This window comes from Cupressus sempervirens, chromosome 9 (genome assembly GCF_028749045.1).
Source record: "Cupressus sempervirens isolate cs-2001-9-10 chromosome 9, ASM2874904v1, whole genome shotgun sequence".
Lineage (NCBI taxonomy): Eukaryota > Viridiplantae > Streptophyta > Pinopsida > Cupressales > Cupressaceae > Cupressus > Cupressus sempervirens.
This window is the reverse complement of record NC_143126.1, coordinates 585,485,041-585,557,129: the sequence shown is the minus strand read 5'-3', so window position 1 is coordinate 585,557,129 and position 72,089 is coordinate 585,485,041. Positions and strand designations below refer to the sequence as shown.

Sequence of the window (72,089 nt, the reverse complement as noted above, 5' to 3'; positions counted from 1 at the left end):
CACTTGAGTATGTGTAACCCAAAAAAGGTCCACTCCCACCATGCTGAGGAAATAACATCAAGTCCCACTAGGATAATAAACTAATAAACAACAAAAATCCTAGACAAGAGATCATGAAAGCTCTCTATCTCAAGTGGTACTACACATATATAAAAAATGGTCCCTAATAAAACCAACACATATTTATGAAGCCTAAGATGCATATGGGGATGGCATCACATGATTCAACTCTAAGGTTACCTTGGTAGTCTCTTTGGCCCCCATCCCCCTAGTGACTCTATGTAGCATTAATGACATCTCATACAAACAAGGCTTACCAACTATGCAAGGTCTTAATCAAGCATCTTATCCTACTACCATCTTAGTATGTGAAGAGACGAAGCATTAATATAAACATTTCAAATATCATCCATCCCATAACAAATATCCCACAATCATAATAATAATCCATAAAATCTCATAACAGAATACCAATGATAATCAAACTTCAATTACATCCATCTCCAATATGGAATACTTAATCTATAAAGATAATCATCCAGAATATAGAACAAACATAATAAGAACATAAGGTGACCAAGTGAAAAGAACTCAACAAAATAATGGTTGTCACCCTTTTTGGTTAAAAGACATAATGATCGAGAGAAGTGCTTGCTCATAGATACACTCCAAAATCCCACATGGACTAACTGAGACACAAAAGTGGTTTATCTTTTCACATAGAAAATAAAACCCCAAAGTCTTTGATTTCATAATTCCTAAAAGATAATTCATTTCCTCCCAACAACATCAATACATAAAAGAATGAAGTATACAAAACATCCCAATCACATTCAAATCATACTAGTTATAACCACCAACTATGAAGTACTCTTTTAAATCTTACTTCAAGTTCAAAAAAGAATAATTAACTAAATTAATTTAATTCTAAAATAGAATAAAAACTTACTATAAAATATGACCCTATCGTATTTTATCTCAAAACTTGATATTAAAAATTATTTTAAAATATAAATAATATTCAATACTAAATTACCAAATTCATTTTTAGAATATCAATTTAAGTTTCACCTAATTTCCATAACAATATTTATTCTTCATTTAATTCATAGTGCAACAATAAATAATTCAAACTTAAATTGTAATTTTAATAAAATTTATTATAATTTCACCCTTAATATCAAATAATATTATCTAAATGATTATATACTAACTCCACTGGATAACTCATGTTAAAATTTAACTAAATTCTAATTAAATATTATTAACTTATAACTACACTTGTATTGATAAATACATACTAAGATTATATGCAAGTAACATTTAAACTAGACTTAATTCTATAAATAACCATAAATATTAAAACTTATTTATAATAAAAATAATTAATATTTATTTATTTATTTTAATTTTTGAAATAAATAAATAATAATACTTTTATTTTTTAAGTTTTCTAAATTAATAATTTTTTTAGATTTTTATTTTTTTTAAATATATATTAAAACAAGAATATATTTATAATTTTAAGTATCATAATATTTGGGATATTCCTACTTTAAAATGGTGAGCTTTTCAAAAAAAAAAAGGTATAGAAAAAAAAGGCAAAAATTAAACATTTATATTTGAAAACTCTAATCACAAAAATTAAGCAATAGGCATTTACCCTAACAAGGTAAGCTTAGACGCTCAGAAATTTTTGACAGTCTCCAAATCATGGAACAACCAATGCTAGGAGCCTTCCTTTATTAATACCAGCAATAGATTTGATATTTTATCGACTATTTAGGAAGAAAGCAATGGACAAAGGAATGTATCATTTAAATCCCTAGTTAAACTTCACAAAGAAAGGGATAAGGAAATTCTCAAAATGCAAGGCAAACAAATCAAAGATCCTCCTAATTCAGAAGAAGATTGGAAAGATTGGCAACAAGTGATAAAAAGAAAGGCTAGAAGGAGAACAAAAATAACACCTCAAAAGGAGACAAGCACATGACTACAAAACATTGAGGAAGATGCACAAGTTAAACATCAGAGGGTTTTTTTCGATAAAACAAAATACACAAGGAAACTAACTTTGAATAGTGATCTGACAATTTCGAAGCAGAAGAATGAAGATTGCAACTATGGTAGCAAGCCTCAACCTGAAATAGTTTTAGAAGTAAATAGTATCCCCTTAGGCATTAGACAACTTAGTAGATTCTTTGAATCATTTTCTAGGTTTTTCAATACCCTTAATAAAAGTTTGAAAGCTTATATTCCTCCCCATAAAAGACTAGCTGGAAATAAGGATAAAGATAAGTGTTTAGAGGTTTCTAACAACCCTTTAACCATAGGAACCCTAGAAAATCACAAATATTATACAGTTATCCAGATTATAAGTGATAGATATAGGGTAAACGGTTGGAATGCTTAGAGCTAAGTGTATATGCATATTGGAGCAGACCAAAAAAGCTAATCTCAAAATTGGTAAGAAGATTAAAAAGGATTTTCCAACAATGGGTAAGTATACTAACTTATTCTAATTGTTCATTGTATTTACACATTGTAAACAAAGATATTAGGAATAAATTGGTCTCAAATTCATATTCTTTATATAAAGGATATTCAGTAAAAAATTTAGCTTGGGAACCTAACTGGAACAAAAAAAAAAAAGAAGGAAATATCATGCGCCTAACTGGTTTGAATGTAAAAAATTCATCCTAAATTAAACCATGTCCAAATCCTAATTAAAATTGGTAAATCTCTAGGAAATTTAATAGTCATCGAATTAGATTTCCATAAAACCAGTATTATTAAGTTTTTAGTGGATTCAAAACTAGGAAAAAAGGCATTTAATACTAAAAAGATCATAACAAATAGATCCATATATGAACCAATTTTCACAAAATTTGAAGGAGTAATCAATGGATTTATTAAACCCAATCTTAACCTTGAATATAAGTTCACAAATATTAAAGAGGCACTAAGCAACATCAGTAGCAAGAAATAAAAAAATTAATATGGGACAGAGAAAGAAAGAGAAACAAAAAAGTTCACACAAAAAACATACAAAGGAAAAAAGGAAATGAGGAAGAAGCAATAAAAGAGGATCTGAAGTTAAATTATGGAAGATGCAAAGGGAAGTAATAGGACAAGAGAATTCAGAACATCAAGAAGTAATTTAAAAAGGTATGAGGACTATAGAATAGATTGAAAATGAGGCTCACAAAAATTCGAACATGCAAAGTAAAATTGCAACATTTAAATAGTGTGTGTTATGTCAAGGAGAGAATGGATTTTTAGAAGAGCTTGAAGACAGTCTAAAGAATCTCAACATATCAACCCAATATATTCAACTCATTAAGAATGATATCGAAGACCAAATAATACTAGGAGATCAACAACATAGAGAACATGGGGAAGTAGACTTTCAAGACTATAAAGAAGAGGAAGTCATCAACTTAACAAACAATAAAGAAGATCAAAGATTTATAAATAGAATAATTGAAGAAGGAACAAACAAGAAATCAAGAAAGGAAAATAAACAATATGAAAACTGGGGACACATTGAAGCCACAACCCTGATAGAAAAATTTAGGATAGAAAATCAAGGCATAACAATACAGAGTTTGGAAAGCCCAACCAAGGAGAGATAGAATCAAGAAAAGGAGGACAATGAACTCTCAAAATAGAGATCAGATAAAAAATGATAAGATTAAAGAAAAAAGAGCCGTCAAAAGGACAGAGAAAAAACCACTGACATGAAAGAATAGGGTTAGGAAGACACTATAACTCTAGCAGCTTCAACATAATGGAGTAATGTGACAATCTGAAAAAAGACTAAGAAAAGAAGACACAAATTTTGGCAAACTCTTGTTAATGGGAAAGACCCCTTTGAAGATAGTAACAAAGAGGAACAACATATATCTAAGGAAAGGAATAGATCAAAGGAACCCTTAATACCAATAGAGGTTGTTGCCTATATTAAGACAACAAACCTAGAAGACCAAAACTACGAAGAAACAAGGACTAAAGAGGATATATATATATATATATATATATATATATATATATAACGATCAGATGTGGGAAGAATTTGGGGTCCTAAATGAAACAATACAAAACAATAAGGAAAAAGAGATGGAACAACAGCCTGAAGAAAGCAAGGAACAAGATATTGGGAAAAAGGAACTTGAAGAGAAAATATTTAAGGAAGTAGAAAAAGAGGAGGAAGAGGTGAAAGAAAAACTGAACTCATATAGCATTAATAATGCACAAAATAATATGAAAAATGTAGGCATATCAATCAATCAGGAAGGTTTCCAGACTCCAAAGTGTGTTAAACAAAAAATGAAGCATAGAAAGAAATCACTCAAGGTATTAAGATCTATAGATGGGAAAGCAAAGGAATAGAAAAAGATTAACAAAAATTTAAAATCAGGGAAGGGGAAGAGCCTTGCCCCAAAACAATGAGGATTACAACTTGGAATGCTAGGGGTCTAAATGCCCTTAGTAAAAAATACTTATTAAAATGTAACCTTAATTTATTTTAATATAAAATAATATTAATCCAAGAAACCAAGTTGAATAAAAAAGGAGGCAAATTAGAAAAGAAATTAGGTATCTGGAAAACAATATTAGTAGAATCTAATGGGGCATCAGGAGGTATAGGCTTCATTTGGAATCCACAAAAACTAGCACTCAACACAATGGTCATGAACAACAATGGGATGGGATGTAGAATAAAAAGTTTCAGACATAATCTTCAATTTATTTTGATTAATGTTTAGGCCCACCCAAACAACAAACAATAAAAAAACTATGGTATGAGATTAACACTTTTATGGAAGCAACCCTCATAGAGAACTTTATCATTGGAGGTGACCTTAATGCAATCTTAAATCTAGAGGGAAAATATGGGGGCTCATAGGTGGTAACACAAGCAATAACATACTTTAGAGAATGGGCTAAGAAAATAGTTTACTGGATATACGAACCAATAATGGTATCCACACTTGGAACAACAGAAGAAAAGGATTTAGCCACATGGCAAAAAAACTAGATAGATTCTTCTTTAAAGGAGAATTAAACAATCTATATTTGGCACTTTAGTCATTTATTATGCCATTTTCTGAGTCAGATCATTACTCGGTTAGAATTAAACTAGTTGAACTTGTTAAACTATCTAGGTATCCATTCAAAGGCAAAAAAATGTAGTTCTTCGATAACAAATTTATGGACAACATTAAGCAATGATGACAAGAAGGAAACTTTAAAGGATCCAAAATGTTTTGCTTTGTCTCCAAACTAAAAATGCTTAAAGAATTATTATTTTTAAATGGAATAAAATACACTTTAATAACAAATTTAAAGAAAAATTAAACAATAAAGATGAACATAAGAAATTAAGCAAAGAAGTCATACAAAAAGGTATGAACAATGAAAAATATAATAAAGAAAAAGAATTATTAGCAAAATAGGAAGACATACTGGCAAAAGAAGGGGTTTTTGGAGGAAAAAGTCAAGGGAGAAATGGTTAACAAAAGGGGATCAAAACACATAGTTCTTTCATAATAGGTGTCTTAATAATTGACCAATAGAAAAATACAAAAAATTAAAAACAAAGAAGGGAGAATAGAAGAAGATCCCTCCAAAATAGCAGAGGTTTTTGTAGATTATTATAAAAACATTTTAAAAACTTTGGCAGCTCTAAATGAATAACATAAGACAAGATGTTGAAAGTAATTCCAAAACTAGTAACTCTAGTAGACAACCTTTTAATTAATAAACCCTTCACTTTAGAAGAAATTAAAACAACTCTCTTCAAACTTAACCCTGAAAAATCACCAGGACCAGATGGCTTTCAAGCTTTCTTTTTTCAAAAATGCTGGGAGATTATAGGAGTGGAGCTTTGGAAGGCAATAGAAGTATCAAGAAATGCAGGATCATTATTATCAAAGATTAACCGTAGCTTTTTAACACTTATACCCAAGAAAGTGATCTTTGAAGAACCTAGACACTTTAGATCTATTGTGCTATGTAATACAATTTACAAAATAATATCCAAAGTACTAGACAATTGTCTCAAAAACATTCTACCTATCCTTATTTCGGAAGAATAAACTAGCTTTGTCCCAGGTAGATTGATCCTAGACAATATCTTGATCATTCAAGAAACTATTCACTCAGCAATTAGGAATAAGGAAGCATGTATGCTCATGAAACTAGATATACACAAAGCTTATGACATGGTCGACTGGAGATATTTATGCAAAACACTAGAAGCCTTTGGGTTCTCTCATCAATAGGTTAATATGATATTCAAATGTATTTTGACACCAAAAATTTTGCTCCTAATAAATGGTACTCTAGAAGGCTTTTTCAACATTTCTAGAGGATTATAACAAGGAGACCTGATTTCTCCCTTTTTATTTATTATCATGGTTGGAAGTTTTGGCAAATAGATAAATAAACCTCAAGTTGAAGGTAAAATAATAGGAATAACTGTAACAGAAAATATCATTAAGGTTACTTACCAACAATTTGTTAATGACACAATCTTACCATGAGAGAGCACATTAGAAGAAGCTCAAAATTTTAAACAAATTTTACAAGATTATAGAAAAGCATCAGGACAAAATGTGAATGTAGAGAAATTAAAAAATTTCTTCCTTAACACATCTATTGAAACAAAAGACTATATTTGTAATTGCACAAGATTCAAGATGGGATCCTTTTTGTGCAAATATATAGGTATACATTTAGAAAAAAGGGCCAAGAAAACTAAATACTAGAGCAACATCTTCGATAGAATCAATAAAAAAACTGAAAATTAGAAAGGAAAATGGTTAACCAAGGTTGGAAGAGCCACAAAATCAAAGCTATTCCTACTTATCAAATTTTGTGTCTCCCTCTACCTAAAAATATTAATAAAAAACTAGAAAGTAAACTTAGAAACATCTTCTGGAGTGAAAAATAAGATAAAAATAAATTTGCATTAATTAAATGGGAGAAGACCAAAAGAATTAGGTTGTTTAGGTATTAAGAAATTTGATTGGCAGAATGAAGCCTTAGGAGAAAAATTAGTTTGGTGAATGTATCGACAAAGCGATAGTAAGTGGGCTAAAATTCTATATAGCATATACTTGAATGCAAAAGATCCTTCCTCATTGCTGAGAATTAGGATTCCACCCAAGGGATCAGAGGCATGGAATTTAATGACTAAGTGTCAATCTCTGATTAGTAAATGCATAACTTGGGACATAGGGAAAGGCAAAGAAGCCATATTTTGGGAATATTCTTGGGATGGGCTTCCAACTCTAGATAGTCTCAATATTCCCCCAAACATTGAACACATTTTAGTTAATTTATGGGGTAAACAAGTTGCTAACTATAAATAGCTTAATAGGGTGAATGGGGAAGATAAATGGACATGGAAATCTCTAGAAGGTGTAGGCCTAACCTTTGAAGAAAAAGAGATCTTAGACCAAATGCTCAAATAGAGAAATGCCAATCATAAAGATAGAGTAGACAAACTCATTTGGGGGGCCTCAAAGGATGGGAAATATAGGGTAAATAAAGGGTATAATATTATAATCAACTCCCAAAGATAGGAAAATATTAATATGCCAATTAAGTTATGTTGGGATCCAGCCTATTTGGCAAAGGCAAACCCTTTTTTTGGGCAACAATGCAAAAAAGTATTCTAACAGCTAATAGATTTTGGAAGATGGGATTTGAAGGCCCTTCGAGATGTAGTTTATGCAAAGAAAATGAGGAGACATTAGAACACCTAATTTTTCAATGCTCCTATGTAAAAGAATGTTGGTTTTGACTTCATCAAAAGCTAAATTAGACTTCTCCTATAGCAAGGGACCTTGATAGTCGTCTAATTGGATTACCCAATGACAATAAATCTAAGATATATAATAAACTTTGGAACATATCTCCATCTATTTTGATGTGGGAGATCTAGAAAGATTGAACAAGCAAATATTTAATGATACTGAGTGTAAAACTACTTCCTTGCTTAATAAAGTAGAATCAAGCATATCAGAAGTGAAGATCAGCTATAGAAGAAGGATATTTTAGCGAATGGGATGATGTAATGAAAAATAATTGGGTTAATCTAATAAGTCCTCCATTAGTCTATTATAAGAAAAAATAAAGAGCAAGGGAAGAATGCAGATGGGAACCTCCACCATATTGGTGGACAAAATTAAATTTTGATGGAGCTTCAAGAGGAAATCTGGGTATGGAAGGTATAGGACATGTATTATATGTAATGACTCTGGAAAGTGGATCATCAGGAGAGCCAAACCATTAGGAACCACAACAAATAATTTGGCATAACTAGAAGCTCTCCAGGAAGGACTTAGACCAAGCCTACAATTGGGTATAAGGAGACCAATAGTAGAATGGATTCTCAAATCATCCTAAATTCCATAAGAAAAATAAAAAATCCAAATTGGATTATGAACTTAAAGCTTGAGAATATACTAAGCCTCATTGATAAATCTAAGAAAACTAGATTTCAGAATATATATTGGGAAGGAAATACGTAAGCAAAATTTCTAGCAAACAAAGGTGTAGAAGAAGAGGATTTCACTATTCAAGAAATAGATAATCATATGTGACTTGGATACTTTACCATATTCCTTTTTTCATATCTGCCCTGATTAAGTTTTAGACTTTGGACTTTTGTCTTATCTAACTGTTTGGGCAATAGATAATGCTTACATCAGTTAACTCGTTGCCTCTTATTAGATAGAATAAATTTAATAAAAATGCTAACATAAAGTGTGTGGACCTCACACATGATAATTGTAATCTTTAAAAACCAACTTTAGCATAGCCATGAATAGCCTTTTCTTAATATCTAGAAGTTTTGAGGACGTGTGAAGGCTTTAGGATTTTGATGCTTATTTATTCTGGCCTTTTTTCAGATCTTCTTGATTGTTGTCCTTAGGTTTCTTTGTTAGGTGTATGGTTCAAGTGTGTGTAGGAGTCTAGAATGGAGTCGTATATCTCTTTATTCTATACTCAAGATGCCTGCACTATGATCTTTAGGGGTCCTATTAAACATGAAAGATGGAATAGGATTTTAAACCCCATAAATGATATGTCTAGAGTAGCTGTGATCATAGCTATTGGGAAGTAAGATTTGAACTATGAATTCACAGTGAACCAATTGTTTGGTAATCGGTTCATTTTTAGCATGTCTAGTGAGATCCCATGTGGGTGTTGGGAGATTTTTCGGTTATGTCAAAAAAAAATTTATCCCACCTGGCTAGAGGGCCTTGAACATGCAGTGTTTAGCATTAACCATCAGATAGAAATCCCTCTTGTAGAAGTGTATATGACGGCTCCTTTGGGTCATTTGGGTCAATCCAATGTTATTACGTGTCCAATTCTACATATTAGGGATTCCAATTAGTTTAATAGGGAATGGCCTAAGATAGAGGCCAATATTAATTTTTTCCTTCATGGCATTGTTCCATAACAAAACAAGGATTGGCTTCTCTAATACCTACATACATTTGACACCTGCATTGAACCTGGGGTGGAATTCCATGACTTGAATAGGCTGGACTTCTCTCTCCCCAACTTCATCAATTCTAGTAGAATAAAAACAACATTTATTTTAGCTCTAGGATCAATGATTACTGAATTATAGGAAGTGGACAATCTAATCATGGCATTTTGGAAGAAAGAGGAGGAGTGATCTTTCCCCATCCTGTCTGTATTTTTTTGTTTTGTATTGTTCTCTTTCCTTTCCTCTGTGGGTTGGTTCTTTTGGGTCTCTCTTTTGGTATGGGTAGGGTTTTTTCTGGTTCAGATGATGAATTTTGGTGTGTCTTGCATATTTTTTTTAGGTCATAGGTTAGTATGTTTGGTTTTTAGTCTCGTCGACAAGATGAATTTTGATATATATTTTAAGATATTTTTCATGCTTTAGGGATCTTGTTCCTTTTTGTATTATAGATCCCTATATATAGTTATGGTTTTAGTGAAATATGAATCATATGTAAATGCAAAATTTTAAGATAATATCTAACTGTGATAAGGGTATTAATGGAATATCAAGTTAAGTATGATTATCATATTGTTTCGGCTTGATCTATGTGTTTCTTTCCCCATTTTCTTAGCATGTACTTCAAATAGTAGTTTAGAATACTACGATGAGGTAAATTAAATTTAGTTAGACATCTATGATCAAAACTAAGGATTAATGGCAGATCTCTAGAAACAAAGATAGGGTATTTATCATTATAGCAAAGTAAGAATGACTTTAAATGTACTATTAACTTGTAGGAATAAGAAAATGTATAAATCTAGTTCTCGACATTTATTAGGACACATGTTAGTTATGAATGCAAGGAATCAATAGGTAAATAGAATGCAAGATCACTAAGTAATAATTAAACATTAAGGACAATTGAAAGCATAATTTTATGAATCATTAGTATTTTTTTTTTTTTAAGTAAGTAAACTTTAATATTAAGTCATTAATCCCAAAAAGTTAAACCATAGGATACTTTCTTCTCAGATTAAGTAGAAGGTTTTCAGATTTTAGTTGATAGGAATTAACATCTGAGAATAACTGGTAAGAGAATAAAATTAATATAAGGCTAAAACAATTAAACACTAGTCAGTTTTATTCTTTGATTATAGAATTTAGAAGATAGATTAGATCTTAGTTAAAAAGTATCAGACCTAAAGCAACATTATGTTATCTTAATCAAATCAATATAGTAGTATGGATCAACAAGTATCATTTATAATTAACATGGGTTAGTTTCTAAAACATAAAGTTTAAAAGAAGTCCAATATCAATTTCTACCTTTTGAAAATCTAGATATCAATTTTTCGAAACAGAAACAAAATATATATTGATAGAAAGTACTAACATTTAAAAGATAAGTTTGAAGTAGTTTGTGGTTGCAAAGAATCAGTACGGAAAACCTCATCAAGATAGCCTAATGTAGAATAGAGAGTCAAGAGATTGATCATGGCCTTGATCATATACGTCGGAGGACATTTTGAACAAATCCACAAAAAGAAGAAAATGAAGGAATGTTTTTGGAAACTACATTTGTATCAGAGAACTAGTTATTGGATCATAAATAAAAGAGTAATATAGCATATAAATGCTCTAATCAAATGCCAAAACTAGGGAATGACCCTTTTACACATGTACTTTGTAAAGGACTTAGGTCTCGAGCAAGACTAAAGGTTTACTTCTCCATTCTTTCCTACCAATACCCATTTGAATGGAGACATTTGTATTCTTCTCTTTATTAATATAATATACAAGGCTTTGACCGTTTATCAATTAAAAAAAGAGAATATATGTATAATTTCACATGTTTATGTAGTTAAGTCGGTAGAATTTTTACCATGGGAATTTGCAATGACTAAAAATAGTTGGATTCCTAAAAATTGTATGATACTGAAAAGAAAGCATGTTAAAATTATTTTCTGAGAGGAATTATGTGTAGAGGAAAATTTGGTGAGATTCTAAATGACAAGGCACACAAATTTTGGTTCGGCCTTCGTATTCAGGTGCACGAGGAAACTACATTAACAGATTCCATTTCACTATCAAGATCACTGTACTTCCAAAATTAAATATAAAAAATGTATTACACTATTCAAGGAGTTGAATGAGTTAATTCATATGGAATTGTGTACAAATTTTTATATGAATTGAAGATATTTTCAAATGAAAATGAAGAAATATTTCACATTGGGAATCACAATTACGTTATGATTTGGCTAACGCAATGAGGATTTTTGGTTTTTGTGAGATTGCTAAGATTGGAAAAATTAATTTGGAGGGAAATGGGAAACCCTAATTAGGTTTTCATTCAAAAGGTAAAGATAGCTCATAAGGAGATCGTTGCTACAAAAAAAGAGAGAATGAGAGAGAGAGAGAGAGAGAGAGAGAGAGAGAGAGAGAGAGAGAGAGAGAGAGAGAGAGAGAGAGAATTAGAATAGTTGTGAAAAATATGATAAAGTGACTAAACTACAATAATAGAGATATTTGTTGAAAGGTTACAAGATTGAATTAAGGTCAAGGAAAGAGAGTCAAGGATCTTATTAGTGTAGAGGAGTGCATACTACAAGTCAATTTCTCTAGATGTATTCCTAATAGTTTCAACAAGTCTAAATACCTTAACTAAGTAGTCTCTAGTGAGACTTTATTGTAAATCCCTTAATAGGGTGAATACTAATAAGTAGGATCATAATTATTTAAAAACATGGTATGTAATTGGACTTGAGATACTTCTAACAAAGTATCAATCACTCCTAATGGGGTGAGTCACCTAGAAAGTGATACATTGTAAGCGTGTAATAGACCACTCTTTTCTACTCGAGTGAGAATATTGTGGGTGTTATCCTCACCGTGGTTTTTCCCTCTGACCCAAGGTTTCCATGAGAAAAACATATTTATGTTTTGTGTGTGCATGTATTGCTAATTTTTTCATTATACTTTTACTGTACATGTTAGTTATATGCTTTATAGTTTGAAATGTTTACTTTGCCACAAGTTAAGGATATGAGTGAAAGATTGTGAATTGTTTTAGTATAGATTCACCCCTCACCCCACTGATACCTATTATTTATAACATACTATGGAACATATTTTACCAAGTGGAAAATCTCTCACGATACTTGGTCACTATCATCACCCACTGAATTAGATTATGGAGCTCTTGGATACTTTCTTAACATAAAATAGTTGATGCAACCATCACTTCCTACAAAGAAATAATAATTCTTCCCAAGATATTTATCTCGATCACAACTTCCTTTCAACCATTTAATTATTCTACCAACTTCCAAATTCATCCTGTAAAGCCCTAGATTGTCCAAAAAGATTATGATCATGAAAGTACTTCTCCATGGAGATGATCCACACCTCGACATAATCCCCCATAGTCTTACCATTAAAAATGGGTGGCCTTTTTAAGGTCCTTTATTAGTTCTTTCATAAACTATTAATTGTTCAGGTCTCCAAAATTATCACTGACATCAACATTCCCTTTTAACTATTCTTCAATTCTCCTATTCTCTTCTACCTTTCTAAGAGCTTCCAACCTCTAATCCTCTTCCTATTCCTATTGAGCTTTAACTCTCACATCTTACTCAAGTTTCCATTGGACTTCTTCCCTTTGATCTCCATGCTCCCTACTCCTCAAATCTTGTTTAAAGTGATTCATTCATTCACCTTTCTATTGTAGGAGGTTTCCTTATTAGATCAATGGGGATAAAATTTGATCCATCCTTTTCATTCAGATTAGGATCGTCATTACTACTAGTTCCTACCTAATTACTATTTATGGTATTAATGGTGAGTATTAAATTCTTACACCAAGCATAAGTAATTAATTGAGCAATAATAGACCAAGATCCCAATGTTTCAACACAAATCTAATACCACATGTAATGACCTACTTTTTCTATAAAATACCAAGACATCAAAATAATGAGGTATATGTCTTAGTCATTCCATTGCGAAGACTAATCAGAGATAAATATCTCCATTCAATTCAAATATACTATTACAAGATTCGACCAAACTATTGAAAACAAAAAATAATATGAGAGAACAAATATATAATTTTACAAGGGCAACATAATGTCAAGAAGTGCATACACGAAGGACCAAATTTTCAAAATACCACACAAGAATATTTAGTAACATATTGATCATCTATGCATGACATAAAAGTACAATAATACATCAAATATATGACCCATGGGTTGATATAGAACAAAATCTCATAACATGCTATTAGACTACTTATCATCCATCAATGCTCTTATCTCCTATTCCATCAAATTATCGATCATCCATCTACCAATCCTAAGATAAGAGTGTGTTTTAGGCACTTTTACACCAACCACGAAGTGATTAGCTCACTTGAGGCTCATCCTAAAATGAAGAGCACACTAACCTTGTCCAAGAAGCCTAGCAACTTAATAGTGATGGATCAAAAGAATATGGTGCAATTGTAAGTCTAACAACCTATTAATATTTAGATCAAATAGAATTCCTAAACACAAGGTGGAAGAGATAAATAAAACAACAACTAACCAAGCATATAAATAAAACATATGAAAAATAAAGATTTGGCCAAAGCATCTTTAAAAACACCAAATTTACTAGAAGGTAAATATACTACCTATTCACCTTTCTCTATCAATTTTACTTTACACACCAATTCTATTAAAAAAAAGTCCTTACACATTATCACATTATTTTCCTCAAAATAAGGGACACTATAAAGATCACAATTGAAACAAATCTATCTTAAGACATAAAAGAAAACAATTATCATACTAACTCCTCTTTTCATTTACGTGTTATTTTTTTTTATAGGTAATCAGTCGAAGCCTTGATTATTTATTATTTTATTATTGTTGTTAAGAATAATTATTATTATGTGTTAATAGTGAGTAGATTCAAACCCAAGACCTCCTCGATGAGAGGCTTGCAATTTACCAATGCATTGTAGGCTCTTGTCTTTTCATAAGCATGTTATTGCTAAAGAATGGCTCAAGGTAATTATTTGTAGATAGTATCCCTAATCTTGAATCATTGACCATAAAAAATCCCCAACACTTAAAATAGTAATTCACAAGGAGCATTATTAAAAATCATAATTTTAAGCTAGATGACAATAATAACATCTGGAAATAATAGAAAATAAAAAATACTTAGTAATGTAAAGAAATAATATCTTGAGATAGGCAAGAGCCTACAACACAACGGTAAATTGTGAGTCTCTTAATTGGGAGGTCTTGGGTTTGAATCTACTCAAGGTTAACTAATAATAATAAATAATTAACTGTTAGTAATTTTGACATTTGAGTGCCAACACACTTAACCACTTTTGAGCCGAGCACACTATGTATGCCAAGCCACAACATGAGCCGAGTCAGAAAATCTAATAGGTGTCGAGTGATCTTCAGGTGTCGAGCAGCCTTCAGGTGCCAAGTGAAGATCATGTGCTGAGTGACTTTAGGTGCCGAGCATGATACAAGTGCCGAGTAATATTTAGGTGCCGAGTCACAGATGATGCCGAGAAAAATAGAAACACAATAGGAGCTAAGTGAGACAGTTTTGTTACATGTGTCGAGCATTAGAAATTAGTAAGTGCCAAGTAACACAGAATGCGTATATAAGTTTGAAAAGACACAAATTTAGATGTAAACTATTTTTATGGCCGATATATGATGAATCTCAAAGGATCTAAGTGATAAGACCGAATCTTTTATATTTCCTATGCAATCTACATGCAGCCAATAAGAAAAATGGAGAAGGCATGCAACCAATAACGAAAGTGCAAGAAATGAGCGGGAAACAAAGATTCAATATGGATCATAGATCCATGTCTAACCCTAAGTCTTCGAATGTCTTTATAAGGAAGACAAAATCTCATTGTATACGAGATGGATGAAGAAGTGCATGAAAAACTCTAGTAGAGTTCAGAGTAAAAAAAGACTGAGAGGAAGAAAGCAATAGTTAGACATTCAGTTGATCAAAACAAAGAAAGGGATACAAATGAATATCAGATCTCAGAGGATCAAGATCAAAGAAAGCAGATCAAGTGCCTAAATTCAACAATCAAAGGATTGTAAGCTATCAAATTTATTATACCTAATACTCTCTAGCCATTGTATTAGAAAGGAAACCCTATGTTGATAGGTTAGCTTAACAGCTATTTTGTAGATCCTTTAAAGAGGTGATTAAATCCTTTAACAGGGTAACACTTCATGTAAAGTATTTGTAAATCCTTTAAATAGGTCATTATTAACATAGTGTAAAGCCTTTAATAGGGCAGGCCTTTAACAGGGCAGACCATTAGAAGTGGTCAATCATTATTACTACAGTGATTTTGTGGGTATCATCCCCACCCCAGTTTTACCTTCTTATTCCTGGAGGGTTTTTGGGTTACCAAATCTCAAGTGTTATGTGGTGATGCATATTTGTTTCTCATGACTGCTTAATGTTTATATGCATGCATGTTCATTTCAATTATATGTTATTAAGGGTTTAAAATAGGCTAAAATCCAGCACATCTGATTCACACCCCCCCCCCCCTCTCAGAAGCATTCTTTCCATTAAGACATTCCAACAATTAGTATCAGAGCTAAGTTCTCTCAAGAAGAAGCCTAACAGCTTGGAGGAAAATATCTAAAGATGGAAGTTTTCAAACTTGGAAAGATCATTGAGAACTAGGTGATAGATGTGCATCTCGCTCTACACAAGGTAGAGGAAGCTAGAGAGGAATTAAGAAAATCCTTGAAAAGAAGAAAGGAGATAGCCATAGCTAAAAATGATATAAACTACAAGGATATTGACAGCACACAAGTGTTTGCCAATGCAGACACTAAAGAGTTTGATGTAGCAATAGTAGAACTGATGGAGAAAAACAAAGTTCAAGCAGAAGAGATAAGATCTCTCAAGATGGAACATGAATCACAAGCCATAATGTTATGTGAAATCACTGAACAAAAGAAAAGAGCAGTTGAGGATAGAGTCATGATGGAAGATGACAAAAGGAATCTTACAAACAGATTGGAAGAAAAGCGTACTGAATTAACAAGGATCTCAAACATGCAAATGGATACACTTGCCCAAATGATGAACCTTCATTATGAACTCAATATGAAAAATATTGAGATCTCTACTTTGAGGATGCAGAATGAACAATTGCAGAATGAATTGAACAGAGAAAAAGAGATTGTAGAGAATCTCAACAAATCAAGTGAAGCCATCAAGTACTTTGAACAGTTGCTGAAATTCCCAAGATCAGCCCATCATACATTAGGACTTGGATACAACAGCATTGAAGTAGGGGAATCATCAAAGAGTGTTGAGAAAAGAAGTGACAAAGGTAAGGATTCTAAACCCACTTGTCATTACTGTAATAAAAAGGGGCATACTTCTAATGTGTGTAGGAGTAGAAGAATCAATCAGTTAAACACACCCAAAAGCAAGGGTTACTATCACAAGTGCAACATGCAAGGACATATGACACAAGATTGTAGGACTAAAGTCACAAGGACACAAAGATTTGATGGACATTGCCATAATTGTAAGAAATATGGACATAGAGCATTTGAATGCAGATCAAAGCCTATGTGGACATCAAATCAACCAGCAAAAACAAAAGAAAATCACTACTATTGGGATTACAATACCAGGTATAGCTATCATTATTCTCAGGAATATGGACATATCCTTGAAAATTGCATAAGGACACATTTCAAGGGGAACTATAAAAGATGGTTGAACCAAACCACATATTTCAGTTGCTTGAAGAGTGGTCATATCAATAGGAATTGCCCAACAAGGACCAAGGCACCAAGTTTTGAGTTCAACAAAGCAAAGGAAAAGGTAGGCACTGAACACATAAGAGAAGAAATGAATAAGACATGGAAGAAGAAAAATGAGGGCAACACATCAAGTGAAGGGATCACTTCACCCAATGGGTCAAGTGATTACACTTCATCAAACTAAGCATAAGAAAGGTGCATGGGACTGATATACAAAGTTATATTACACACCAGTCCCAAGACAAAGAATTACTGAAAAGAAGAAATCAGAATAAGCAAAGATGCCAAGTCATAATATGAAGATACTTACAAAATTGTCGAGTTGTCCTCAGAGGCCGAGTAAAACTCTAGTGGGTGTCGAGTTCCTAACAGCGATCGAGTTGATAACTGATGCCGAGTTGAATAACTCCAATGGAAGCTGAGTGAAGTGGAAATAAAGTGCAAGCCAAGTAATGTTAAAAATAAATAAAAAATCATTGTGAGTAGTTGAGCATTTAATGCAATGGAAATAGGGTATATTATTGCAATTTTAATCATTTTTTCTTCATCGCGATCGAGAAGCAAAGAAGAGAAAAAGAGCAGAGTGACTTCATAGCAGAGAATCCAGTGTTCCAAGTAGATTCCAAACCTCTTACAATGCATTTTCATCAATCTTGAGGTATTTTCATTTGTGCTAAGCTACACAGTCTCATATTTCTTTGTAAAGGAAACCCTAGTTTGCACAAATGGCTTCGAGTTCTAAGAAAACCCATGACAAAGAGTTGTTCGAGGTCCAGCTAGTATCTAATGAGGTTAAGCAGCCTAATTTTCATCCCATCCCTGAAGTTGCATATAAGAATGATCCCGTTGGAGCCCTTTCCCGCATACCCTTGAAAGTTGTAATGGTTTAGGATGTAAGGAGATGCTATAACTGTAAGATAGGAGGCATAGGAGATATGGAAATAAGGGAAGCCTATGAGAAGTTGTGTGTTGATGGAGTTTTGAAGGATGAATACAAAATTGTTGAGAGGAAGGGTTTAACACGAGCTTTGAGTTTTCCCACCATATTTAAGACGGAATGGATTAGACTTGTGTTAAGTAAAATTCATGATGGTAGTATGTGGCTAGAAGATGTTTCGACTAAGATCACAAAAAGAATCATTCATAGGATAAATAGATATCCTACCCTAGATCGGTACAAGACCTTGAGAAGTGAGTCCAAGGAGGTTATTGAGAAAAACATAGGTGCCCAGTGGAATAATAGAGGAATGACAATTCACACCATTCAAGATCCTCTTATTGAATTTGTTGTTAGAGTTATTGCCCATAAATTCTATCAATCCAGTAGACTCAACAGTGTGTCGTGTATTGCAGTAGATGTAGGTTAAAAATTGGTGAAAAAGGATCATACTTATGATCTTGTAGAATTGCAACTACAACAGATCAATGAAAACCTAGTAGCTATAAGAAGGACAAAGGGTGCCCAATGCAAATTTGGTGCAATTTTGGTTTGTATATTCTTCTATGTTTAGAATGAATTTCCTTCTTTTGGAAAATTTGCATGGAGAAATGATAGAACTATCATAGCCCAAATTAATGAATATATAGAACAAATGGGAGACAATTTTGACAAACTGATGACGAGTTATTTTGAATATTTTTAGGGCTCAATGAAGCAAAGACTCAAAATTCCAGTTTCTTTAGTGGAGAAACATGTAAATGATGTTTGTTTTCTTATGGATATTGACTATACCTATATTCAAGATGTCATACCAAGGGTGAGATGGTTGGGCCTTTTGGTTATGAGATCAACATAGATGAAGCATTTGCAGCAATAACTACATTATTGGCAGAAGAGATAGACAAGAGTACCCCACACTTTGGCACTTATGATGTGGTAAGGTCAAAGGTGAATATGGAGTTAAAGACTACCTCCACACTCAAGAAAACGGATAAATTGGTTAAAAAGTTGAAGGCAAAACTTGGTGAAGGCACAACAGAAGGTGATGAAGAGGATGAGGAAGCAAAAGGAGAAGAAGAAGAGCAAAAGAAAGGACCACCTGTATTAACCCAAGGCATGGGTGAAGATGTTGAAGAAGAGGAAAGTGTAGAGAAGGATGCACCCAAGGTAGAGCCCAAGAAAAGGAAAGCAAAGAAGCAACCAATTGCACAAACTAAGGCATAGAAAACTATGACAAAATCTAGCCCAGCTAAGCCAACTACAAGGGTAGATATAAGGGGAACAGCCCAAGCAGAAAACAAACAAGAAAAGAAGAAGGCAATAGAGCAAGGTGGGCCTACAGATCAAAAGAAAAGAAAGTTTGTTGCACCACAAGAGTCGGAGGAAGAAGAAACATAATCTGATGAAGAACAATTTAAGGTGGTAACACGCTCTACTTCATCCAGATTAGAAAGCATTTGTAATAATATTAGAGATAATGCAGATTTGTCTAGTCTTAAGACCATAAAGTTTGATAAGTTGTTTATAGAACAACAAAACACAGTTGAGGATTTCATCTACACTATGATGGAAAAGTTCAAGACTAGTCCACTTGAACTTGATGACTCAATACCCAAGGAGATAAGCACATTAATTGAGAATAAGTGGCATTATTGCCTCAAAATGGAAAAGGAAATAAGAGAGTCAACTTTGGCTCGTATAATGCTAGACCTTTCAAAAGGTTAAATCAGTAAGGCAAGCAAGAAATATGCAAGCAAATTTGTACCTAAATATTGAGCCTTCAATATCCTACAGAATCGAATTGAAGATTTTGTCAAAAAGTCAACACAAATATGGAAGGTAATCTATGGATTGACTATAAGAAAGGAGGGAGAAGAGGACCCTTTTGATGGGAGAAATGAAGAAGAAGATATTGATGAAAGTGAAAAAGAGGAAGATGTGGAGAAAGATGCCCAAGAAGTTGAAAAGGCAACAACTGAGGAGAAGCAACAAGAACCGAGTGTCCAAGACACCCAATTGCCACCACCTAGTCCTCCACATATTGCAACTACACCTCCAGAATCTATAAAAATAAAGGATGTTCCTAAAACCTCTTGTCAGAACATCAATCCACTCACTACAGAGGATCTCAAGAAGATACTTCACCAAACAACATTGCAATCATAGTTGTGCACTAGCCCTATTTTGGTGAGTGTAGATGAGTTGCAAAAGGCAGTAGTTGAAATTACCAAGGCAAAGGTGAATCCACAAGAACCACCTTCACAAAGTCCTATAGCTACTAGTACTCAACCTAAAGAGCATGAAGTCAAAGATACAACTGCTAAGGTTGACACTTCAGTAAGTACACCTACAGGGGAAACAACAAAAGAGAAAACTAGACAGAAAGATACCTTTGTATCTACAGCACAAACACAAGGTGCATTGCCTAAGATAACTGTCATTGATCAAGGTAGAAAATAATAGGACAAGGAAGGGGAGAGCCCTAAGGAGAAGGAGTAGCAAGCAATTCAAACATTGGCCAACTTGCCTAGAACAGGGACTCCCACTGAAACTTCACAGCAGTTGAGCTCTGCAGTACCATTGTAGATATATGTACCAGGCTCGAGTTCTACCAAGGTTGCAAGGGTAATTCACTATGTAGACCCTACTCTTGATGAAGAAAGAGTCATTCCCAAGTATGACTATGACACCATGACCATTGCCCAAATGACTAAAGTGCAAGAGGCACTTGAAAGGAAGAAGAAGCAAGAGGTACTTAGGTATGAGTACAAACAGAGGCAAGCATTAGTAGAAATTAAGGATATATTTCTAGATGCTTTCAATTTATAGGTACCTAGTGAAACAAAGCCCATAATGGAACAACTAGCCAACATAGTGGAACAGGTACAAAGTGAAGACCAAGAGACCAATGTAAAACTAATGGAATGGTCTAAACAGAAATTTCAAGGGAAAGTAAACAAGAAGATTGCAAATGAAATAGCATTATCACAAGTTGAACTAGCTAAGAAAATTGAAAAGGTCAAACAGGTAATTGAGAATTTATTCTCATTGTACAAAAAGTTGTATGACTTCTCATATTTCACACAAGAGACTAGCTAGAAGATAATGAGCTTGGAGAGGAATCTGAATATTTCAAGCATGCAGCTACCTAAGGATCCAGCTCAAAGTGAGAAGCATTTTTCTCAAATGCTTCACACCTAGAAAGAAGTAGTTGTGTTGACAGTAGAAGAGGCCACCATCAAGGCCAAACTGATACAGCTCCAATCCTCCATTACCCCACATTTGGAAATACTCCATAAAGAATAGGTCTATGCAGAAATTGTTCTCAAGAAAGATCCTAATCTTTCTACTCTAGACGGACTTGTTCATCTTGCTGCAAAGACTGTCATCCAGCACAAATCTCTTGAAATTTCTTAGAGTAATTGGGATGCTTCTCTCAGGATGATTATGGAGGTAAATAGTGCATTTTTGGCAAAATATGGTCTTAACCCTTAGTACCCTTTGACATAAGTGTCAAAAAGAGGGAGATAAAGAGAATGGGGGAGATAAGATAAAGGGGGAGTTGATATAATATCCACATTCAGCATGAGACATATACAGCACAACATTCTGGTTACCAAGACAGCACAACTAATGGCACAATCCACTTAGGGGGAGTTACAACCATTTTGCAATATATATTGTTTCTTAGAACAATTTTAATCACATCTTTTTAACTTATGTATATATATTGAGAAGAGTAGTGAATATACTCATAAGGTCAGATAAATAATGCTTAGTTAAGTGTTTTTGTCACTCATGTCAAAGGGGGAGATTGTTAGTAATTTTGACATTTGAGTGCTAACACGCTTAACCACTTTTGAGCCGAGCACACTATGTATGTCAAGCCACAGCATGAGCCGAGTCAAAAAATCTAATAGCTACCGAGTGATCTTCAGGTGCCGAGTGAAGATCAAGTGCCAAGTGACTTCAAGTGTTGAGCATGATACAAGTGCCGAGTAATATTTAGGTGCCGAGTCATAGATGATACCGAGCCAAACAGAAACACAATAAGAGCTGAGTGAGACAGTTTTGTTACATGTGTCGAGCATCAAAAATTAGTAAGTGCTGAGTAACACAGAATGCATATATAAGTTTGAAAAGGCACAAATTTAGATGTAAACTATTTTTATGGCCGACATATGATGAATCTCAAAGGATCTAAGTGATAAGACAAAATCTTTTATATTTCCTATGCAATCTACATGCAGCCAATAAGAAAAATGGAGAAGGCATGCAACCAATAACAAAAGTGCAAGAAATGAGCGGGAAACAAAGATTCAATAGGGATCATAGATCCATGTCTAACCCTAAGTCTTTGAATGTCTTTATAAGGAAGACAAAATCTCATTGTATACGAGATGGATGAAGGAGTGCATGAAAAACTCTAGTAGAGTTCAAAGTAAAAAAAGACTTAGAGGAAGAAAGTAGCAATTAGACATTCAATTGATGAGAACAAAGCAAGGGATATAAACGAATATCAAATCTCAGAGGATCAAGATCAGAGAAAGCAGATCAAGTGCCTAAATTCAACAATCAAAGGATTGTAAGCTATTAGGTTTATTATACCTAATACTCTCTAGCCATTGTATTAGAAAGGAAACCCTATGTTGATAGGTTAGCTTAATAGCTATTTTGTAGATCCTTTAAAGAGGTGATTAAATCCTTTAACAGGGTAACACTTCATATAAAGTGTTTGTAAATCCTTTAACTAGGTGACTATTGACACAGTGTAAAGCCTTTAACAGGGCAGACCATCAGAAGTGGTCAAACATTATTACTGCAGTGATTTTGTGGGTATCATCCCCACCCCAGTTTTACCTTCTTATTCCTGGAGGGTTTCTGGGTTACCAAATCTCAAGTGTTATGTGGTGATGCATATTTGTTTCTCATGACTACTTAATGTTTATATGCATGCATGTTCATTTCAATTATATGTTATTAAGGGTTTAAAATAGGCTAAAATCCAGCACTTCTAATTCACCCCCCCCCCCCCCCCCCTCTCAGAAGCATTCTTTACATTAAGACATTCCAACATTAACCACAAAAAATAATAATAATTAACCTTGGCTTTGGCCTCTTACTGATTTAAAAAAATAAAAAATCTTGAGATGAAGACCTTTTTCCATAGGGTAAATTACAGCTCCAAGTGATGTCAAGTCATTACAATAACATAAAAATAATAAAAAGGAAGAAAACAACTAATGGAAAATAGTGATAGGAAAATAAAGCAATTAAACTAATATTGGCTAAGTTAATCATCCAACTACCCCCTAAACTTGTTAGAATTATTTATTATATTATTATAGCCATTAATAATGAGAGTTCCAATGATTAGACTTGTCTAGAAAATTTTGGATGGCTAACCTATAAAATCAAAGGAGAAAAAAGAAATATGTATTTCCAATTCTTTCCTTAGTAAGAAAAAATATGTTTTGCTTTAGTTGAATTTGATGAAAGATCAACCCCATAGCTCTCATGAATCATTACATGCAAACACCTATCACAGAAAGAGAAGAGCAAAGCTATAGAGCGTCGAATTTAGAGATCTATAGAAGATAAAACATTCTTAATACAAAAATAGAATTGCAAATTGTATTGAATGAATATTACAAAGAGAGATCAATCCTCGTTAAAGGAGTTCAAAACCCTAAAAGGTAACTAACCTAGGTTGCATGATAATAATTAATAAGTAAATAATTACTATATGCCCAAAGTTTAGCTTAAATGAACTCGAGACAATTGTTGGGTGATGCAACGCGCTCCCCTACCCACAGGTGGTTAATTATGTGGTATTCCATGTTCACTAACAGTCATGGCTTTTGGTGCAACGGCAAATGGGCCCTACAATTGGTATCAGAGCCTAGTATTGGCCTGGTCATGGGTTCAAATCTCCCCAGTGCCTTCCCGACCCACGTAAGCGCCTGGTATGCGCGTCGAGGGGGAGATTGTTGGGTGATGCGACGCGCTCCCCTGCCCATAGGTGGTTAATTATGTGGTATTCTATGTTCACTAACAGTCATGGCTTTTGGTGCAACGGCAAATGGGCCCTACAACAATAAATGATGTAATAATTAAATCAACATGATTTAATTAAGAAGGAAATACTTTATTACTCTAACATCCCCCCAATCCTCATAAAAGGAGTTCAAAACCCTAAAAGGTAACTAACCTAGGTTGCATGATAATAATTATTAATTAATTAATTACTAAATGCCTAAAGTTTAGCTTGAATAAACTAGAGACAAGAAGTGATGTAATAATTAAATCAACACGATTTAATTAAGAAGGGAGTGGCTAAAAACCTAGAAAAAAACTATTGAAAGTAGACTTGGGTCCTGACAACAAGGTCTAATGAGGTATCCAATTAAAACCAAATAGAGAAAATCATATGGGAAAAACCCTACTCCAAGAAGAGATGGAAAGAATGTCTCAAAATATAGGAACAAAAGGATGATCATGAAGAAAATCATTGAAGCATGAAGTTGCAAACACTGTCAAAGTATTGATCTGAAGAACCTCCACTGTATAGAACATGACTAGGTAGAGAAGACTAAGTCTAAAGAGATGACCAATCAAAGATGGAAGACATCTCCATGACCTCCAAAAATAGGAATGAAAGAATGTATGTATGGTAAATGATCCATCTCACTAAAATGCATTGGTATCCAACCACTGTAATCATCTAGTACATTGGATCAAATATTGAATACATAGCTCACTCCATTGAACCAAGAAGGAAATAGAACCAACATAACCATCCTATAATGCTAAGAGGTAAGATAGGAACACTAAAGTTGAATGCCATATCTCCTATAGAAAGAAGAACCAAGAACAACAAGAGTACAATACAAACATATATAATGGAATGTGTCATCGATACATCATGAGACTAATGTCGTGGAAGTAAGACTCTCTTGCAAAGGAATTTGGAAAATATGGCCAACATGAAACCCCCCAAGGAACTTTATAATGGAATGTGAGTACAAAAAGACACAAAGATGTGCAAGATCCCAAAATGAAATAGAGTGACACTTTATCTAAGTGTGTTTGTAAAAATACTACAAAAGGATGCAAACAAAGACTAGAAGAGACATAAGGCTAATACAACAAATAGTACAACCCATGATGAATCATTAGAATTAACAAAATCGATCCCCAAACCTAAAACAACCAAGATATCTACTAAAATGCTAAAATGCAAAAAATTGAATAGAATGTTCTTCGAGAATAATTTAGAAAAATAGCCAACATCTAGAAAGCATAGAAAAAGACCTTCTCAATGAAATAAAGAATTCCCAAATTGGAGATCAAATGCTCAAGATATGTTTCCCAGAGTGCAAACTAGAACCCATGAATTTGACTCCATAAACAAGCAACCAAATAGAAAAAACTAGACAAACAAAGCTATACCATCATGACGGGATCGGAAAGAGATTTTCAACGATATATGATTTTTTAAAATATACCTTTGTATGCCCAATAAATGACCAAAAAATCATCAACAGCTTTAAGGATAAAATAAATCAAACACATGACAACTTGAAGGCTGTCAAATTTTGGCCCAAAAATTGATGTCGTCACTACATGTGCAAGCCTAACAGTACCTATCAGGCCTTGTTGATGTCCACAACTATACCAGTGATGTAGGCATACCTTTTCATGCACACAAATGCTCTTTTTGAAAAGGAAGTGCCTTTTTTTTATTTTTCTTCTAAAGTATCTTTTTTTTTAATAAAGTATATTTTTTGTTGAAAATTTTGAGGACTTTTTAAGGAATACAAAATTTTTTAAATTTTATTTGCATAAAAAATGAAATCGTTGCCTCGGGTAGCATGTTTGATTTGGAGGCAAATTCTTTTTGACTTAGATTGTAACTATTTCTAAATTGAACAAATTTTATATGAAAATAGGGTTTTTTGAGTATTACAAATCCAACTGTGTGGTCCATTTGGTCTCAAAGTGCACCAAAAAAGTGATCCTCCAAATTTGATGCAAAAACCTTTAAAAAATAATAGATCTAAAAATTAAAGTCAAACCTCTCATGAACATAATGTGGGCATGAAATTTTGGAGCTTTGATACCATGTTGAAGTTTATGAAAGATCAATCCCACAACTCCCAAGTGTTAGAGAAAAAGGTTAATTTAATTTCATTAATTAAATTACCTTTTCTCCCTTCTCAAGATTTCACTTTATGCACTTTTGCATTCACATTTAATAATTAATTAGTAATTTATTAAATGACTTTTCCCTTTTAGGTTACGCTTTTTCAGGTTTCGATCTCCTTCTACAAGGATTGATTTTTGGTAATTATCTCTCATCTTTTTCATTTCTAAGAATACAATTTGCATATTTTTCAGAGCAAACCCTTGCCTCCTCTTGTTTTTTCTTCTCTGTGACAAGTTTTTACATCCAAATATTCTTTGGGCTTTACGGATTTAATTACTTATTGCTCAAATCCTTCATGGTATCAAAGGCAGATCTATTGTAGCTTGTTCGGTATTTGGAGAAAAAAGAGAACGAGGGTTTGACAGATTAGATCTAGTGTTTTTTGGGTATTTCTTGTGAAAATTGGCGGGTCTCTAATTTTTAAATCACTTTGAGGCCAAACTGTTGGTCTCAAAATGGTTTTGATAATTGAGTGTCAACACACTTAACCAATTTCAAAGTTGATGCAGAGTATAATACAGATGTCGAGCTACAGTATGTGTCGAGCCAAAGATTCAATAGGTGCTGAGTAAACTTCAGGTGTCGAGCAAGTTTCAAGTGCCAAGTCACTATAGCTGCTGAGTCACTATAGGTGTCGAGCAAAGAATAGATGTCAAGCAAGACAGAGTTACTATAGGAGCCGAGAAAGATAGGATTCCTATATGTGCCGAGCATCAGCAATTAGTAAATGCCGAGTAACACAAAATCAACGTATGAGTTTGTGCCTTCACAAACTCATATGTAAATCATTTTTGAGCCGACTCAGGATGAATCTTAAAGGATCTAAAAGATAAGATCAAATCTTCTACATTCCCTATGCAATCAACATGCAACCAATCAAAAAAATAGAGAAAGCATGCAACCAATAAGAAAAGTGCAAGGATTTGAGTGAGAAAGATGGATGAATACTGATCGTAGATTCATACCTAACCCTAAGTCTTCGAAGCCTTTATAAGGAGGTCAAAATCCCATAATTTATGTGTGTGAAAGTTGTATGGAATGTATGGGAGAATGCTAGCAAAGTTAGAAGGGGTGTAAAGACTTAGAAAAGGAAGAGCAACACTACAAAATCAAGTTGATTAGAACAGAGCACCAGCACTACGAACAAAGAGTTATCAGATCAAGAAGGATCATATCAGATTGAGCAGAATAAGGATTTGCAATCAACAATTGAAGATTGTAAGTTATCATGTCAACACATTCTAATACTTTCTAGCCATTGTATTAGGAATAAAAATCCTATGGAGATAGGTTGGTTTAGCAGCCATGTTGTAAACCTTTAACAAGGTGATAAATCCTTTAACAGGGTAACATTCCAAGTGAGTGTTTGTAAATCCTCTAACTAGGTCACTTTTAACAAGATGAAAAGCCTTTAATAGGGTAGGTCTTTCACAGGGTAGACCATTGGAAGTGGTCAAACTTTGTAACCTTAAATAGTTACATATTGCTGCAGTAATAATTTGTGGGTGTCATCCCCATCCCAGTTTTACCTTCTCATTTTGGAGGGTTTGTGGGTGACCAAAATCTTGTGTTATCTATTTTTATGCATGCCTTTTCTTTTATATTAATTTGATATGGTAGATGCATGTGAATGATCTCAATTAAAAGTTTTGGATGTTAAAGTTTGTTACTTCTGATTCACCCCCCCTCTTAGAAGTAAATCTTCCCACTTGTAAATTCCAACAATTGGTATCAGAGCTGAGTTATCATAAGGAGAAGCCTTATAGCTTGGAGAAAAAGATCTAGAAATGGAAGTCTACAAACTTGGGAAGATCATAGAAAATTAGGTGATTGATATACAACTTACTCTACATACTTTGGACGAAGCCAGAGAAGAACTGAGAAAATCCTTAAAGAGAAGAAGAGAGATTTCCATAGTTGAGAATGATACACAATACAAGGAGATTGACACCTCAAAAGTATTTTCAAATGGAGATTCCAAGAAGTTTGATGCAGCAATAGTAGATCTAATGGAGAAGAATAGAGCTCAAGCAAAAGAGATCAAAACTCTCAAGCTTGAACAAGAATCACAGGCCATGATGCTTTGTGAAGTGACCGAACAGAAGAAAAGAGCCATTGAAGATAAGGCTATGCTAGAAGAAGACAAGAGAAACCTTGCCAACAGATTGGAGGAAAAGTCAATTGAGCTTGAAATAATTTCCAACATGCAGCTAGACACCCTAAGTCAGATGATGAATGCACATCATGAATTGAATGTTAAGGACATCGAGATCTCTACACTAAAGATGCAAAATGAACAACTACAAAATGACTTGAATAGAGAAAAGGAGATTGTAGAGAGCTTTAATAAAGCTAATGAGGCTATCAAGTACTTTGAATAGCTACTAAAGTCACCAAGAGCCAACAATGATACTTCAGGACTAGGATGCACTAGCACTAAAAAAGGAGATTCATCCAAGACTATAGAAGAAAGAAGTGACAAATATAAGAACATTAAACCCACTTGTCATTTTTGTGGTAAAAATGAGCATACCTCTAATGTGTACAAGAGTAAGAATGTCCATTAGCATGACAAACCCAAAAATATGGGTCACTATCACAAGTACAAAAAGTAAGGACATCAAGCACATGACTACAGGACAAAAACTATTAGGACACCAAGATTTGAAGGTCACTGCTACAATTGCACGAAGTATGGACATAGAGCTTTTGAGTACAGATCAAAGCCTATGTGGACACCTAATCAATCAGCAAGGGCAAATAATCATGAACATCACTACAATTAGGACTACAACACTAGGCATAGTTGTCACTACTATCAAGAATATGGACACATCCCACAAAATTGCTTAAGAACACATTCAATGGAAACTATAGCAGATGGCTCAGCTACACTACATGCTTCAGTTGTTTGAAAACTGGTCATATCAGCAGGAACTACCCAACAAGGTCAAAGGCACCCAACTCAGAGTTCAACAAAGGAAAAGGAAAGGTAGATGTTGAACACGTTAGAGGAGAAATGAATAAGACATGGAAGATGAAAGATAAAAGTAGCACATCAAATTAAGGGATCACTTCACCTAAAAGGTCAAGTGGTCACACTTCATCCAACTAAGTAAAAGAAGGTATGAGGGACTGATATACAAAGCTTTATCATACATCAGTCCCAAGACAAGCAAGTACTAAAAAGGAGAGATCAGCAAAAATAAAGATGCAAAGTTAAAATTTCAAGTTTTCACAAGTGTTGCCAAGTGGTTAGTTGTAGCCGAGTTGGTAATGGATGCTAACTGAAGAGAAATTTTAGTTGAAGCTGAGTAAGGGAAACTCTTAGTGTATGTCAAGTGTTTGAAAACCAATGGAAGCCGAGTAATACAGAAATGCTTAAGAAGTCGAGTGGACAGTTGTAAACACATTAAGCATTTAATGCTATGAAATAAGGGTATATGATCACATTTTGAATTATTTTACATCATCGTGAACAAAGAACAAAGACAAAGAAGAGAGCTGAATGTTTTCCAAGTAGAGTTTGAAGCATTTGAGTAGATTTCAACAGAGATTCAGCTTAGTTTCATCGATTTCAAGGTATTTATACTAGTGTCAAGTTATGCAGTTTCAAATTTCTTTGTGATTAAACCCTAGATAGAAGAAATGGCCTCCAATTCTAGGAAACCCCAGGAGAAAGAGTCATTTGAAGTCCAATTAGTGTCCAATGAAGTGAAGCAACCTGACTTTTGACCTATCCCTGAAGTTGCATATAAAAATGACCTAGCCGAAGCCCTATCTATAATTCCTCCTAAGGTAGTAATGGTGCAAGATGCTAGGAGATGTTATAACTATAAGATAGGAGCCATTAGAGACATGGAGATGAGAGAAGCTTATGATAGGTTATGTGAAAATGGGGTCTTAAAGGAAGAATATCAAATCATTGAGAAGAAGGGTTTAACTCGTGCCCTAGAGTTCCCTACTGTCTTCAAGACTGAATGGATCAAAATAGTGTTGAGTAGGATTCATGATGGAATTTTATGGTTAGAAGATGGCCCAATTAAAATAACAAAGAGGATTGTTCGTAGGGTAACAGGGTATCCAACCTTAGATCAGCCCAAAACCCTCAAAAGTGACTCCAAGGAAACAATTGAGAAAAATACAGGAGCCAAATGGAACAAGAGAGGCATGACCATAGATGTCATTAAGGACCCTCTTATTGACTTCATTGTTAGAGTCATTTCCCACAAGTTTTATCAATCTAGAAAACTCAACAGTATTCCATGCATTGTAGTAGATGTTGGCGACAAACTAGTTAAAAAGGATCATACCTATGACCTAGTAGAATTACAATTGCAACAAATCAATGAGAACTTAGGAGCTATGAGGAGAACTAAGGGAGCACAATGTAAATTTGGTTAAATTTTGATTTGTATATTTTTCTATGTACAAAATGAATTTCCATCCTTTGAAAAAGTTAGCTGGAAAACAAATAGGACCATTGTAGCCTAGGTGAATGAATATATTGAACAAATGGGGGCAAATTTTGAAACACTTATGACTAGCTATTTTGAAGATATCAAGAAATCCATGAAACAGAGACTGAGGATACCTACTTCATTAGTTGAGCAGCATGTAAATGATGTTTTTTTTCTTGTGGGTATTGATTATACTTACATTCAAGCAGCCATACCAATGGTTAGATGGCTAAGACCTCTTGGTTATGAAATCAACATTGATGAGGCATCTACAGCCATAACAACATTGTTAGCAGAAGAAGTAGATAAGAGTGCACCACATTTTGGCACATATGATGTGGTGTGATCAAAGGTAGATATGGAGTTGAAAACTACTTCCACAATGAAGAAAAAAGATAAATTGGTGAAGAAGCTCAAAGCTAAATTTGGAGAAGGGGCAGCCGAGGCAGAGGAAGAAGAAGATGAAGAGGAAAATGATGATGAAGATGAGCAAGAGCAATGTCAACTAGCATTAACCCAAGGCATGGATAAGGATGTTGAAGAAGAAGAAGGTGTCGAGCAGGAAGCACCTAAGGCTAAACCCAAGAAGAGGAAAGCACAGAAACAACCTGTTGCACAACTAAAAGGCAAAAAGAAAATAGCCAAGCCAAGCCCAACAAAGCCTACTACAAGGGCAGATACAAGGGCTACAACAAAGGTGGCAAAGGAGCAGGAGAAGCAAAAAGCTACACAACAAGGAGGGCCAACAAAGAAAAAGAGAAGAAAATATGTGGCACCCCTAGAGTCAGATGAAGAGAGGACAAAATCTAATAATGAACAATTCAGAGTGGTAAGTCACACCACTAAATTTGACCTAGAAAATGTTTGTGACAGTATTAGGGATAATGCATATTTAACTGGATTAAAAACTATTGATTTCAATAAGTTAAGTAGAGAGGAGTAGAACATAGTGGAAGAATCAATCTACACTATGATGGCCAAGTTCAAGAATACTCCACTTGAACTAGATAATACCATGCCCAAAAAGTTATATACAATTGTAGAAAATAAATGGCATTATTGCCTAACAATGGAGAAAGAGATAAGGGAGTAAACTTTGGCTCATGTAATGTCTGACCTCACTAAAGGTCAAATAAGCAAGGCTAGCAAGAAACATGGGAGAAAATTTGCACCCAAATATAGAGCCTTCAACATTCTGTAAAATAAAATTGAAGATGTTGTAAAGAAGTTTGTTGTCATGTGGAAAGTGATTTATGGCCTTCAAATAGTAAAGGAAGGATAAGAAGATCCCTTTGAGGGAATAAATAATGATGAAGAGGAAGAGGAAAATGAAAAGGAGGAAGGAGAGAAAGAAAAGGAAGAAGTAACAATGGAGAAAGAAACATAGAAAGGTGATATGGCAACAACTGAAGAGCAGTAATAGGAACAGATTGTGTAAGACACACAATTGCCACCACCTAGTCCTCCACATGCTACATATACACCTACAGAGTTAGTAATTGTGAAAGATATTCCTGACACTATTGGTCAGAACATTAATCCATTGATTGTAGAGGATCTTAGAAAGATCCTTCACCAAACAACTTTACAATCACAGTTATGTACCAATCCAGTTTTGGTGAGTATAGAGGAACTTCAAAAGGCAGTAGTTGAGATAAAAGGAGAAGGTGAATACACAAGAACCATATTCACAACCTCCTATAGCTACAAGTGGACAACCACAAGAGAAACAAGCACAAGATTCATCTGCTAAGGTTGATTCTACAGTGATAGTGGCTTCAACTACCGAGGAGCAAGCAAAGGAGTAAACAGGACAAAGAGATACCTCTAATCCTACAACACAAAGCTAAGGTGCACCTCCTTTGATTACTATAATTGATCAAGGTAGAACTAAAGAAGACAAGGAAGAGGAGAAGACCCCTAAGGAGAACAAACAAGAGGCAATACAAATGTTGGTCAATTTGCCTACTACAGGGACTCCTACTAAGCAATCAGGCACTGATGCAGTACCATTGCAAATATCAGCACCAAGCTCAAGCTCTACCGAGGTAGCAAGGGTACTTCACTATGGAGATCCTACACTTGATGAGGAGATAGTCATGCCTAGCAATGACTACAAAAGAAGGAACGTAGCACAAATCAATGAAGTGCAAGAGGCACTGGAGAAGAAGAAAAAGTAGGAGATACTCAGGAATGAGTATAGGCAAAGGCAAGCATTAATAGAAATTAAGGACATCTTTCTTGATGCTTTCAGCCTGCAAGTACTTGATGAGACAAAGCCCATCATGAAGCAACTATCCAACATAGTGGACCAAGTACAAAATGAAGACCTAGACATCAATTTCAAATTAATTGAATGGTCTAAAAGGAAATTCCAGATGAAGGTCGATGAGAAAATATCTAGTGAAATAGCACTATCACAAGTAGAACTGGCTAAGAAGATAGAGAAGGTGAAAGCAGTACTTGAGAACATATTCTCATTATACTCCAAATTGTGTGATTTCTCATACTTCACACAAGAAATAAGCCAGAGGAAATTGAGCTTGGAAAGGAACCTCAAAATATCTAGCACACAAATACCCAAGGATCCAGCTCAAAGTGAGAAGCATTTTGCCACAATGCTTCACACCCAAAAGGAATTAGTTGTACTTACAGCAAATGAGGCTAACATCAAGGCCAAGTTGATACAAATCTAATCTGCAATCACCCCACACATGGAAGTTTTCCATAAAGAAATGGCCTATTCAGAGAATGTTTTGAAGAAAGATCAAAATCTTTCTACATTAGAAGCTCTGGTACACCTTGCAATAGAGACAACCATCAGCTCAAAGCATTGGAAATTGCATTGGACAATTGGGATGCTTCTTTGAAGATCATAATGGAGGTAAATAAAACCTTTTTGGCTAAGTATTCCATTGATTCTTAGGACCCTTTGACATAAGTGTCAAAAAAGGGGAGATATAATAAAGATATAGGAGGAGATATGGGGGAGATATAATAAATTGGATGAGTCAATACATTAATGAGACCCAAAGGAGGAGATATACCCAAAGGGGGAGACAACAAAATTTTGAGTTTTAAGGAGAAATAAGAAGATATAGCCAAAAGGATACAATACTACAAGGAAGATGTGTGAAAGGGGAGTAGAAATAGAGCAGCCATGGAAATGAATGACAAAGTAGAGATAAAGAGTATCAAAAACATCAACATGAGACAAATCCAGCTTAAGAAATTTTGGATACAGAAATGGCACATCAGCTCAGGGGGAGTTACAAATTTTTGAGGTATATAGTCTTCTACAAAATTTTGAACAAGTTTTTGAAGTTTTGTACATATGTCGAACAAGATGTGTGTTATCCTTGTTAGAGATCAAATTCATAATGCTTAGTTAAAGGGGGAGATTGTTGGTCTCGGAATGGTTTTGACAATTGAGTGTCAACACACTTAACCAATTTCAAAGTTGATATAGAGTACAATACAGATGTTGAGCTATAGTATGTGTCGAGCCAAAGATTCAACAAGTGCCGAGTAAACTTCAGGTGCCGAGCAAGTTTCAACTACTGAGTCATTATAGGTGTTGAGAAAAGAATAGATGCTAAGTGAGAAAAAGGTACTATAGGAGCCAAGCAAGACAAGATTCCTATATGTGTCGAGCATCAACAATCAATAAGTGCTGAGTAACATAGAATTAGCATATGAGTTTGTGCCTTCACAAACTCAAATGTAAACCATTTTTGAGCTACCTCAAGATGAATCTTGAAGGATCTAAAAGATAAGATCAAATCTTCTACATTCCCTATGCAATCATCATGCAGTCAATCAGACAAATGGAGAAAGCATGCAACCAATAGGAAAAGTGTAAGGATTTGAGCAAGAAAGATGGATGAATATCGATCATAGATTCATACCTAACCCTAAGCCTTTGAAGCCTTTATAAGGAGGTTGAAACCCCATAATTCATGTGTGAAAGTTGTATGGAATGTATGGGAGAATTCTAGTGAAGTTAGAAGGGGTGTAAAGACTTAGAAAAGGAAGAGCAACACTGCATAATCAAGTTGATTAGAACAGAGCACCAGCACTAAAAACAGCGAGTTATCAGATTAGGAAGGATAATATTAGATTGAGCAGAACAAGGATCTAGAATCAACAATTGAAGATTTTAAGTTATCAGGTCAACACATTCTAATACTTTCTAGCCATTGTATTAGGAATGAAAATTCTATGGAGATAGGTTGGTTTAGCAGCCATGTTGTAAACCTTTAACAAGGTGATAAATCCTTTAACGGGGCAACATTCCAAGTGAGTGTTTGTAAATCCTCTAACTAGGTCACTTTTAATAGGGTGAAAAGCATTTAACAGGGTAGGCTTTTCACAGGGCAGACGATTGGAAGTGGTCAAACTTTGTAACCTTAAATAGTTACATATTGTTGTAGTGATAATTTGTGGGTGTCATCCCCACCCTAGTTTTACCTTCTCATTTTGGAGGGTTTCTAGGTGACCAAAATCTTGTGTTATCTATTTTCATGCATGTCTTTTATTTTATGTTAATTTGTTATGGTAGATTCATGTGAATGATCTCAATTAAAAGTTGTAGAGGTTAAAGAGTTTGTTACTTCTGAGTCATCCCCCTCTTAGAAGTAAATCTTCCCACTTGTAAATTCCAACACAAACAGACCTCACGGTTGGATTCAAAAGGCATCAAAACCCTCATTTTCATATAAAGTTTGTCCATTTTAAACAATGTTGATCTGGGAGGCAAAACAAATTGCCCAGTAGGGTCGTACCACTTCCTACACGCATTACAATGCAATTTTTCAAAAAAATTTACTGCATGTTATTTTTGGCCCAGGGACCTATTTTCGATGCCCAAATATTTTTTTGGCACAGTTGCACTATTGATCATCATTTTTAAAAAATCTCTGAAACTGTTTTTCTGTTTCTCGGCTACTGCTATTAGATTTCATCACATGTTGCCAGTTTCAACTTTTTGGCCCACTGCCAATGCATCACTACCAAACGGCTTGTCCTTTGGTGGCACCTCCACTTTGCCACCACCACTCCACTAGTGGTGGTGCATATTTTATATATATATTTAAATATCTATATCTATTTTCATGCATTTCTGGGGGCCCTATAGTTTTTTCATGATATCTTGATCATACAGGGGTCTTTTTTATCTAAAAGAAGCACCAGAAAGCTAGTTTTGAGATGGAGACAATGGATCAAGTATTTTTGGGGTTTTTTTTTTCCAGTTTGGTACATGTTATTGTGCTTGAAGTTTGTTGATGATTTTTATCTTCCAGGGGGCATAACTTCTTCATTATAGCTCTATTTTCCAATCTGAAAAAAGCATCAGAAATTTCTTCTTGATTACTTTCCAAATTCTTTGTCATTTCACCAGTATTTTGTACCAAGTATTTATGATTCATTTCTGAAGCTTTTTTTGCTCTTCTCTCATTTACACATTTCTTTTAGCAGTTGGGGTTCAATTATTTGCATTATGGGGGGTGCTTTTATATTACTTTATGTTATTATATCAGCATATCAAAATTGCAAAAACCCCTTCTTAAAAATGATCGAGACATCTTCTTGTCTAGAACTTTTGACCCCCAATAACTATCACACTTGGAAGACCTCAATGACTTCGCTTCTCTGGTCAAAATGGTTGTGGTCATGTTTAGATGTTCTGCAACCAATTTGATAGAGACCTTTTAAGGTCATGTAGCACAAGAACAAGATGAATGAGGCAATAGGATTGATTTATTTATAGGTATAAGATAGTCTATAATTTCATTTGGACGGGTGTAATACGCCTTTAGCTATGTGGACCAAGCTTAAAGGCTTGTTTGGTATAGTGAATGAGTTTAGGGCACTTTAGATTGAGGTAGAGCTTACCTCTCTTGTGTTGAATTATTTTCCTTCCATTGAGGACTTCTTGATAAAGTTCAATCAATAGAGAGCATTATTGCAGGGTTGTGGAAAGACTAAGACTGACACTAAGTGCATTTATCTTATTCTTTCTAAGCTTCATGGAAACTTTCAAATTTTTGCTTCTACCTTCTATTCCACTAAAGATGCTTTGGGTAATAGATTTACCATGCCATCCTTTGAGGTTTTCTATGATCATTTGACTCGAAAGCAAGCTAAGCTCTCTCAGTTGGATTCTCTCATAGGCTCACAAACTCATGCATTGTTCGCTTGGACATCTTTAGGGACAAAGGATAATACTCAGAAATCCCATTCTAAAGAGTTTTAGATTGATTCTAGCATTCACATTCCATCAAGGCCACCTTGTCCTAAGTGGGGTAAATCAAAGCTAGAAAGATTGAAGTGTGCATATTGTAATAAGCCTAATCATGATGAAGCACATTTCTATGAGAAGAAGTTAGATGACTATGCCAAACAGGTTTCAAATTTGACAGCTCTCCTTCAAAAGAGCAACATTGATATTCCTTCTACTTCTCACAGATCTTCTTCATCATCATCATTTCAATAAGGTGGTAAAGATGCAGGAAAGGGTCATGCACTATGTGCAACTACTTTTCCTAATTCTTCTAGATGGTTACTAGATTGAGGTACTTCACACCATATGGCATCTTCTCAGGATTTGTTCTCTTCTTTTGAGGCTTCTCCTACTCCACACATTTTGATGGAGAATGACATTGTTATTATTGTATGTGGGAAAGGTTCTATTGACATTGATGATGGTACATTTAATGATGTACTTTGTGTTCCATCTTTGTCTTCAAACCGTCTCTCTATTTATCAGATTACACACAGTGGGATAGGGAAGATAGTTGCATTTGTATAGGATTCAGTGCATATCAGAGATAGTGAGGTAGGCAATATTATTGCTACAGAGACTGTTCATCATGCTTTGTTCCTATATTCCTTCTCACATTTTGGTCCATCATCTTCACTATTGGAGACTCACTCTCTCTTTTCATGAGAATCTACTAAGATGAAGTTAGGTCACTTGAACTTGTGTGTTGTTCTTGAGACTAGTGTTGTGAATTCTACACCTCCACTTCCTATTTAGATTCCATCTCTTATACATGATTATTCTTCAGCATTGCCTACTATTATAGTTTTAGTCATTGAGCCACCTACTATAGTTGTTGAGGATATATCAGAGGACACACATCTCCTCTCAGATGACAAATTCAACACACTTGTTATTCCACCTCCATTGGAGATTCTATTTCGGGATTCTCATGCTCTCTCCTTTGAGCATCAACTAGGACTTCCATCTGCACCTTGCATACATGGGTTTTATTATCATTTTCCATTGCCTTTGTTTCCTTCAGATCGGAGTCACATTAGTATGTTCATTAACACAAGAGTTTTAACATTTTGGTGGGGCTATGGAGTCTCAAGCTTCTATCATGGAGTCTTTCATCGTACTTATGGTCTTGAGAGATTCTCTTGACTTGTTTCATTTGTGCATCCTTTTCTATCTCTTTTTAGAGTAGAGTTTTTCCCACTAGGTTTTCTCTATTTCTCTATTTCATAGAGATTTGATTGTGATTGGGTACCTCATCAAGCCTTGTTACCAGGACCCAAGTTTTCTTTTAGCATTGTAGTTTTCTTGCATTGTTGTTCATCTTAAGGGTGGGTGTTAGAGAAAAAGGTTAATTTAATTTCATTAATTAAATTACCTTTTCTCCCTTCTTAAGATTTCACTTTATCCACTTTTGCATTCACTTTTAATAATTAATTAGTAATTATTAAATGACTTTTCCCTTTTAGGTTACCCTTTTTCGGGTTTTGATCTCCTTCTATAAGGATTGATCTTTTGTAATTATCTCTCATCTTTTTCATTTCTAAGAATACAATTTGCATATTTTTTCAGAGCAAACCCTTGCCTCCTCTTGTCTTTTTCTTCTCCGTGACAGGTATTTACATGCAAGTATTCTTCGAGCTTTATGGATTTGTATTGCACACTGCTCAAATCCTTTACCAAGAATTGTTGCATGCAAACACCTATCATAGAAAGAGAGAAGCAAAGTTATGGAGGGTCAAATTCAAAGATCTATAGAAGAGAAAACATTCTTGATACAAAAAAAGAATTGCAAATTGTATTGAATGAATATTACAAAGAGAAATCAATCCTTATAATGTGAGATGAAGACCCTAAAAGTCAACTAACTTAGGTTGCATGATGATAATTAATAAAAGAATTAATTATTATATGCCCAAAGTCTAGCTTAAGCAAATTAGAGATAATAAGTGACCTAATAATTAAATCAACATGATTTAATTAAGAAGGAAATACTTTATTACTCTAACACCTTCAAATAAACTTATTGTCATTTATATCCAAAGATCTTGAGAAAATATAATACACAATTATTATTCCACATACTTGTATTTGAAAAATTAGAAGTATAGTTTACAATCAACATAGTTTTATTTGATAAATGTAATGATGAAGCACATACAAAATATCAAACATTAAATCCCTATTGAAAATCATTAAAGTAAAGGGTGAAACAATACAAATTATCCCATTTACAAGACCAAATGTTGTTTTATACTTATTCCAAAAAATAAATATGAATTTTTATTATTTCATTATGGGTTGATCATTTTAAATTTGTTAGTTTTTTGTCAGTGATTGTAGAGATTGAGCTAATTGCACCTGAATAACACTTCAACCATTTATATCTAAATCCTAACAACCTTGAACATTGATAGGTAGAAGATATTTTATATAGAAAGTCAAGTTATGATATTGCTATTTGGATTGAATTGTGTAGTTTTTTTGAGTCAAAATCATTGACCCTATGTTTCATGAGCAGTGATTTATAGAACCCATATCTCATGAGAATGAATGTAATAATTAAAATGCATTGGATCTAGGTGATCTTTACAAAGGTGAAGCACCAAGACTTTGTAACACCCTGCCAAGGGATCCAAAAAAATTAACCTAAAGTTTATACTAAGTTTTCCAAACTTTTTTTTAAGCAAGAAAGAATGCATACACATCAAACATGAAGTAGCAAAAGCAATAACATACAATAAGCTATAAGCATACATAACCAGTTACATTCCTTAAGGATCCCAAGACGTTGAGTCACATTTAAATTTTAATTAACACCAAGTCAAATAACTAACACATCCACATGAAAGAATAATTAAAAGTCCAATGTCCATTTAAATAATATACATTTTTTCTGAATGTCTCTTGGCAAACAAAATTTGAAATGCTCAATCATCCACTGTACATGTCATAGGGTATGAAAGGCTAAAAGAATATAGATATGTAGAAATAGAAATACATGCTCCTCCTCGGATCCATGATACAAAGTACAATAAAGTAATGAAACCATCCACCATACATGATACATTCATCCATCATAAAAGATATAAACATCCATCATAAAATATAACCACCCATCATAATGATACATAGATAGAATGAAAGTAAATGTAAACAAGGAAGCTCCAACCACGGTGACTACGGACGGATCTCAATGGTAAGAGTAAAAAGCACTACCAACCAACCACGTGGAACCTAAATGGCCCACTCCCATTGCCCTGAGGAGCTAGTCTCAAGTCCCAAATAGGATAACAAACCAAATATCAAAAGTACTCTCTAAGTCCAGGAAATCCTACAAGTATTCTAACTCAAGGGTTCCAAGATAAGTCGACATCTAATCCCAGGGGCACATAAGACACGTAGGAAACCTACTATGTAAGTGGGCAAGTATCATCACATGAATTACGCTAGAGTTACCTTGGCAGTCTCTCAGGACCTCAACCCCCTAGTGATCCCTATGTGGCCACAAGTATCCTCTCGTACTAACATGACATACTACGAATGCAAGGTCGTAACCAAGCATTCTCTCTACTCCCATCCTAGTCTGTACTAGCACTTAAGGCATGGGCGAGAATAGACAAAGACTCTTATTAGGTTCATTTTATTCCCATTTAGTGTAATGTTTTCACTTATTAAACAACTTACAATGGGTTACCCTAGGAACCACTTAGGGTGTCGGCCTCCATTGCAAGCCACTCCCCAACAATACGAGTAGATAACCTACCCTAGGCTCATAAAAACATAAATCAAAGAATCATAGTAAAATCACCTCAGTCCTATACAAGTGACTGGAAAGCATCAAAAGAGAATTCACAATAACACATCAGTTCTCTACGAGCAACTAGAAAGCATCCCAAAAATAATATTGATCGATGACTCAAAATAGTTAAGTCAAATACGTTATAACATGACATCACCAAGAACAAAACAAACACCTCATTCCTATCAAAGTGACTGGAAAGCAACCCAAGTATAACTGATCAATCCAAGAATCATAAATAATTAATCTATTAGGCAAATCACTAAGTCAAACCTCAAGAAATGCATAAGGAAAATTAAACAAAGTAAGAATCAAACGACATACGCAAAAAAGATTCACAAGTTTTAAAAAGGGTAGACAGTCTGTTACGAGTCCTCCTTATAGGAAAAGTATTTAGGTTATGCCTAAGATTGGACCTTATCATTATCTTCCCATTCTCACCATTTGAGTATTTGTAATTGGGCACGCTCATCTTGGTAATTCAGGGAAGTCGATGCTCAGTACCTGCATCCTGCATAAAAGACAAGCATTTACATGTATATAAATATATCTAAACTAAATATGTAATGGCAGGGAGTGGTACATCATGTAGATCTTGACTAGAAGATAAAATAGACACGCATACCATACACATGCAAGTATGGGGTAACTACCATAATAAATCAAAAGTCAAACATCAAATGCTTAGTTATAATAATGCATCATTATGAATATGAAATAGTCATCATTAAAAACATCATCTCACATCGCTATGAAATAAATCTCTTTTTTTTTTTACTACGAATCATTAAAGGATCATTTATGCACTAGTAACCATAGTCATTAAACAACATGTGAAATTGATAAACAACTAATCCAAGTCATGAAATAATATCATAGTACTATAAATCCAATATCTCTAAAACTAATCAATGCACAAAATCAGCCTAAAAGAATTTGACAATCATTAAAGTAAAGGGTGAAACAATACAAATTAACCTATTTATAAGACCATATGTTGTTTTATACTTATTCCAAAAAATAAATATGATTTTTTATTATTTCATTATGGGTTGATCATTTTAAATTTGTCAATTTTTTGTCAGCGATTATAGAGATTGAGCTAACTGCACCTGAATAACACTTCAACCATTTATATCTAAATCCTAACAACCTTGAACATTGATAGGTAGGAGATATTTTATATAGAAAGTCAAATTATGATATTGCTATTTGGATTGAATTGTGTAGTTTTTTTGACTCAAAATCATTGACCCTATGTTTCATGAGTAGTGGTTTATAGAACCCATCTCTCATGAGAATGAATGTAATAATTAAAATGCATTGGATTTAGGTGATATTTACAAAGGTGAAGCACCAGGACTTCCTAGGAAGTCACTCGTCCTAGTACTACTCCAACTTGAGCATGCTTAATTGTGGAGTTTCCTCCATGGTTGAACCCACTCTACTTGCAACCCTATTTGAAAAACCTTCAAGCTAGATTAGTACTAGGATGTGTGATCTCCCAAGAAGTCTCAATGCCTCACCTCTATGAGAATCACCTAGTTTCAATGTGTGTTAAGTGTTTCATTCATTCTCACAAGAGATGGGTTCTATGAACCACTACTCGTGAAACACAGGGTTAATGAATTTGACTTAAAAAACTACACATTTGTTTCATGTTATCAATATCACAGCCTTGAACATATCTCATTTTCTAGAAACATAAACTAATTGTTTCATAAACTGTTTATGATAAACTTGGCAAGAAGTAGTAGAGAAAGTAAGAAAATAAAATTTTCTCAAGCATTAGAAACTCAATGTTGACCAAGCAATGATTCTTTGGCGATGGAGGTTTACCTATAGGTAGATACGATAATCAATTGAGCTATGAAAGCTCCTTATAGTGATATGGTGGGGAGTTCTTTGACCAATCTATGCACAATGACATCCATGTACATGATTTCAATTTAATATGGTTTTTTTTTTTCAAATGACATAAAAGACATGCAACACCAAGAGAAGAAAACACTCCATTTAAAAAATTAAAAAACTACATAAATATAACCACTCTTGGCTTTTGAATGCTAATTGAGCCATAAAATCCAACTCCCTCCAATTTGGTATTGAATATTTATTAATGAAAACTAACCTACACATTTGTTATGAATTTTATCGGACAATAGGAAAATAGATATGCTTAAAGAGTAGTAGAAAAAAAATATGAGTATGATGAGTCATTCTATTAAAAGCACCTAAAGGATGGTCAACTTTAAAATGATACTTAAATTGTTTCAAATAATAGTTATAGGCTATTTAAAAACAACAACTACAAGCATTTCCTAACTTATTAAGATAGGCATAAATAAGGAAAAAAAATGCCTTTAAAAACTTAGCAAAACATTTCAAGATTAATTAAAGTTCCTAAAAGAATCCAGTTCATTCCTTTAGAAGTAATATAAAGCGTTGTTTCAAAAGAAACCAAAAAAAGAAAAAAAGAGAGATATTTGACTTAAGAAGAACTATAAATCTACCATTCTAGTGTTCGGTTTAATCTTGGTGCATAATAGTTAAAGTCTACACATTCAACTTAAACAAGAAGTATAAACATGTTGGCTTGAAAGTCATTAAAGTTTGATATCCAAATAGGCAAGAATAAAAATCATGTTTTCCGAAGAAAAAATAAATTAAAACCTAACAATATAGATAACTGGCTGAGTTTTGATTTGCAAACTCGTGTGGTCTTTGCTTCTCCCCAATTCTCTATGTGTGCCTCCCAACTTATTTAAATTTTCTCCCTCTCTTATTCAAAGTCCATCTTGTGTTATTGTACTTGTTGTAGGCTAGTACTATTGCATTGTCATGTGCACAATTAATACACTTACTAATTTAGTTTCAACCAATCATACAAGACTATTTTTTAGTAATTAGAATATTTCTAAAGTTCTTATATTTCTTATTAATTTTCTATATTATAAAAATTATTTGTATTGGATATGATTAGTCGAATTTGTTTTGTCTTATAGGACCCCTTTTCTCGAAGGCTCCTCCATGTTTCATTTTTTCTGACAAGATTTTAGCACTAAACATAATTCAATTAGCATCAAACTAAAAAATCAAACATCAAAATTTATTACATATTTATGTAATTATAATATTTATCCTTTCTTAAGGCAAAAGCCTACATCGCAATGGTAACTTGCAAGCCTCTCATGTGGGAGGTTTTGGGTTCGAATCTACCTTCACTTAATATATAATAATAATTAATCTAGGCTTTAGCCGTTTACTGATCAAAAAATATATATTTATCCTTTCTTAGATATTGTGTAAATATTAGAAGAGAGTACTCTATTTTTAACATTTGCAGATTTCTATACAAAAGAATGATAAAAGTCTAAGAATGGTGTGAGCATCATAAATGTCAAACTCTAACATAGATGTAAATATAAAAATTAAATTTTATTATTTATTTAATATTTATTTATAAAAATTTGTATGTAACACAATATATCTGATTATAATAAAGATCATTGTTTAATTTGTAATAGATTTCAAAGAGCTCATTATTCCTTTAACATACATTATATTTAACTAGTTCATATATCATTTATTATTCTCTATAATCAAGATTATGTTGCACAATTCATGCAATTATAATATAATTGTCTCTTATATATTTATTTTAATTGTATTAATTATAAATTCAATGCATTTTTCAATAGAAAAGAAACTCAATGAAATAATTTATTTTTCCTTGTCTAATTAGTCATTACAATTGCTAGGTGAGTAATATTTACTAGAACTAGTGAGTATAAATTTATTTGAATGAATTAGAACATATTTATTCTTTATTTTTTTTAAATTATTTTTTTTACGAATATGATCATATATTTTCTAAATGTCTAATTTAAAAAATATTCTAGTTATGTCATTCACATACTTTTACTATCAAATTTATTTAACAATTATTTTGAATTTTTTAAAAACTTTTAACAATATATTATATTTTAACACCCAACAACATTATTCTTTTAATGTTATAAACTTAAAGGCAAGTACTTGCCACTAGGTGATACTTGTTTACTACCCATTCCCTCTATAATGTATTACCCATTAAGTCTTTAATGTTTACACCAAGTTCAGAACATCTAAACTAAGCTAATCTCCCACCTACATTTAAGAAGAAAAGAAATGTCCTAAATTTATAATATTCTAATTTTGCAAGAATTAAACATTTAAATATAATGTTAGATTTTATCATAAGTTATATTAAAATTATAAGTTTAGATTATTTATTATTATTATTACATAGATTTGAACCCAAAATCTTAGTGATGAGAGGTTCAAAATTTATCAATGTGTTGTAGGCTCTTGCCTTTGGGAGCAAAGTTCCCTGATTTTACAATTTATGATAAAAAATATCTTTCTTTCATTACCCACATTCTAATTACTTATATGTATCTTTTATATTTCTAAATCAAACTTTTCTATCCTCTATATTTCTAATTCAAAGTATAGTTTTTATTTTCTATATCTACATCTAGAATATTGTTTTTAGAATTTATTTATTAAAAAAATTCCTCTTACCAAACTTATTTTTCATAATAGTATTTTCAAATCATGTTAGAAAAAAGCTCGTGTGGGGAGAATTTGTTTGTATAAAAGATAAAATCAGACTTTTGTTTCTACAATTTTTACAATCTTCTTTTTAGTGAGTTTTCAAATGTAAATTGTTAAATTTCTTATTTCATTAGATTCTTTTCTTTTTGTATTTATGAAACAACTAAATTGTAAGGCCTTGAGTTTAATGCAATAGATTTACATAAACATAAAGCTTTTGAGTTAAATTGTCAATTAAATAAATAATCATGACAAATACTTTGCAATATAAGAACCACGTAAAACTCATCAATCTTGAATACTGTTTAATCTAATCTTTATACATTTTCTTTAGATCATGAAATTTGTGGACACGTTATTATTATGATAAATCATAAATATTTAGTGATGTGCAATTGAATATTAATTTATATATTTATTTGGAGTAGAAGAGTTTAATGGTTGATGAATTGGGTTTAGCATTAAATTGGAGATTTTTGAAATATTTTTGAATGTTACCTTTTTATATTCAAAATACATAAAGAAAATTTAAAATCAATATTGATAGATTGATTTTGTTTCATTTCTAGAGAGTAGTCTACTTTATTAGTTATATGTGTATTGTGCAACAAATGTATTAATTCTAAATTGTACTTATATAGTAGTAACTAGTAACCATAGTTTTTCCTTTTCTACTTTTGTGTATGTGGAAATATTTTTTAAGTATGTCTTTTCATATTGTAACCTGTTCTGACCGAAAATTTAAGATTGTTCTAATTAAGTTTATAAATATACTTTATTTTCTCATAGTTTAATTCAATCTACAATGTTATAGTATTTTATATTTATTATTATATAAAAACATGTTAATTACTAAATTTATAATAATATTATTATTTTATTAGGCAGAGAACCTACAATGCAATGGTAAATTGTGAGCCTCTTATTTGGAAGGTCTTGGGTTTGAGTCTACTAAAACATAACACATAATAATTATAATTATATATTTCATTATTTTTATTATTTGATATTAAATGATTATTATTATATTTTAAATTTATTGATAAATATAAAAACATTTTAAATAGCAAGTAGATAATAGAGGAAAATAAAATAAGAATCAAGACAAATTATTTTCAAATTATAGTTAGTAAAATTATTATTTAATATAAATAAATTTAAAAAATAAATTAATACACAATACATTAAAAATTAAACTTAAAAATATTCTAAATTAAATCTAATATAGAATTAAATGGAAACATGTATGACTCCAAAAATATCCATTATAAATAAAATCAAGTAATGATTAACTAAACCTTCACCTTACTACCTAAAGTTACCATTAAAAAAATCATATAAGAGAAGACCTTGAAAATTTTAAAAAATTAAAACTTAACATATCTAACCATGTCTAGAAGATGTCTAGAATCACTCCAAAATGTAAAACCAGTTTACAATTAAGGAAGAAAAGAAGCAAAGCCTTTTGAAAAAAAAACTTTTTTTAATGAATTAAAGACTACAATTTTAAGTCAATTGTATTGTGCTATTGTTGGTATCTCTAACCATTGTTGTCTATTAGTGTCAGCCACTTAGTCATTCACAAGGCAGAGTTAGACAATCATCACTACAACCGAGCTAATCTATATAGTCTGAGTCATTTACATAAGCTAGTATGTACCAAGTAGCTCTATAGGAGCCAAGTAAGTGTATGGTCATTGAGTAATTTTCTATATGTACAGAGCTCATCAACAACCGAGCATGACATCAGTAATTGAGTGAATTCCAAGTATACGAGTATCAAGTGATATAGAATGTGTCGAGCACAATATATGTCGAGCATCAAAAGGTTAACAAAGGTCAAGCAACAACAATGTTGAGCATCATAGATAATAAAGACCGAGCAATGCAAAGTTTACATAAAAGTTAGAAATGGAACATAGCTTGAGGTAAAATGTTTATTAGATTGACTTGGAATGAATATTTAAGTTTTGAAGAGGTTGTTATAGAACATTTAATACTAGAAGAGGTTATAAAACATCTACATGACGCGGATCACATATCCCTATGTTGTATGTTTAAGGATCAAGATGAAGAGGCAAAACATGGAACCGTTTAAAAAACTCTTTACGAAAATCTTTAAATAGAGATGATCTTAACCTAGATCATATAATAATGAGAGATAGAAGAAGATAAGAGTATATGTGTGAACATGAAGCATTATACTATGAAGGATTGAGAAGACAAAAAGTTATTCAAGGGTTTAGTTATCATCTAACAGACCAAGTGACCTAATCATAAGCAATGGAGTGAAAGGAAAAGACAAGTGTTATCAGATCAGAGGAGAGGATCAATTAGTAAGGAGAAGACTCAAAATAAGCTTGTAGAGAAAACTGAGAGTTACATACTGAATCAATTTTAATAGACTTTTATCAAGGTAAATCTCTTAACAAATCTTTGTAAATCTCCTAACAAAGTTCTTACTTAGTTGTAAGTGTTAAATCCTCTAACAAGGTGAGACCTAACAATCTCTTAAGTTTTTAATAGATAGGCTCCTCATAGGGTAGATCAAATTTTATGGTCAAAGATTGTAACCTTAACTAGTTAGCTTTATTACTGCAATAGTGAAGATTTGTGGGTGTCATCCCCACCTCAATTTTACCTTCACCTTGGAGGGTTTCTGGGTAACAAACATTGTGTTATGTGTTTTTACTTTCATGCATGTGATTGAACTGATTTACATGTTACAACAAGTTTACATTAGAAGCTTTACATGCACAAGTTATTGATGGATGTGGATGAATCTGAGAAAAGTTTAAAAGTGTTATAGATTTTGATTCACCACCCCCTCTTAGTATCTAGTTTATGATGTTTACACTTCATAAATTGATAATTGATATGAGAGTATTGGTTCTCTAAAAGAAGCTTTAAAGCTTGGAGATTAGATCTTGAAGATGGAGGCTTTCAAACTAGACAAGACTATTGACAATCAAGTGATTGATATCCAACTCACACTGTAGAAACTTGAGAAGGCAAGACAAGATTTGAAGGATTCCCTGAAAAGGAGAAAGGAAATTGCCATCCGATAAAGAAATAATCTTATGAAGAAGTTAAGACTGAAGGACTATTTGAATCAATCAATCCAAAAGACAAAGCATTTGCCAATCTACTTGATAGGAACAAACTCCTAAATGAAGAAATAAGAGCATTGAAAAGAGAACACGAAATCCAATTAGTGAGACTATGTTAAGTGACTAAACAAAGAAAGAAAGTTGAAGAAGACAAGACTATGGACGAAGAAAACAAAAGGGTAATGGCTACCAAACTTGAAGAAAGGATATCAAATGTGTAGAAGCTCACAGATACTCAAGGATATGATCAATCAACTAATGCTTGCAAATCCAAAACTGAATCACAAGGATGTGGAAATTGTTAATCTCAATTCACACAATGAGATACTAAAGAATTAATTGAAGAATGAGAAGGAATCTATGGAGAAATTCAACAAACCAAAGGAAGAAATGAAGCACTTTGAAGAACTTATGAAGTCATAAAGTTGTTCTAATGGGTTAGGACATTCTTGCACTTAGAAATGAGAATAATCCAGGAATGGAGAAATGAGAAATGTAAGGCCAATTTGGTCATACTACAAATATCTGTCAAAGAAAACATGGTATGCAAAATTCTAAACTTATGTTTACTGGTTACAATTTTTACTACAAGAAACAAGAACATCAAATACATGAGTGTAGTTCAAGACTGAGGAATACACCTACTACACCTAGATTTGAAGGATACTGCTATAACTGTTAGAAATATGGTCATAGAGCATTTGCATATAGATCAGAAACAAAACCTTGCTGACCAAATTAGAGAAACAAGAATTATGCACCTAATAATACATGTTCCAAATGTCACAAGTTTGGACATCAAAGAAAGAATTGCAGGACTCAAGTACATTCAGAAAATTAAACAAAGGATAAAGGCAAAGGCAAAGTGAACATTGAGAAAGTGAGGAATGAAATGAACCAAAAATGGAAAAAGAAAATAGAAGATGGAAATAGTGGAGCTAATGGAACTCAGGTCACCCAATCTAATGGAGAAGGTGATCATGTCAGCTCTAACTAAACAAGAGAGGCATACATGGAATTGTATACCTAAATTATATATCATACATCAGTTCCTTACATATATGTGCCAAAAGTTCATATCTACATATACAAGATGCATAAGAAAAAATTTGTGAAAGGTTGTCAAGTGTTAGTAAAATTGTCTATGTCGATCGAGCATTGCAACATAGAGTGAGAACTTCAATAGAGACAAAATTATATGATAGAAACTGACGGTTATGAAAGAGACTAAGTTGTTATGCAAAGATGAAGTTGTTATGCAAAGACTAAGTTGTTAAAAGACACTAGTATCAATTGAGACAATTGGCTTCCACTCAACGAAGTAAACAACAATAATGGAAACCCTAAATGATCAAAAGGGAGGTATATAATGAATTTTGAAGACATTATTTCATACCTTGCATTTAGATTTTTAAGAGTACAGGATGATTTAGCGATTTAAGCAACCAACAAAGATTTCAAGAGCGATTCGATCAAGGAGCGTGAATGAGTGTTGAGTATCTAGAGAAGGAAGAACATCAAACCCTAGCTATGATCATGGCATCTTCATCGACTGCTAAATGAGATAAGAGGTTAGTGAAGTTCAATTGGTGAAGAGTGACATCTATCCTCCACCTAAGTTTTGTGCTATTCTAGAGATTGTTGTGAAAGAAACTCATTGGGTGTGTTATCCTCGATACCACATAAAGTCATTATGATCCATGATGTTAGAAGTTGTTATATGTGCAAAATTGGAGAAGTTAGAGATTATGAAATTAGGGAAGCTTATGAGAAGTTATGTAATGAAAGAACTTTGAAGGATGAGTTTCAGATTGTTGAGAGGAAAGAGTTAACTCAAGCCCTAAAATTTATGAGGAATTTCAAAATTGAGTGGATTAAAGTTATTTTGAGCAGAGTTCATGATATGAAATAATGGTTATAGAATAGACTAGTGGAGATCCCAAAGAAAATGATACACAAGGTTATAGGTTATCCAACCCTAGATAAGAAGAAAACCATGTGATGCTTGAGTTGAGAAGAAATTGAGGAGAATATAGGAGCTAAGTGGAATGGATGTGGTGTGTCCATTACAAGTATCTTTGATCCACTTATAGAATTTTTAGTGAGAGTCATTGCTCACAAATTATATCAATCAAGCATATTGAATAGTGTGTTGTGTATGGTGGCGGATCAAGTGTGGAAGATTGTGATGAAAGATCATGAGTATGATCTTGTTGAGCTAAAAAAGTTACAACTAGCTAGAAAATTTGTCATCAATAAAAAAGACGAAGAATTCAATGTGTAACTTTGGTTTCCTAATTGTTTGTATATTCTTTTATATTCAAGAAATATTTTCTTGGCATAGGTAATGTTGTATGGAAACAAGAAAAACTAGTGACAAGGAAAATCAATGAGTTTATTACACAATTGGGAGACAACTTTGAAAATGCAATAAATACCAATTTTGATGAATTCAAGAAAAGGATGAAAAGGAGAATGAGAATTCAAGAATAATTGGTCAAAAATATTACAATGAGATGTTCTCTTGTTGATACAAACAACACATTTGTACATATAGTTAAGCAAAGGAGGGCTTGATTACAAAGCTTTGAATATGAGATAGCTAGTGATGTTGTAAGTGCAAATATTGATGAACTATTAAAAGAAGAAATATATGTCAAGGATGAACCTTTTGGAAGATATGAGGAATCCAAATCAAGGATAACTGTGAACATTAGGATAGCTTCAAAGTATAAGAAAAGGAAGAAGATGATTGAAGACATAGAAGCTAAACCGAGCACCCTAAGCAAAGGAAAAGAACCATTGCAAATTACACAAGGTCTTGGTGAGGATGAAGAACAAGACAATGGTGATGAAAGAGATGAAGAAGAAGATGACAGGGGTAATTCCCTAATTGTTGTCATGCCACCAAGCAAGAAGGCTCAAAGAAAAAAGAAGCTGATAGTGACACCTCCACCACCAAATGAGCCAAGGACAAGGGCAACTGCTAGTGCCAAGTAGTTTGCAAAGCAAAGGTAGAGACTACTAAGCCAAGTGCACTTAGAACCAAAAGAAGGAGATTGGTCAGAGGACCACCTCAAAGGAAACAAAAGTCTATTGATGAGGTATGCTCAAACATAAAGAGTTCCTCGGGATTATCTAGTTTTAAATTTGTGCAGTATGATACACTGGATAATGATGACAATAATAGAATTGAGGAGGCTATGATAGAAATGATGTGAAATTTCAAGCTAGCTCCTAGTGAAATAGAGAGATAGATACCTCAAGATCTTTTTGAAAGACTAGAGAGAAGTTGGTAGTAGGCGGAGGAAGTAGAAAAACATATAAGAACTGACACATTAATCAGAGTTATGCCTGATCTATCACAACATCAACATGACACATTTTTGGAGCAGTACAGGAACAAATTTGTTCCAAAATATAGAACATTTTTTATATTAATAAATAAGGAGGAAGTTGTACGAAAGAAAAGCGAGTTGCTATGGAAGAGTATTTTTGGACTAACCACAAAGAAGGTAGAGACTGTAAACATTGATGATGAATATAGTAGTGGAGAAAGATCAAGTATGCCAAGCCACAAGGAAGCATGTCTCCTATACATGCTGGCACCCTTGACACTGCAAAAATCGAGTAGTCAAGGCTGACAAATGTAAAAGAAGATGGTGAAGATAGAGAAACAAATGAAAATGATAATACTGTTTCAGCACCTCATATTGAGGAAAGCAAAGAATCAAATCAGGTTGAACCAGGTGCAACTATTGTTGTCTAAAGCATGGATGCACAAGAAAGACCGAATGGTGACGCCCCCTTACCTACTCCTAAGGCAATGTCGAGCAACAACACCCCTTCATTGAATAGGAAGAGAAAAGCAATAAAAGATGTTTCACTAGATATTGAGGTTAGTTTGGATGAAATTATTGAGATGCCACAACTTGATTTGGAAAATCTCACCTTGGAGCAAAACATTTGCTACAAGAAATTTTGAAGAAGAAAAAGAGACAAGAAGAGCTACAGAGAGCTAAAATAGAAATAGGTATTGCAGGATGTAAATCATATTTTTGTTGATGCTTTTGACATTCAAAATTTTGATGAAGGGACACCAATCATTGACCAACTTGTAAATATAATTGATTAAGTAAATGCTGAAAATTTAGAATCTAATGAGAAGCTAATAGATAGGTTAGTAAGAAGATTTGAAACCAAGGTTGTGGGCAAAGTTTCCATAACTATTGTCGAGCAGAAAGTGCTATTGCAAGAAAAAGTTGTAACACCCCGCTTCGGAACCCAAAAGAAATAAACCTAATATATTACAAAGTTTACTGAACTATTTTAAAAAAATTTTAAACATCAAACTAACAATGCGAAAGCAATATATACATGCACAACATTTACACAAATGCAATTACAATATGGATTTCATTCCTAAAGGGTTCCCTTGCATTGAGTTACATTTAAGAAAGTTTTATTAATAAGTTTAAGTCTCAATTAAAATGTCCATAATCATAAAATGAATAAAAACATACATAATCATATAAGAAAATACATAAATACAACTAATACAATGAAAGTACATAAATATATCAAATGAATAGAAGTCTTCAAGATAAGAGGAAAAATGATAATGATACCATTGTATCAAGGAGCATCCAACATTTGTCAATCTGAGGGGAACCCAAATGATAAGAATACACTACCTCCAAACTGTGTGGTCACCTAATCAAGCTCCCACTCCCACTGTGTAGGAAAGATAATGTGCGATCCACACACATATAGTCAAATTATAAAACAATCTTAGGCAAGGAATCCTAATAGCCAAAACTACCTCGAGGGTAACACAATCTACTTAAGAAGAAGAGATAATCAAAATTGAAAGGACACTCATTCCAATACTAACATCTCATACCAAGTCAATGTACAAATACCAAGACAACAAATATACAACCACCTCGAAATCAATGTCAAATGTCACAAGCATAATGACCAATAGATAAAAATTGTCATCAATAAAAGTAAACTACCAATCACTAACTCCAACAATAAAAACACCACCAATGAAAAACTAATCATTCATTAATAAAAGTCAATTGTTAACAATAAATTACATCTAATCAATGAGTAACAACTCACAATAAATGCATTGTCAAAAGTAATATCCAACAAGTACACCACTAGAGGCAAATATTAAAAAAAACATGAAGGAGACTCAAGCTACATACTATGGAGTGTCATCACATGAGCCAACTCTAAGGTTACCTTGGTAGCCTCTCAAGATTCCGACCCCCTAGTGACTCTATGCGGAACCAAAATACCCTCTCGTGATGACGAGAAAACTAGTCATACCTCTCAAGGTATCATCTCCATCTTATCCTTAGTCTATACAAGCACTCAAAGCATGGACGAGGAAAAATCTCTAACTTATCATTTTAATGTATCTCAAAGAAAAGGGCTAGGCAAGATATTTTAATTACTATATTATCACTTGTTACACAATTTACAATGAGTTACCCTAGCAGCCACTTTGGGCCTTGACCCCATTGTAAGCCACTCTCATAGACATACACTTAGACTGCCTTCCCAAAAGTCACAAATCACAATAGTGTCCCATACCATAAGAGTAATATTGATCAATTTTGGTTCCTAAAAAGGCAACCCAAAAAATAACATTGGTTCCTAAAACCCAAGTTCTCATAAATGCTTAATAACATAAAGCTCATAAAACATAAATCTCAATTTAAATCATAAAGTTCATCATGACATCTAGTCAAATAATCATAAAAAAAATCTCAAAAATGCCTTTAGTTCACATCCTAACTTGGCCAACTAAACAACCCACAAAGAATATAAACATCACAAGATTATAAATAGAATATTAGAAAATAAATAGTTTTCAACTACATGATTTAATTCCACCAATTTTTCTTGTTTAATTTGGGTCATAAGGATGTGTTTATAAATAAGGTAAGAATATACATGTTAATATAAATTGTTATGGTAATATACTTATTTAAAACAATAAGTATTTAAATATCCAATCTTTTTGTGCATATAAAATATCATGCAATATAATCATGTTATTAATTTAAATTATCTTAAATCATAAATGATTTAATCAATAACATAAATATATATTATTAGATTATATATTAATATTAATTTCATTTCTAAAATATTAATTTGACTTCTATTTAAGTATAATATTAATATTTACTTTTCCTTTAATTCATAATACAACTAGAGATAAAATTATAAATTTAATTTAATTATTTATAATTTTTCTCATAAAGTCAAATAGTTATTAACTAAATGATTACAAAGTGAACTCTGCTACAACTTTTCTTATAATATAATAAAATTTTAAATATTTATTTATTAACCCCCCTCTTGCATTAATAAATATAAAATCATTTGTATGCAACTAAAAATTTAATTAGAATTAAATACTCACTAATACTAACATTCACTTTATAACTAAATGAGTAGTATTAATTTTAATTTTTAAAATTAATTAATAATAATAATTTTATTATTATTATTTTTAAATAAATAAATCTGAAAATTAATTTATATTTTTATAAAATAAAAATAAATCATGTCTTCGATCTCTCAAATCATGCAAGCATACTTTACTTAATTTTCTATTTTTAACATATTTGTTTTCTCATGCATGTAACCATACTAAGCTTCTATTTTTAGCATATTTGTTTTCACATGCATGTAATTAAATATACTTAGTTTTTTATTTTTAGCATATTTGTTTTTACATGCATGTAATCATAATATACTTAGTTTTCTATTTTTAGCATGTAACTTTATCATACTTAGCTTCCTATTTTTAGCATATTTGTTTTCACATGCATGTAACCATACTATACTTAGCTTTTTATTTTTAGCATATTTATTTTCACATGCATGTATAAGTTTAGTTACAACGTGTTTTCCTCTCAATTAATCTTTTGCTTTTCAAATAAATATTGTAATTAAATTATTTTAGATGTAAGGAGAATATTCATCTATATTTAGAAAATTCATGATAATCACATAGTTCTAATGACAAATTTAAAGTTGAAACCCTAATTGTTCAATTTATTATTTTTTTCTAAATTTCCATAATCAAATATTCCATATATTAGCTAAAGAGGTTTAAAAGAATACAATCATAAAAAAATTGTATAATTTTCTATAATTTTCTTCAATAAAGATTTCTTGATTAATAAGTTTTCCTTTTCAAAATCTATAACATAATTCTTTATTCAACAATTAATATAGTAAAAATTAATAAGCAATCTGCAAACATCCAAGAAGACATGAAGTAAACAATTTTTTTAATAAAATTCTACAATGAGTTTTCAAACCTTACATCAAAACTACAACTAAAATTTGAGACAATCTGTGAATGCATGTAAATCCAAATCCTCTGAAACTTTCAACAATTCTTTTGATCCAATTCTAAATTTTTGTTCCCCAAAACCTGTGTAATTGCAAAATGAGCTCTAGATCTTTCATAAAGAGTTCACCCCTAAATTGGGGCTCTGATTGTGCAATCGCCAGAGGGAACTCACTGATCAATTATTGTTTATTACTTTATTACCTTTTACCTTTTCATGCACAACTCTTTTAGATATTTAGCTAGCATACTTAAAAATTTAATTCAATTTTTTTTGTAAAATAAGCCAAGAGATATCTAATTTCAAAGAATTAATATAAATTTAGTATTCAAATGAAAACAAAAATTTCATGAATAAACTATTGTATTTATTTTTATATATTCTATGCATTGATATTAATACATAGAAGTTTTATGAGACTGGAAAATTCAGCAAATCAAATTTAGACAATGATTTATTTCACCATGTACAAATTTAAAAAAATCATATTTCATAAAAATCATAGCAATAAAAAAAATGCATTTTTCTATTTTTTTTTTCTGACATGTAAATGAATGTCAAATTTTTTTTTAAAATAGAAAATGTTTACATTGAAGATTGTTGTCATTGTAGAAAGCCTCCGGCTTAAAAATCATATTTCATAAAAATCATAGCAATAAAAAAAATGCATTTTTCTATTTTGTTTTTCTGACATGTAAATGAATGTCAACTTTTTTTTTCAAAATAGAAAATGTTTACATTGAAGATTGTTGTCATTGTAGAAAGCCTCTCGGCTTAATTACAAAATATCTTAATTTAAATAACTAGCCTTCTCTCTTTAATTAATTTTTAAAGCATTTTTAATAATATATTTATTAATTTAATTAATAACATTATTTAGAGCTTGTTATTAAAATAAAACGCTTAAATAATCATAATTAAATTAAATATTATAACTATACGACACAATTAGAACTATAACTTTATCTTTAGATTTCATTCTTTTATATTTTATTTTTTCTCTAGTTTACTAATTAGTACAAGCACAAATTAAAGCATAGTTTATTATTTAAATTAATAATAATAATCAAAGCTCATTGTTTAAATGCGACTCTAATTTAATTATTATTAGATAAATAATTATAATAAAGCAATATTAAATCTATAATATTTTAATATTTTAATTATCTCTTTGTCCAACTTCTCAAATTAGACTCTTAAATTAAATATTTTAAACTGAAGTACATATTTAATTAATTTATAATTAGTTAAATATCATCATATTCTAATTTCTCTTTATCCAAATTTCTAAATTTAGACTTTTAAATTTAGATTAATACTTTTTTCTTTTTCTTTTTTAAAGAGGGGTAAACGCTTTGACCTGGAGGTATGAACCAGTGAGGCCACAAACGGGGGACCTCATCCCCATGAGATTTGAACTTTGATGGCAAGGATAACAACACAACAACTTAACCATCACAACATGCCACTATTGGCCTTAGATTAATACTTTTAAATTAAAGCACATATTTAATTAGTTTTATAATCAATTAAATATTTTTCGTACTTTAATATATATTTTTTAATCAAATAATATTTAATAATTCTCAATATTAATTTGATTAACCAAAATGTTATAATTAAATCATTTACCAAATAAATCACATAGCGAAATCCACATAAAAGCAACATTACCAAAACATACCAAAGCTCAAAATCAAACAACCCAAACAAAGATAAACTCACGGGTTTTAAAAAAGGTGGAAAGTCAGTTATGAGTCCTCCTTGCAAGACAAGTATTTAGGCTATGGCTGGTATTGGACATGAACATTATCTCCCCATTCTTACCATTGAATTATTGTGATAGGGCATGCTCATCTTGACAATTCAGAAAGTTGATGTCTGGTACCTGCATTCTGCATAAAAGATGAGTATGTACATGTATATAAATATATCTAAACTAAACAAGCAATGGCAGGGAGTGGTACATTGTGTAGATCCCGACTAGCAAGTGACTACGACTCCCTCTCTTAACCACATCAAACATGACAAACAAAAAGATAAAACAAACACATGCACCATACATATGCAAGTATGGGGTAAATATCATAATAATTATAAGTCAAACATGAAATGCTCAGATAAAATAATGCATCATTACGAATATGAAGTAATCATCATTAAAGCATTATCTGACATTGCTATGAAAAAATCAAATTTAGTAACTACGAATCATTAAAGCATCAATAACCATAATCATTAAACAACACATGAAACATAGTCAACTAAGTAATCATCATTGATATGTCTCTAGTCCAAGTTATGAAATAATATCCTTGAAACCAATACATCCATGAAATAGGCATAAAAGAGTTTGGTAAATATAATGGAAAAACAAACTATGGGTGGGCATTACAAAAGAATAGGTTATGATTGAACTTATACAAAGGGTACAACATTTGTACACAATTTTGCCAGATGTGCCAAGATTTACAGATAATATTCATGCACAAATAAATAAGACTTAGGCTAAGATGAAGGCATCCAACAATATAATTTTAGAGTCAACATGATCTAGCATTGATCACTATAATACTCTACTGAATGCTCAAACCACATTGGTCAAGCTTTGGGCAACTGGCAAAAATATGAGATCCAAATTGATCTCAATTTAGGCAATGATGATACCTCATTTGGAGGTCACGCAAAGAGAACTGAAAACAACCCAGGATTTTATCACAAAATATCACAACTTATCAGTGGCTAAGAGTTTAATTGATTTAGTTACAAGACTACAGTTCCATAATCAAACTTTAGAGGCAACAAAAATCACATGGGATCATGCATTGACCATGATTACCAAAGTTCACAAGGAATTCATTGAAAAATATGGATTACTTCAACACATTCAACCTCAACAACAGTGACATACAATGTTCAAAAACAAGGGGGAAAGAGATTTGTCAAAGGAGAAAGAGAATTGACAAGGAGGAAAGAGAAATGCATACAGGTAAAGTATAAAGGCTGAAATGGATTTGTTATTCATTTTCATAAGTCATAAGACTTAGGAGGAGAGCTCATTTTTATCAGATTGTATTGTATATATTTCAAATATGACAAAGTGATGTAAATATGATAAAGTATTTTTTCCACTAATGTCAAAGGGGGAGATTGTAGATATCTCTAACCATTGTTATCTATTAGTGTCAACCACTTAGTAATTTACAAGGCAGAGTCAAAAGATCGTCACTATGATTGAGCTACTCTACATAGGTCGAGTCATGTACATAAGTTAGTATGTATCAAGTAGCTCTATTGGAGCCGAGTAAGTGTATGGTCGCAGAGTAATTTTCTATATGTACTAAGCTCATTAGTGACCGAGCAAGTCATCAATGATCGAGTGAATTCCAAGTATACAAGTACTGAGTGATATAGTGTGTGTCAAGGACAATATATGTTGAGCATCAGAAGGTACAAAGGGCGAGCAACAACAATGTCAAGCATCAAAGACAGTGAAGACCAAGCAATGTAGAGTTTACATAAAAATTAGAAACATAATAGAGTTTGAGGTAAAATATTTATTAGGCAAACTTGGAATGATTATTTAAGTTTTGAAGAGGTTGTTACAAAATATTTAATACTATAAGAGGTTGTTACAAAATATCTACATTACCTAGATCACATATCCCTATGTTGTATGTCCAATGATCAAGATAAAGAGGCAAAACATGGAATTGTCTAGAAAACTCTTTACAAAAATCTTTAAATAGCGATGATCTTAACCTAGATCATATAATAACGAGAGAGAAGAAGAAGATAAGAGTATATGTGCAAACATGAATCATTATACTATGAAGGATTGAGAAGACCAGAAGTCATTCAAGGGTTCTGTTATCATCTAATAGAGCAAGTGACCTATTCATAAGCAGTGAAGTGAAAGGGAAAGACACGTGTTATTAGATCAGAGGAGAGGATCAATTAGTAAGGAAAATACTTGAAATCAGCTTGCAGAGCAAACCGAGAGTTAGGTACTGAATTAGTTTTAACATACTTGAATTAGGGTAAATCTCTTAACAGATCTTTGTAAATCTCCTAACAGAGTCCTTGCTTAGTTGTAAGTGTTAAATCCTCTAACAAGGCGAGACCTAATAGTCTCTTAAGTCTTTAACATGATAGACTCTTGATAGGGTAGATCATATTTTATAGTCAAACATTGTAACCTTAATTGGTTAACTTTATTACTACAACAATGAAGATTTGTGGGTGTCATCCCCATCCCAGTTTTACCTTCACCTTAGAGGGTTTCTGGGTAACAAATATTATGTTATGTGTTTTCACTTTCATGCATGTGATTGAACTGATTTACATGTTACAAAAAGTTTACATTAGAAGTTTTATATGCACAAGTTATTAATGGACGTGGATGAATTTGAGAAAAGTTTAAAGTGTTATAGATTCTGATTCACTCCCTCCACCCCCCTCTCAGTATCTAGTTTATGCTATTTACGCCTCCATAAATCAACAACTACTTGTTAATATACATGTTATACTATGAAAATAAAATATAAAAATCTATAATCTCAATTATTTGGTGTTAGTTGATATATTAAAAAAAGTGAAAGTACATGTTTCTTATTAACATAATTATTGCATCTTTCTATGGTGCAATTACTAGTAAATATAAATTAATTTAGATTGAAAACAATAATTTTTATATCAATGTATTATAAAATGAAATGTTAAATTGTGAAATTAAATGATTTTTTGTTATAATTTTAAATTATAATTATTTATATATTATAAATTTAATTTTTCTCATGATAACAATAAACTAAATATCGTAAATATTGGCACATTGGATCACATTTTATAAAATGTGTACTTAATCAACTCAACATAAAAACACAAGGGTTGAGGTGGTCAAGATGATAGTCAAGCTTACAACTATATTTTTAAGTTCATGGCCACAAAAATAATCTTAGGAAGACAAATATTTTGGATAGTATAAGAATAAATTAAGCCTAAAATTCATACAAATTTATTTGGAAGGATGCTTTTGATTAATTTTCTTCGAATCAAATATATAATTTTTATTGGTTCTTATTGTTCTGCAAAACTATTAGTTCAATATATTATACAAACATTCATAAATAAATATAATACTTCAAATTTCAAATAAAATATAAAAAACTAAGTAGTATGTGCTTCCAACCATACTTTTTAGTCTACCTAATTGCTCTTGACAACCAAAACTTCAATTTTCTCACCAATTGATTAGCACTCATAAATTAAAACCCAGATATAATATATAAATATTATTTTGTTTTCTCAAATGAAAGAATATTAAGGCTTAGTAATAATCACATGAATCACATGTCTAAAAGCAAAGATTATCTAATAAGAGGTCTACTATAGCTTAATCTTAATGACTTGGTGGACACATCCCACCAAGTCAAATAATACCGCTAATAGAGGCTGCAAGGTAGGATTTGACATAACTAGCCTCAAATTTTGGGTTAGGAGAAAGAAGTTATTTTTAGAGAAATATTTAATGTACAAATATGAAAAGTTGTGTAAAAACAAAGGTTTCTTCAAAAAGAGATGATGCATGGCAAATAAAAGAATAAAATAAAATAACATGTGTTAATTTGCCGTTACAGATAGAGCGGGAGTTCGTTTAAATGGATATTTATATAGAGAAGTTCGCCGTTTTGAGTTTCAAAGCAGAGTTAATGGAGATGGCCGCGCTCGCGTTGCTTACAGGTAAGTTCAGATATCTATACTGCCTCTATTTTGTTAAAGAAATTTTATAAGGTTTTTTGGTTGTAGACGATTTCTTGAAATTATCTTTTCATAATACATGCATGTTTATACAGAATTTAACTGTGGCTTATTTCCGTATTCTTCTTCTCCTTCACGCTATATTTTTCCAGAATTAGGTTTAAAACAGAAAACTTTGTGTTGTTTATTCTTATAAATGCTTAAAAGGGATTGAAGAAATTTCAAAAACTATTAGAAGCTCCCAGAGCCGAATTCACCATGGATAGTTCTAGGGTTTGATTTGTCTTGTTCAGACGCGGAGAGTGCATCTATCAAAATATTATGTGGCGTTTTGAAGACGCAGAGTGTTTCATCTGAAGATTGCGAGGGTTCCGAAGCTTGATGAGTGTTCGTATTGTTTTGCAATGGAAATGGAAAGGGGATCAAGGTTTGCAAGTCTTCCTCATAACCCGCAGGAGGACTGTCCTTGCATGTGCCGAAGAAGGGGAATAACGATTTTACCTCCAGCGAGGGAAGAGCCATGGGGGGCTCGTGCTGGGCTCCCGGAACTTTATTCTTACGGCTCTAGGTCAGAATTAGTAAATAATGAACCTTGCCTCACGTATTCTAATAATAAATTCATACGGACATTCAATGAAGTAGAAAGAAACGGCGAATTCAGACTGGCGTCAAATGACGTGACAAATCCCGACGAGTTAATTAGGTCAGTATCGCACAGAGGGCATTGTAGGATTTATTCTCCATCACATCACTGTAACGCCGAACATGATGTCTGCTATAATCACTTTGCGCCCATGCGAGACAAGGCAACGGGCAAGGATCTGGAAGTAACTGAGGACAAGAAGGATAACCGATTTACTAGTATGTGGGGTGATGGAATGGTTTTAGATGGCTGTGGTATTCTTCTGAAGAAGCCTATAGCGTTGGAAAATGGAACAGTGAGGCCATTTTTCATATTGCCTCCTGAGAGTTCAGACCCATTAAGCAACTCCAAATCATATGACCCAGATAACATAATTTGGGGTAAGAAGGCGACACCATGTGCAATCTGCAATGCAGGTTTTGGTTCCACTAATTCAGGCGCGTCACAATATGGAGAAGAGTCTCGACTTTTTAAAACAGATGGTAGTTATAAACTGCAATGCACCAGACTATCACACGGACAAGATAAACCACAATTCAACAGATCATGTGGAGAAGTTTTTGAGAAGGAAGAAAACGATATATTTAATTATTCAACAAGAGCCGTTTATCCGTTTAGCTTTCCACAGCCCATAGTTCCTGCAGTGAGTGGCGGCCCATCTTGTTTACATAGAGGTTTATCATGTGATCAACATACAAATTCATTACATGCACGATTGGAAGACATTTCTAATTCAAAGTTGTGTGAACCTACCGCAAGTGAGAAACACAGGCAAAGGGATACATACGGTAAAGAGAGTAGTTCAGTGCTTCATACAGGGAATTGCTCTAGCAACGACATTCAGCTTTATCCGACTAGACAAGTGCATGGAAGTGTGGTTGCTGCATGCACAGAAAATATCAGGCGAGATAGTTTTCATGCTATTCCAATGCCTTATGACAACTGCCCTCAAAGGCAAGAATCTTGGCAATGTGGATCTGTAAAACCACATTTGGATGTTCAAATTAATGATCACATGGAAAATACAGCAAATTTGAGAAAACACTTTATTGGAGAAAAGGAAAATATGTCTGTACAGAACGACCCACTGGATGATCATGGATACATACATAGGTCGTTCTCACCTAGGGCTATTTCCAGTGGTTTAAATGGAGATCTTTTCGGATCAAGAAGAAGTGGCCTACCATCATCATTTTCAAGAACAGAGGTCTCCAGGAGTCCTCCAATCAGACATGCCAGAGAAGAATATTCATTTGGTGAGAATGATTTTGTTATGGATTCCAAACAAGCAGCAAAGAATTGCTTTCCAGAGGCTGCTGTTAATCTGCATAAATCCAGTTTGAGTCCATTGTCAAGATCAAAGTTGTCTAGTGTAGGATTGGATGAGCGCGGATATGAAAAAGCAGCTTTGAAGAGAAAGCATATTATGGAGGATAATCACAGAGGTGGATTACAACAGAGGCCATCGAATGACCAGGGTAAATCAAGGAAGCTCCGAAAATTGGATCCCTATGAGAATGGATGGGTAGATCAAGAAGGAACTTCAAGGAGTTCTATACATTCATGGAGATCATTTAATGACAAGGCCGTACACAGAAATTCTGACACAATATCCATGTCTGTGAACAAATCCTCTGATATGCAGAGAAACTTTTCTAAGTCAAGGCCTCAGTCAAAGTTCAGTGGTTCGCTAAATCAAACTAAAATCAATTGCCACAGCGAAGATAAGTCTGATTACAGAAATGATGAGCAAGATCTTCATCATCCTTACAACTCTCAGAAGCACAGAAGTGAGTGTCTTAAACAAGACAGCTTGAGGAATAAATGCTCTGAAGAAAATGATCTGGTGGATGACAGGGACCCTGTTCAGCTGCCTGATTTGCCTGAAGATTCTGAGAAATTCAAGCAAAAAGTTCAGAATGCATTCCTACGTTTTGTAAAAATTCTGAATGAGAATCCAGGGGAACGAAAAAGATATGAAGAGAATGGGAGATATGAATCCTTACTTTGCATTGTGTGTCGCAGGTCCGTGTTTTCATTTGTTGAGTATCATTGCATGTGAAAATAATAAAAGCATTAAACTTTTTTCCTGTTATTAGTCTTTCCTTATCTAAAAATTGCCTTTGCATTTTGATTGTGTGTGGCTTCAACATTAAATGCTTTCCATTTGCTACACTTGTGATTGGGATTGAGTTGATTCCTTTTCTGTTGTTTATTAATCAATTTGATGGAAAACCAAGCTTGAGTTTGGTTAATCCTTTCAAATGGTTTGCAGTCACAACTGAAGACACCTCTATTTTAGTATTCGGGGTAAGGCTGCAATGTGGAGACCATAGAATGTGTTTAATGAAAGAGTGAACTGAGAAAATACCAAAAACATTGAAAAGTTGTAAATTTGGTTGATCTTCTTGCCAATTAATTTTGTTGGTTAATTACGTTAAGTCTTGAATTTCCAGATTTACCAGAGATAATTATATAGTCAATGTTTTACTGTTGAAGAGTGCCGATATCTATATCCAAGCAAAGCATTTTCTGCTATGTTAGCTCCAGACTTAATGTGTATGAGTTTTATCTTCAGGTTATACCATTAACATGCTTATATTAATGGCCTAGGTGTTATAGTCATCCCGTGTGAAGACATGGAATACATATTTGTTAGGAATATTGCGATAACAATTTGGCAGGATTGTTGTGGGTGTTAATATCACATCGTTCCCTAGGTTATTTGTGTTTGGTTGTGATTTGTTTATTTGTGTGTATTATGAGTTGTTAAAACAGCTCGTGTCTTTAGCATGTTGTTAGAGGAAGTTTCCTATATTGTAGGAAAGAGAAACCTTACATATATGTAAATGTATTGCATTAAAAGGTATAGAAGCACAATATTTGGTGTGTAATATTATTCATGCCTCTATAAACTTTCTATATATTTTCTTATCTGGTATCAGAGCTAAATTTGCTAAGTAGCAAATCAATTGAAGAATGGATACTCAGGAGGCTACTAGCGACAAGGCCATGAAAACACTAGCAACAAGTGTATGTCCCAAAATGACTAAAGCTAAGATCGGTTTCTAGGGGGAAGCAGTTGGATGTGCATGTCCAAATATCTTTGTTGTTTGTGAATGAATGTGTTTGTTCCCATTCACAAGATGATGTAAATGAATGGATATATTTGTCCTCATTCACAAGATGATTAAATGATTGGATGTGTTTTTCTCCAATTGCTATTGTTGGTTATTTGTGATTGGATATGTTTGTCCCCATTCAAAAGATGATATAAATGATTGGATGTATTCATTCCCAATCACAAGAGTTGATGATTATGACTGGATGTGTGTCCCTAATATAATTGTGGTGAAGAGATGTGTTTATCCTTGTTTGTAGCTTTGAGTTTGAATAAATATGTTTCTCCCTATCCAAGCATGATGTAAGGACCTTGGATAGATGTGTTACTGTCCATACCATTGGTTCCATGAATATATGTGTTTGTTCCTATCCTTGGATGAAAGCATAGTAAGCATGGTGAGGCTAGTCCCTTGATTGCTTATCACAAGTAGATGTGTATGTCCCTATTCATATCTATGCTGAACAACTGAATGTGGATCAAGTATTGTTGGTTGACTTGGAGAATGATGTAATATGTGTGGGTGTTAGGAATATCACATCATAGGATAGATAAAATAACAATTTTGGTAGGTTTGTTATTGGTGCTGGGAATTGGTAGGTTTGTTACTGGTGTTGGGGTTAGGAATATCAAATAACAAATAACTCTATTGCTGTGTGGAATTTTCATGGACTAAAGAAATGCATGATTTGAGGATGAAATGTTAATGTACACAAGAAATTCTGGATATCCACGTGAATGACAACTATAATTGTCAGTGACTGTCGATTAGTTTGGTTAAAATGACGTGAAAGTTCTAAAATGTAGCTGAACTTATACTCATTAGGAGTACACCTTGCAAAATTGGAATATGTTTGGGCTTGAATTCAGTTTGCAGCTCCAGCAGTGAGATTGATCTAAAATAGCATGTGACTTGTGATGTTTTATGATGATAGATGATTCTCTGTATCTCTTTGGCCTTTGCTTAGACTTATTTGATCAAATCTATTTTTGCATTGTACATTTTGACTTGGACAAACATTTTGACAACCTACTTCTTAAATGCATTGTATAAGGATTGTAGCAACAGATTGTGCATCCTTCACTTGTCCCTTCACAATCCATGCCTTTAAAAAACATTGCCCCTTTAAGGCACATTGTAATCTCACTGATCAATGATTTCTGACTAGTTTTTGTCTGCCAGAAATAAGATTTTGCACTTGTCATAGCTTGCATTGTTGTACCCTTTTGGATCCCCATTTAATTATTACACAATATGGTGACCGAACAACAATGAAGGACAAACTATATGAATAGGGGCATTTTGCAATAGTTTGATTGACAATCTCTGCTGTATTACTCTGAACTACCTTCACTAATGGCTCCTTTGTTCTTGCTTGATAGAAATGTTATTTTTAATTGCTGACCAACATTAATGCCAATATGAAATGAGGAAGCAAGGGAATTTTGTGGCTCCCCGTGAATCCCATGTTTATATCAGCTCACAAAATGGAATTGTACTTGACTTTATGAGCTTGTATAGCTTTGATCATGCCCATCGTATATCCAAAATATATCTCCCATTAATTTGAATTTGCTCCATCATTTCTAAAATTTTACATCTCTCCAAGTTGAAATTTGGGTGAATCTCAAAGGAACATTGGCCGATGGAGTGAGAATTGGTCGCCATTGTAATCCCCAGACAATAAGTTTGGAAAACAAACATTGAATAATAAGCTCTGGAATCCAAACAAGTCAAAACTAAAAGTTCGAACTTAAAAACAAACAAAAGCAATCCTAAATGGAAAAAATATTTAATAATTTCATGCTTTAATCTTTAAATTATATAATAAAGTGTAATAGTTTGCACAGTACATGCATATTTTATTTTGAATTCTACTAGAGAAATATTCAAGTATAAGCTTATTGAAAATTTGAGAAACATAGAAACAACAAGAACGAAAAGTATTCCTGGAAACTGTAAGCAGCAAGATCAAAGTACTGAAGCAGTAAGATCAAGAAAGAGTTGTGCAGAAATGCTTATCTCGTCAACAGGGTTCCAATCTATTGTCTCAAGAGGATGGATACAGTGAAATAGGCATTAGTCTACTGGGAAACCTGTGTGGAGATATGTATGTTATTCACACTAGTGGATTCTTACAGTGCAATGGCAATTGCAAGTAGCAGTTCTACCTCTGGTTTAAGCCAAATACAGGCTTAATATGAACAAAGAATGCCTCTTGTGTGCTCTTTCATTTCCTGTCAAACACAATGCAAGTGAAAATGGCCATCATCTACGGTTTAGGGTGTGCTGTTGCAGTCACAAGTCAAATGAAAGGTATGGAAACTGTTGTCTGCCATTGGAATCACCTTGACCAAGTTGGAATCACTTGGATATGCTCATGATCAAATGAATCTGCCCACAAAGAAATGTGCCCTGGATGATTTCGCTTATCAACTCAATTGCAATTTAGAATGATTTCGCTTATCAACTCAATTGCAATTTAGAATGAATTTTTCCCATATATGTTCATCATTACAACCCTGTTGATTGGAAAACATGCACAATACCTATTACAAGTTACAACCTTCTGTATATTTGATCCCCAACAATTTTCATAGCAATAAAGGACATCACATAGGAAAGGTGCATTATTGCACATTTCAGAACAATGTACTGCTTAAACAAAAAATGGAAAAGACAAAGATGGAACTCTATGTTTGATGAGTGATCAAGTAGCAAGATTGTCATCATTTTGGGTTAACATGGGTAGCAGCTTGACTTCAGATTGAATTGTGAATTCTCATGAGAGATATGACTGCTGTTTGGAGATAGCTTTTGTCTTGTTTGGATGATATAATTTTTCCGACAGGGACCTATGTCCAAACCTCATACTAATTTATGCTTGATGGTTTACTACTTGATATTCTAATTAATAGCAGATTATTGTGAAGATGACATTGAACTTGCTTTCTTAGAAAAATATCAGATTTCCAATAGCAAGTCCACTTATTGAGATAGTACAGTCATGGTGTCAGTTGATTTACATGGGAAATGATTCATCATTTGCAGTAATTGCTTTAGAAGCTGGTACAAAAGTAGCCGATTGTATGTTACTGTGTTTGAAATTATTTGTTGAGTTTCAATGTTTCAATTGACACATTTATGAGTTGATAGAAATAAGTGCCAAAAAATTCTATTTTACCCATTCATAAATAACAATTTTCTCTCCTATAAGGCTATTCATATGGTTTCTCTAAGCTTTAGCTAAGCCTTAACTGAAATGGAGCGTAACTAGGAGTCTATTGAATTTGTTCTGCCATCCTTAAGACATGGTATATTTGATTTTGTAAATAAAATTGCAAGCTTATCATCTTTAGAATTTTCAATTATCCCTAATTCCCTCGAGCCACATCTTTGGCATCTTAACATATCCAGGGATAGGTGAAACTGCTTTTGTAGTTCATTAGAAAAGAATGTGTGTTTTATTCATCCTGTATATTGCATGTCCCTAATTATGTTTTTGTATCTTTTTGAATGAAAAGGCACTGATAGTTGGTCTTAGATGGATTGGTTATGCATGATTTATTGCAAGCTTCTTAAAAGATTCTAAACGTAAAGATCAATATATAAGATAAATGGGAAGAAAATCCCATTTCAAAAGCTTCTACAAGAGAAATTTTGTGCACTAAATCGGTTTCTTGCTTGTTGCCCATTGATGTCCTAAACACCTGTCTCTTCCTTCACCTTCTGTGGTTTTTGGCTTCTTAAATTGAAAAGAGTTAGCGTTATTGAGACCATCTTAAAATGTAAAATAGATGACAATTTTGGCAGCTGAGATAGTTCTTGGCTGCTATTGTCATAAAATGCTAGTGTTTAGAAGAACAGGGATGTCTGTTTATTTATTTAATTCTTTGTTTTTTATTTGTACGGCTTTGTTTAGTTTTGACTTATTTTCCTTCATATCTTGTACTTGGGATTTGACTTCACACTAACAAAAAATATTCTCTTCTGTCCTTTGCAGCCTTTCAAAACCTTTTGGAACTACACACAGTCTGGTTGCACATGCATTCAACTCTCAGAAAGTTGGACTTAGAGCAGAGCACCTGGGATTACATAAGGCATTGTGTGTTATAATGGGCTGGAATTATGCTGTGGTGCCTGATAATAAGTATGTTTACCAGTCAGTGGGGAAACCTGATGCAATAGCAATGAAAGAAGATCTCATTCTATGGCCGCCATTAGTTATCATTCACACTTATACTTCTAAAACCAAGCAAGATGGATGTCAGGTTGTCACTAGCAATGCTGAAATGGATGACATTCTCAGAGGTACATACTCTTTACAAAGTCTAAATCCAATTCATCTCACAAATTTACATCATCTCTGATTTTATTTGTTTTCGGTCTTGTTTAATGAATATACTGATGATTTATCTCCAGTTAGGCATGTTACTTGCCTTAAAATCAGAATAAATGGTGAATTGGGTAGGCAATTTGTCAAAGCAGTTCTTGTTTTTGTGGGATCTGTTTTTGTACCTGACACTGGTTCCTTCTACAGGTCTTCATACCTGGATGAGTACAAAAGTAGTTACATTTGTCTCTTATATCTCACTAGTTTAAAAAATGTTGCAGGTCTTGGTTTCGGCAGTGGCAAATCAAAGGCTGTAGATAGTACTTCTGCCAGTCAAGGCACATTCATTGTTAAATTCATTCCAACATATTCTGGTTTACAGGAAGCCCAGCGGCTGCACAAATATTGTGAAGAAAATTGTCGTGGAAGAAATAATTGGGTTCAACTTCAATCTCTACTGAAAAGCCAACATCGTGTTGGCAAAAGTTGTCATCAATTGCAGAATGAGAGGCCTGCAGAGAAAGGGAAGATATTCTATGGCTACATTGGCATTGCTGGGGATCTAGATAAAGTTGATTTTGATACTAGGAAGAGATCTTTGGTGAAGAGCAGGAAGGATATAGAAGCAATTGCAGATGGTCCAGTTTTGGGAGCTTAGAACAATAATATTTGGATACCTTTTCAAGTACAAATTTTTGATGGGATTTTTGCAATATAACATGTATCTTGTTAGATTCAAGGAAAATATTAGTCGAGGATGTCTTAGGCTTCAATAAGTAAGAAGCCATTCTAGAATGAATTAAAAAAGTTTTGATACCAGAAAAAACAAAAATGAGTTTTTCGAACAGTACTCTGCTTACAGAGCTCAAGCCCTTACCTATATTTTTAAGGAGATAGATTTCATATTATATCATTCATTTTGTAAGAAAATTGTGAATGCAGATGATGGAACTTGTTTATGTATGAAAATAACTATTGATCTATGTTGCAGGCATGAAAGGCCCGCATGCAATTTGCTGAAATGTTTTACTTTTTGCCATGGTTGCTCTGTTATTTAAAGGGTGTGCCGGATAACTTGTTTTTCAAACCCTTCAGGACTTTAATTGGCAATCACTATTTGTTAAAACTTTTCCTACCAGAGTTCTTTCAGTCTTTATATCATGGTGTTGGTGAGTTTTTCGACTTCCTATTTGCATACATCCCTATGAATAACTTGTTTTTCTCTAATACTAAAGCCTTCAATTGCAACAGTTATTTGGTAAAAACTTTTCTTAGCAGAAGATTTATTTCAATCTCTTTAGCATGGTATTGGTGACTGTTTATGAACACTTGCACAGGGTTCAATTTTAGCAACATTAGAAATTTGTAGTAGAATGCAGTCCATTAATATTTTTAGTGTGGCACTCAATAGCCTTATTAATTTTGGTGTGTCAACCATCGATTTCTAATAATGAAATTTGTTATATGTTCATCATTCTATTTACATAAGATTTTGTCAACATATTTGATTTATTCACAAACACTGCCCTGCTTAGTTATAATGGTTCGGACAAGAAGTTCAAGCATCTACAGGCATTAGCTGTACATGATATAGTTATGCACAACCGTTTTCAAATGATGAAGTCTGTGATGTGTTAAACATTCTATTTATCTTAGATTTTGTCAACATATTTGATTCGTTCACAGATGCTCCTCAACTTAGTTTAAGCATTCAGAGAAGAAGATTGAGCTTTTACAGGCTTTATGTGTACATCTTTTAGAGTTCGAATTTTGGTGATCCTTAGCACTAGTAAGAGAGATTTCTGGGGAAATTAATCAATGATGGAATGTTTCTGATTAAGAAAATCAATGATGGAATGTTGTAACTACTGCTTCACTTCCTTTTTCCATCACCCTGACTGGAAATTTGTTTTCCCTTTCAAGAAACTTATTTTTTAAAGTCTAACTTTGTACGGACATGTCAAGGAATTTTTTTCTTCCCTTTTTTTGATAAACTATGGAGGGATATATTTGGGCTTTTATAGATAAACGGAATACAAACATTGAGAGACAAGAACCCAAATGAAACAAGCCTGTCAAGCAGGTGCAACGCAAAACCATGGTGGGTGAATAGCC

At 33.0% G+C, this 72,089-nt stretch overlaps 1 protein-coding gene across 1 annotated transcript; it reads left to right on the top strand.

The window, feature by feature from the left end:
- The first annotated feature begins 61,751 nt into the window (after positions 1-61,751).
- On the top strand, positions 61,752-70,996 carry LOC149540035 (uncharacterized). The gene is made up of 4 exons (XM_089801225.1): positions 61,752-61,858; positions 62,084-64,544; positions 69,645-69,952; positions 70,256-70,996. The coding sequence occupies exons 2-4, from the start codon at positions 62,281-62,283 to the stop codon at positions 70,630-70,632; spliced, it is 2,949 nt and encodes a 982-aa protein (XP_089657351.1). The 5' UTR covers positions 61,752-61,858; positions 62,084-62,280; the 3' UTR covers positions 70,633-70,996.
- Positions 70,997-72,089: the final 1,093 nt, after the last annotated feature.

Excerpts from the sequence above, each read along its gene's own strand:
- LOC149540035 (XM_089801225.1), top strand. The coding sequence starts at position 62,281 with ATGGAAATGGAAAGGGGATCAAGGTTTGCAAGTCTTCCTCATAACCCG. Across the intron at positions 64,545-69,644 it reads CTTTGCATTGTGTGTCGCAG|CCTTTCAAAACCTTTTGGAA; the intron begins GTCCGTGTTTTC and ends TGTCCTTTGCAG. Across the intron at positions 69,953-70,255 it reads AATGGATGACATTCTCAGAG|GTCTTGGTTTCGGCAGTGGC; the intron begins GTACATACTCTT and ends AAAATGTTGCAG.